The 72,089-nt window shown below is 41.3% G+C and overlaps 2 protein-coding genes and 1 non-coding gene across 3 annotated transcripts in view; all 3 read right to left on the bottom strand.

Annotated features, from left to right (window-relative positions):
* LOC124595847 overlaps positions 1 to 6,342 on the bottom strand; it is an 18,966-nt gene extending 12,624 nt beyond the window's left edge. The window contains exon 1 of the mRNA XM_047134753.1: positions 6,254 to 6,342. The gene's annotated coding sequence lies outside the window, so the exon portion shown is untranslated. The remainder of the gene's footprint in view (positions 1 to 6,253) is intronic.
* A 25,162-nt stretch (positions 6,343 to 31,504) lies between these two features.
* On the bottom strand, positions 31,505 to 48,417 carry LOC124596025. Its single transcript, XM_047134985.1, has 3 exons — positions 48,304 to 48,417; positions 33,101 to 33,977; positions 31,505 to 32,071 (listed from the first exon to the last, which is right to left on the bottom strand). Exons 2-3 carry the CDS (start codon positions 33,956 to 33,958, stop codon positions 31,676 to 31,678), a joined length of 1,254 nt encoding a protein of 417 aa, XP_046990941.1. The 5' UTR covers positions 33,959 to 33,977; positions 48,304 to 48,417; the 3' UTR covers positions 31,505 to 31,675.
* Positions 47,593 to 47,666, bottom strand: Trnas-cga. Its single transcript has one exon. It is a non-coding gene; the product is annotated as a tRNA-Ser (tRNA).
* Positions 48,418 to 72,089: the final 23,672 nt, after the last annotated feature.

The following is a 72,089-nucleotide window of genomic DNA, read 5'->3' as shown; positions in this document are numbered from 1 at the left end:
GCGAATTAGATTAGGAAATGAGACACTCAAAGTAGTAAAGGAGTTTTGCTATTTGGGGAGCAAAATAATTGATGATGGTCGAAGTAGAGAAGATATAAAGTATAGACTGGCAATGGCAAGGAAAGCGTTTCTGAAGAAGAGGAATTTGTTAACATCGAGTATAGATTTAAGCGTCAGGAAGTCGTTTCTTAAAGTATTTGTATGGAGTGTAGCCATGTATGGAAGTGAAACATGGACGATAAATAGTTTAGACAAGAAGAGAATAGAAGCTTTCGAAATTTGGTGCAACAGAAGAATGCTGAAGATTAGATGGCTAGATCACATAACTAATGATGAAGTATTGAATAGAATTAGGGAGAAGAGGAGTTTGTGGCACAACTTGACAAAAAGAAGGGACCAGTTAGTAGGACATGTTCTGAGGCATCAAGGGATCACAAATTTAGCATTGGAGGGCAGCGTGGAGGGTAAAAATCGTAGAGGGAGACCAAGAGATGAATACACTAAGCGGATTCAGAAGGATATAGGTTGCGGTAAGTACTGGGAGATGAAGAAGCTTGCACAGGATAGGGTAGCATGGAGAGCTGCATCAAACCAGTCTCAGGACTGAAGACCACAACAATAACACAACCTATGAATTGATTTTGTTTTTCTGTTAGCTCTTTTTTGTTGTTGAGCATAATTTCGTGTTTATTTATGGCCCTCTGCATGAAATGCTCATCTTGGAGCGTCACTATTCTTTTTATTTTATTATTGTGGCATAAGATGGCCATGTCTGTTTGTATCGCAGTGAGGAGGTGAATTTTGTTCATTAAAATGGCACGTCAGAAGATACCACAACCAACTCACAAGCAAAATTGGTAACATCCTCAAAAAACACAGCATGAGCATAGTCAAACCAAACACCACAATCCAAAAGAAATGAAAAGCTGTGACAGGACAGGAAGATATATGCAAGAGTAGAATTACCGGGTGATCAAAAAGTCAGTATAAATTTGAAAACTGAATAAATCACGGAATAATGTAGATAGAGTGGTACAAATTGACACACATGCTTGGAATGACTTGGGGTTTTATTAGAACCAAAAAAATACAAAAGTTCAAAAAATGTCCGACAGATGGCGCTTCATCTGATTAGAATAGCAATAATTACCATAACAAAGTAAGACAAAGCAAAGACGATGTTCTTTACAGGAAATGCTCAATACGTCCACCATCATTCCTCAACAATAGCTGCAGTCGAGGAATAATGTTATGAACAGCATTGTAAAGCATGTCCAGAGTTATGGTGAGGCATTGGCGTCGGATGTTGTCTTTCAATATCCCTAGAGATGTCGGTCGATCACGATACACTTGCGACTTCAGGTAACCCCAAAGCCAATAATCACGCGGACTGAGGTCTGGGGACCGGGGAGGCCAAGCGTGACAAGCATGGCGGCTGAGCACACGATCATCAACAAACGACGCGCGCAAGAGATCTTTCACCCGTCTAGCAATATGGGGTGGAGCGCCATCCTGCATAAACATCGTACGTTCCAGCAGGTGTTTATCACCCAGGCTGGGGATGATACGATTCTGTAACATATCGGCGTACCTCTTACCCGTCACGGTAGCAGTTACAAAAGCAGAATCACGCATTTCCTCGAAGAAAAAAGGCCCGATAACGGTAGATGTGGTAAATCCAACCCATTCCGTGACTTTCTCGTCGTGAAATGGAGTTTCCACGACAGTTATAGGATTTTCGGTAGCCCAAATTCTGCAGTTGTGGGCCTTGACAGACCCTCGGAGCGTGAAATGAGTTTCGTTGGTCCACAACACGTTAATCAACCATTCGTCATCTTCCGCCACCTTCTGAAACGCCCACACCGCAAATGCCCTCCGCTTGACTATATCGCCAGGTGACAGTTCATGATGGCGATGGATTTTGTACGGATAGCATCGGAGGGTACGCCTAAGTGCCAACCAAACAGTAATGTATGGATTGCCGGTGCGACTTGCGACTGCACGAGCGCTGACTTCCCCGTGCGTAGACGAACCCGCTACAGTCTCCATTTGTTTCTGAACAGTCTCAGCAACATTACACCTTGTGCTCGGTCGGCCACTACGGGGTCTATCGTCTGAACATCTCGTGGCTCCGAACTTCGAAATCATTCTCGCCACAGCTGCATTTGTCAACGGACCTTTAGCCGTTCGAATTCCCTTCCTATGGCGATAGAATCGTAACGCTGAACTAGCACATTCCCCATTCTGATAATACAGCTTAATTAAAAGCGCCTTTTCAAGTAACGTCAACATGCTGCGACTGCTGGCGCATCTGACTCTCTCTCTCTCATTACAGCTCCTTTTATACACGATTGTCATGCGCAGTCACTGACGTTTTGCTGTCCATCGCCATCTGTCAGACATTTTGTGAACTTTTTTGGTTCTAATAAAACCCCATGTCATTCCAAGCATGTGTGTCAAATTTTACGTCTCTATCTACATTATTCCGTGGTTTATTAATTTTTCAAATTTGTACTGACTTTTTGATCACCCGGTACTATAAAGTTATTGGTAATTGTGGAAAAATTCACTATCTATCGTTCTGGCAAGGGCAAATTCACCCACTTGAAGGAACACCACGGAAGTCGGAAACTTAAATACAGACACTCTATTCCTCAGACCACCTGTTTATAGAAGGCCAACGTTACAAGATACAACGTGAAGTATTACATCAAGTCCATAAAGGAAGGAAGTTGATCTATCTTGCAATCAGGACACGTTCACAGGATTTGTCGACCTGGGAAAAGCCTTCGGCAATGTAAAATGGTGCAAAATGCTCGAAATTCTGAGAACAACAGGGTTAAGCCATAGGGAGAGATGGGTAATATACATTATTGGCAAGAACCAAGAAGGGATTAATAAGAGTGGACGAACAAGAACGAAGTTCTCGGTTTAAAACGGGTGTAAGACAGGAATGTAGTCTTTCGCCCCTGCTGTTCAATTTGTACGTCGAAGAAGCAATGATGAAAGTAAAAGAAAAGTTCAGGATTGGAATTAAAATTCAAGGTGAAAGGATATCAACGATACGATTCGCGGATGACATTGCTATTCTAAGTGAAAGTGAAGTATTACGTGATCTGCTAAACGGAATGAACAATCTAATTAGTAGAGAATATGGATTGAGAGTAAATCGAAGAAAGACGAAAGTAATGAGAAGTAGCAGAAATGGGAACAGCGAGAAACTTAATACAAGGATTGATGGTTACGAAGTAGATGGAGTTAAGGAATTCAGCTACCTACGCAGTAAAATAACCTATGACGGACGGAGCAAGGAGGAAATCAAAAGTAGACTAGCTGTGGCAAAAAAGGGCATTCCTGGCCAATAGAGGTCTACTAGTATCAAAAATAGGCCTTAATATGAGTAAGAAATTTCTGATAACGTACGTCTGGAGTACCGCATTGTATGGTAGTGAAGGATGGACTGCGGGAAAACCGCAACAGAAGAGAATAAATCATTTGAGATGTGGTGTTGCAGACGAATGTTGAAAATTAGGTGGACTGATAACGTAAGGAATGAGGAGGTTCTGCGCAGAATCGGAGAGGAATGAAATATGTGGAAAACACTGATATGGAGAAGGGACAGAATGATAGGACATCTGTTAAGACATGAGGGAATGATTTTCATGGTACTAGAGGGAACAATAGAGGGAAAAAACGCTAAAGGGAGACAGATTGGTATTCATCCAGCAAATAATTGAGGACGTAGGCGGCAAGTGCTACTCTGAGATGAAGAGGTTAGCACAGGACAGGAATTCGTGGCGAGCCGCATCAAACTAGTCAGAAGACTGATGACCCATCCCCCCCCCCCCCCTCCCACACACACACAAAAAAAAAAAAAAAAATTACATCGCATTTACGCTGAAAATGAAAATACTCCGTAGAAGAACTAGTTTATAATGTTTGATCCTACTAAATTTCATTGCACCACATATTTATCTTTGTAGCTGATGATGATGTAACAGCAGAAAACCGATTTCTGTAATTAATAACACATGTCGTAGACTATTACGCCTGTGTGTGTGTGTTTTAATTAATAATATATCTGCAATAGTCCAGAAATATATGAATTAAGACGTACTAGCTGCAACTAAATAATTTGCTTTATGTTATAGGCCACTGGTGATGCCTACTACGAGTAGACGAAATATATTCAGTTAAAGGCAAAACAACCAGACCTAAAAGATGAAATTGTACGTACCTACATGATAAACATAACTAATTTTTTACGGTAGTGGATTTCTTCTGTCAAAGGAAGCTCACATCGCCTGGCTGTACTTAATCGGCATTGTGTGACATAATGCTTCCTAAAGTGACGAAACCTTACATCCTCCATATTAACCACCAAATGATTTGAATTCACTTTCCACTATTGCGTACTCATTTGTAAATTTTATTTTTATAATAAACCTCATATTTGTCACAGTCGTAAGTAGTCTGTCTTTCGAAGTTTCTTGCGCCTTTTTGTGTGAGAAACAGCAAACCAATTTGATATGGTCCCTCATGAGTGGTTACAGGTACTTGACTTACACTTTTATTATTCTCATATGGTTTTGTGGAGACATTGTCAATCCCTTCATGTATATCCTCCTTAAATTTCTGGGTGTCGTATCGCTTTGTATACACCCTTTCGTGCATAAAAAGTCAGTAAGATACGTCGGTTTTTGGTAGCTCCACCATCCATCGTAAAGAACCCCAATTACAAATTTCGAAGTGAACGATATTAAGTATTTATGTCCTCTCCGACTGAGGTGGCGCAGTGGTAAGCTACTGTAGTTGAAATCCCCATCTAGTCATCTTGAGTTAGGTTTCACTGGTTTCCCTAAATCGCTTAGGACAATTGCTGAGATTGTTCACTTGGAAGGGACAGGACCGATTTCCTTCCTCATCCATTCCCAGTGATGGCCTGAGCCCTGTCTCTAATGAAACTGTCACTGCCGGTACGTTAAACTTAAAGTACCTACTTCTTTATTTTCAAGCATATTTTATTAGCAGCTACTTTGATATTTGTTTTTTTTTTCTTGATAATGTCACTTGCATAACACATAAAACGTTACTGCCATTTCTGAAACTTCCTGATCTCTCATAGGATCACTACATGTGCCGTAAAATATAATAAAATCAGATTAAAAAAAAAGAAATAACAAAGATGTCTAAACATGATCTTCTGGATGTGGTCTGTCCTCTCCTTAACCTCTGTATTTAATTTAAATTTTTTCTTGTGTGTCCACTAATAACATATAATATTCACATTCGCTCAAAAACAGGTGACATTTGAAGATGGAAAATAAAAATTTTGAAATAGTCGAGCAAGTGCTGCAAATTTAGCATACTGAATTGTCCATCACATCTTATACCAAACAAAGGCAGCGTAGGCCATAAGTGAAATCGATCGCGAAAATACAGCTACTCAGACTAAATCGAAAATAAAATAAAGCGAAATACATACGGGGTTTGGGTTCTTTTTGGGAATGAGACCAGACAGTGAGGTCATCGGTCTCATCGGATTAGGGAATAATGGGGAAGGAAAGCGGTCGTGCCCTTTCAGAGGAACTATCCCGGCATTTGCGTGGAGCGATTTAGGAAAATCACAGAAAACCTAAATCGGGATGGGTGGACGCGGGATTGAACCGTCGTCCTCCCGAATGAGAGTCCAGTATGCTACCCACTGCGCCACCTCGCTCGGTAAACAGATACAAGAACAGCTGCTTTGTCACGGAGATGGAATTCATAAGACAAGAAAATCTTATTCGGACATATAGTAAGTGAAATGTATGATTAAAAGTCAGAATTTTATGGATCACTACACAGAATTAAATTAGACATTCCTTTTTGTGTAGAAGCACGTTTCTGCAGTATATGTAAATTGAAGGTGGAGTGGGGAGAAACATTCAATTTATGTATAATGTATAACAGTATCACAGCTAAAGATTCCTCGGGGTGTCTGTTCTTTCAGACATGTCTGAAACAACAGACACCACACATTCGTATATAATTTTTTGCAATAAGCAGAGCACGTATCAACTACACGTTTCAGTTGTTTACTACACCATTCTGCCAGCAAGAAGCTCAGAAGTCTTCCAACGTCATAAAAGGCGTTCTTTATCAGAATCACTAATTTCTTATACCTGTTTCATTGCTGTATGAGGCCTGTATCAAATACGTATCGTTGCTCACATCTCCAAACCACCGGTAGCGGAAGCGCGAGTGTACTCACCCCGCAAGAATCCGGATGATCTTGTTACGATGCAGTCAACAGCCAATGGCAACTCACCAGGTTATGTGCTATCTCCCCACCAGTGCACTACACACACGGGAGCGCGTGGCCTTGCATGGCGCTGTTGTCAGCTTAAATCGACTGCGTTCGACAACCTTCGGCCTTCGTCGGCAGCTTCCACGAACTCGCGCTGTTGCTCGGTATCTCCGTTCTCTTGAGCAACTAGCGCCTCATTGAACGAAGTCACTGTACTGTGCGTGCAATACTTGGAGAATTTCTTGTTATTTCTGTTGTTAACAGTTGATTTTACTTACCATGATAACTCATAGGGTTTGCATGTACCTTGGAGTTTTTTCGCATGGGTCATTGAACGATCGATCATTTGTGATTATTCAGTCTTCAGTGGCAGTTGCTCAATCCCATGCAAACAGCATGGCCCAGACTTCCATCTGTTATTTCGTTCTGTGATTGCCAACGACAAAATGATGAAGAATGTTGCCATAAATGATTTACAGCCATGAGTGATTACTTTGTGGGTGGACTAGTGAACCATTATTAAGTTTTGTGTCCTTTATTTCATAATACCCATTCATTTAGTTTTTTTAGCCACCTTGTAGATTAAGTTAACGGCTATGACCACAGAAACATAAAACAAGCTGTTAACAGCTTAGTTCTAAAAGCGGTCGTACAGATGATTTTTTTTCTTCTTGTCACTCTCCTGACTAGTTTGAGGAGGCCCGCCACGAACTCCTAGCCTGCGCCAACCTACCTATGTGCCTTTTTGGAGTAGCTCTTACAATCTGCGACCTCAATTATTTGCTGCATATATTCCAGTCTCTGTCTTCCTCTATAGTTTTTACTTTCAGCTCCCTCTAGTACCATGAAAACTATTCCCCGGTGTCTTAACAGATGTGGTATCATGCTGTCCCTCCTTCTTGTCATTGTTTTCCATATATTCCTTACATCGCCGATTCTGCGGAAAACCTCCTCAGATCTTACCTTTCACTACCATACAATGCTGTGCTCCAAACGTACATTCTCAGACATTTCTTTCTAAATTTGAGGCCTATGTTTGAAACTAGTAAACTTTTCTTGGCCTGAAACGCCTTCTCTGCCGACGATGTGTGCTTTCTGTCTCCTCCTTGCTCCATACGTCATTGGTCGTTTTGCTGCCTAGGTAGCTGAATTCTTTAACAACGTTTACTTCCCCAATTCTGATGATAAGTTTCTCACTGTTCTCATTTCTGCTACTACTCATACGTTCGTCTTTCTTCGATTTACTCTCAATCCATATTCTCTACTCATTAGATTCTTCATTCCGTTTAGCAGATCATGTAATACTTCACTTTCACTCAGAACAGCAATGTCAACAGCGAATCGTATTGTTGATATCCTTTCACCTTGAATTTTAAATCCAATGCTGAACCTTTCTTTTACTTCCATCATTGCTTCTTCGATGTTCAGATTGAACAGTAGGGGCGAAAGACTGCATCCCTGTCTTCCACCCTTTTTAATTCGAGCACTTCGTTCTTAATCTTCCACTCTGACTGTTACCTCTTGATTCATGTTCATACTGCTAGTCACCCCTCTTTCCCGTATTTTTCTCAGAATTTCGAACGCTTTTTCCAGATCGACAAATCAGTCTTGCTTCCATTATCACCGCGGTGTCACAGCTGTACCTCTGATGGCGTCACCTTTCCTAAAGCCAAACCGATCGTTATCTAACAGACCCTCATTTTTCTTTTCCAATTTTCTGTATCTCATCCTTGTCAGTAACTTTGATGCTTGAGCTGTAAGATGATTTTGCGATGGTTCTCGCATTTGTCGGCCCTTGTAATATGACGTTTTTCCGAAAGTTTGATGGTATATTGCCAGTCTCATGCATTCTACACATCAATGTGAATGGTCGTTTTATTGCCGTTTTCACAATGATTTTAGAAATTCTGATTGAGTGTTATCTATCCCTTCTGCCTTATTTGATACTGAGTCATACAACGCTCTTTTTAAATTCTGCCTCTAATAATGGATCCGCTACATTTTTCCTATCAGCTACTGTTTCTTTTTCTATCACGTCGTCAGACAAGTCCTCCCCCTCATAAAGGCCTTCTGTGTACTCTTTCCCAATATCTGCTCTGTCCTCTTCATTTAACAGCCGACTTCCAATAAATTTCACTCTTAATATTACCATCTTTACTTTTAATTTCAAAGAAGGTTGTTTTGACTTTCTGAATGCCGAGTTAATCCTTCTATCATTCTTTTTCGATTTATTCACATTTTTCGTGTAGCCATTTCACCTTAGCTTCCGTGCACTTCATATTTGTTTCATACGTATGTGACTTGTACTTCTTTATTCCTGAATTTCCTAAACATTTTTGTACATCCTTCTGAACATTGTTCAATTGAAGTATTTCTTCCTTGGTACTATGGCTTTCTTTCAAACTTCTGTGATTTTTTTTTTAGAGATGTCCATTCCTCTTCAACTGAGCTGTCTAGTGAGGTATTAGAAATATGTCTTGGGAAATTAAGAGTTCTAAAATCTGAAGAGTTACCCCTCTACGTTCTGGAAACTCGCACCCCGATATCTAGTGAAGCTGTACCTATAACCCAGATAAGTTATCTATAGTTAAAGTTCTTGCGAAAATGTATTCGATATTTATCTGAGGATATCTTACACCTTTCCATTAAAAAAATAAAAATAAAGAATATCCACTTATTGCTTTATAAGTATATATATAAAAATATCTCTTAACTACTAAATGTCTGTATAAGAGCATAACAACGTTTTCCATGTGTTCATATCAGAGGTCTCGTGATTCTTGAACACAAAACACAAAAGCACAGTATATATGAAATGAAAAGAAAGTGGTAGAAATTAACATCAGAGTCATAGAACATAATCATAATTAAGCCGTGCGTGGATCATGTTTCCGCCATCACGTATTTTATACCCTGTTTATAGTGTACTTCCACCTCACTGCGTTAAATTAAATGACTGGTGTCACTGTGTTGCTGCTTTGCCCGACCGTGAGTGGTGCTAACAGCACGTATCAACTGAAACGTCCCCTTAGAACAATTTTACATGACTGTCCTTAAACTGACACACAATATTTTTTGGCGCAACGCAATATGACTTCCAAAAATCCCTACAAAAGAATGGCCCTGACTAACATTAACCTATACTTTTCACAAATCACTTACCGCACAAAAATCTTCGTTACTCGAACTACTGCAATACAGCGAGCGCCACTACTGCCAGCTAAATAAAAGATTCAAACTACGGAAGGCACTAACTACTGATAGGCATAGTTAGCAAATGAAAGATTTTAATAGAGAACAAACGTATTTACCTTAATAGTGTTGAAAAATCATAATATACATAGCAGTTCATAAAATCCAGTCTTACAAATTTCAAAATTCCGCCATTTCTCTCCCCACATCCACCACTGCTGGCGGCTCACCTCCAACTGCGCAACGCTACGCGCTGTCACATCCAGCTGCCCAACACTACAATGGCAGACAACAATGCAAACTAACCACAGACTGCACACAGCACAGCCAGTGATTTTCATGCAGAGCGCTACGTAACGTTGCCAATAAGAAAACATAAACAGCCTACTTACATAGCCCCCATGCTCCCCACAAAAAAATTTTACAAATTGTTTTGGGCACGGGCCAATACAGATTTGAAAAATTTTTTCGTAAATACAGTAAGAAAGACATCAAATGCACACAATTGTTAATACAATATTGGTCAAAAGCTAAAATTTTCTCACAGTCCATAAAGACAGTCCTGATCATTCATCACAGTAAAACTGCCGTTTCTTTTCTCAAAGTCTGACCAGTAAAAGACAATGCACACGGAAGTAGTGGATTTTCATGCAGTCTTGAAAAAGTAGTGTTGTCCTTCCAACAGAAAGACAGTGCTGACTCTTGACATGCTGACAGGTAATGGGCCACAACAGAGCAAACCCACAGCAGAGTCATTCGACGTTTTGAAGAATATTGGTAGGTAGGTCATCACAGAGCAGACCCACTGTAGTCCTGGTAGAAATTATGGTATTGGTGGGCCACCAGAGGTGCAGACCCACTGCAGTCCTTGTAGAAATAATGGTATTGGTGAGTAATCAAAGGTGTAGACCCACTGTAGTCCTGGTAGAGATGGCTAGCAGCCATCCGTTGCGACTGTGCATGTCCACAATCACCATCGAAGAGTCTTGTGGACAATATAGCAAGTCCATTAACCACCACTTGTGCACTCACAAAGAATTTTTTCAAATGTCCTTAGAACCAGAAATGCTGTTATCCAGTCCCTTGCTGAATTATTAACACTATCAGTCCCTACTTCTCACATATTGTCCATATACTATGGCCAACAGAAACGTGTGCAGCGAAATATAACTTACAAGTTACTTAATTTCATGAACTGGTGACAATTACAATTTTATAACATAAGAATACAATAACAAAGGTACAAAATACATCATTAAAGAACGTAACAATACAGATAAATTTGTAGTAGTACAGGCTTTACAAAAGAATAGAAATAAAGAGATACATCAGTGTTACAGGAATTATGACATAAGTGAATATATAAAATAATGAGATTAGTTTTCGAAAAATTAATTTCACACATGAGCATTAAAACAGAACAGAATAAATAATGTCTAAACATCTTTACAAAGAAAATATCATAGTATTTGAAAAATTCTACACCATAACTCTTATTAACTAAACACATTAAGACAGAAAAAACGCAAATTTACATAGTGTAATAACACAAAAATACAGGACAGGGTTTGTTTTCAGTGTGACATTTGGTACTGCAGTCCACCCCAAAACTTCATCCCATATATCTTTCCTCTTATTTCAATATTTGTTTCCACCAGAAAAATTCTATCCAAGCATGCTTTCTGTATTTATATGTTCACACATTTCTTACCTCATTATTTATTTTCCATTATCTTACCTCATCACCTATTTCCAAGAAAATCCTACCTAAACCTGTTGTCCCTAAACCCTACTTTTTTTGTTCATATCCTCTTTCAAAATACTTTTTTGGCCAAACCATTTTCTTATAGCTTCTCAATGCATTTCTTCCAATTCATCACAACTTGTTCCCTTATATGGCCTATCCCATCTTAAGCTAACTTAAATCTACTGATCTCAGATGCTAAACTAAGGGACAAGGCAATGCAGCAGCACAAAACAATTAACACAAACAGTGTAAGAGGTACGCGATGTATGCGCTGCCTGCAATAGGCAGGGCAGAGGAGAGTCTCTGACCAGAGAGCAGTATGTACTTAGTTGTTAGTCTTCAGTAGTCTGTAGTAGTCTGCGTGAGTCGGCAGGAGTCGGCGCGTGTCTGCGCTTGTGTGCAGTCTGCTCTGGTTGGGACTCTGGAGGATGAGTATTATTGTAGAAGGTAAAGAAGCAGCCTTGCGCATATCTAGTAACGTATGTTAACTGTCATCCAATTTCTTTTAAAAAATGCCCCAATCATAATTTTTATAATATAAAGTATTTTTTTTTAAAAAAAGGGCATTCATTTCAATTTAAAGAATATATCCAATGCATGATCATTCCTTTCACAAATCAGAAAAATATAGGCCAGCATTGCACGGAGCTGTGCCAAAACAATTTTTAGGTAAGAGCAGATATATTCGCAGTTTTTATTGAGGTAAGAATTTTTGCTTTTCTTATTCAGAGTACAGGGCCATGGCGCAGTGCTGCTGTCGTCATAAAATTTACCAGGTTACTGAATTTTTTTATTTTTTTGGTGTTTAGGAATTTTTCTGTTTCGAACTTAACATTAAATGAGAAAAGAATTTTGTGGGTACATTAAATGTGAATGCATTTCTGCACAGAGATTATGAATGGGAACCAATTTAGTTCAGAGGTTACAATATTTAAAATTCATTTAATTATTATTTCTGTGGGGAGGTTACACTTGGTTCATTTAATTAATATTATTGTGGGGAGGTTGCAACAGCAATGACAGAAAAATGCAAATTGGCAAAGCAAGCAGCAATATTACAACTAATATAAGGCAATGAGCAGCAAACAAGAAAAACAAATCAGTAGTAAAACTAGCTTAACAGAGTAATAGAAAGTGAAATTTAGTAGCACTATGCCCGGCAAACAGCAGCAGCAAATGCAATAACTTACATCTAAATATGACATAACTCAAACAGAAAAAATATTACAGTAAAAATGGCCATTTTTAATACCTATGTCACATCTTAACACTAGAGTGATGCATCACAAAAACTTACTCTGCAATAAAGTTACCAAGTCATTAAAAAAATTATTTATGCAATTCCTGTGAAGGGAAATGTCTATTTGGGCTCTCTTTTCTAAGAAAGTACATCATAAACGTATTCTTTACTGGGTCTGTAGACAGAAAATAGTGATATTAGTACATCTACTAAATTTTATAATAACCAATGCTGCAGTGCAGCTAGAAACTAGATATTAAAGAGAATGAGCAAATATGTACAAAGGAAGGCATGAAACATCATTCATTAGCCATATGGCATTTCATAAGGTAGTAGAAACATCTCTCAACTAGAAAGACAGTAGTCATAGTCAGGTGTATGGACATAAAAATATTTCTCGTCGTTTCATAAGGCATTTCAGTAAATATCATAAATTAAGAGATCCACAGTGTTATCATATGTTTTCAAGTTTGAGCGTGTCGTATTTGCGATGCTTTCTACAAAGGAATGTCAATAGCGAGGATAGTGGCCCCTTTTTTTCTCCACCTGTGCCTCTGAAAGGCGCACACTAATGCTTTTTTCCAGGCGACTGTCGCGCAGCTGGGTGCCCACGACTCATTACGTGAAGGAGGTCACTTAACTTTCTTACTGAAATATTTACGACACCAGTTTGCATTACAGTGACAGTCTCATTTAAAAAATTTCACAGGTCGAAAATTTGCATTGCAAATGTGTATAAACAAAATCCTACGAACATAACAGTGTTCAAAAAGTTTTCGTCGGCATTGTGATACATTCACACATTAACAGACATTTCATAACTCTTAAAGTACCATTCTTGGTTTCCAACATCCTTTTCCACAAATCAAAGTCCCTAACCACTACTCATTATTCCTTACCTTATTACACATATACATATTCGTCGACACGTCAATCTTGTGTCGACACTTCAATATTTCATCATAATTAATACGTAGTATAATCAGATTCCTCATATAGCATCAGCTTATTGATCATAAACATACCTCAACAGCATAATACACATCGTCGTCGTAAAAATAACATCATAGCACCGCAGTCAGATCTCAAAAACGTCGTAGCTTTCTGCAATAATGTCAAAATATTAAAAAAAATTCTCTGCTCATCTACCTCAAACGTACTTTAAAATCATGCTCCCTTACGAAATACATCATTCAAAGCTCTCATAGTATCACAATGGTTCCGAATAATATGAACAGTTCACAAAGTACAGACAAAATACAATTTCATAAGTGTGAAGTTACCCAACTGTGTAATTGCATAAACATGTGCCACTGATGTAGTAAAATGATCAGATAGCTGTGTAATTTGTGTGTTAGAGAAATATGATACCGATGTGTAAAGTTGTATAAGCAAATACCATATTAGCTAGGGCTCCTTGTGCTTGCCAAACACATGGTACACAAAGTACCCCCTGAGGATTAATGTAATTATACCCTCAGGTGTTACAGATTACAGCAATGGAATGAAATGTATCATGGAAAACCTTTGTATCATTGTACTTCAAATATCTTTAAAAATAAATCATTTAAGTACAAAATTAATCACTCAAATACGTGTACTGTAGCGCTAAATGTGCGTCTTGCTGTAAGATAATCTCTGTGGAAGTGTCGTAGTTATCGTCCTCCGAAAGCTAAGTTCTGCAGAAGCCAATGTACTTACCTGATGATAAACAAAAGTGAAATGCTTTGCGTATAGATATCTTAGTTATTATGCTTACTGCTGTGATGAAGAAAGGACTGTGCTGTAACGTATTGTTGTGCTACGAAAAAGGCTGTCTCATTTTAGCTATACCACAAAGATTACTACTAAAACATGTTTTACTTTCCAGAATAATACAGAAAAAACTGTGCAGATATAAAACAGAGACACTGCAAAAGCAACATTGTAAATTGTCACTCATTAGTAGCGTCGTGATAAAATCGTGTAGCTGTCACATAAACTAACCACTGTGTCATCTGGTATCTCACTAAAAGTACTTTAAATCCAGAATGTATTTTCAAGTAAACCAAAATGTTGCATTAAAATCTCATTAGCAGTACCAGTATATGTTCTAAGTATGTAAGCCTTATAGTCGTTACGTAATTGTGCAACTAACAAGCAAGAATGTACACGCATAATAACACTGTGACGTCTGTTTACTATAACAATGGATTCGTAATTTCTGTTTAAATAAGTTCTCTTGGTTCTTGATTGGATATTTAACTTCAAACATTGTTGCATGGTAACAGTTTCTAAGTCTGACAATGCATACTAGAAATGTGAAGTGAAAAGTTTTATGGCAAAGACAAAGTTATAAAGCAGATTATCTTTCAAAAAACTGTTTTACATGTGAAATGTGGTGTAAACCTTTACTCTTCCTAGTACGCAGAGTTTCAGCTTCAGTGGAATTATCATGTGGTATAGTAGATCGGTAAAGAATGCTAAAATTTTTCTCAAGGTTAGCGTCTATCTAATTTTTCCCTGAGCCAGCCGGCGCACGAGGCTGCCTGCGGTGCGAGTCATTGTCTGTCTCTTTGTTGGCGTGCGTCGTTATTGGGATTAGGAGACCTAACTTCTACAAATTCACCTTGTCGAGAGTGCCCTACTCTGTTTGAATCCCGCCAGTCCTGATGGAATTCAGGTCTGTCGTTTTGTCGGTAGTTTACATAGTTTCTTGTTTGTCGGTCATGTGGTGGAGAATTTCTCCCAGAATCATAACTGCACGCTGAACTGTTGCGTCTGAAGTTATTCTGTCTCCCTTGGTAATAATTGTTTTTGTTCCCATATTGTCTGTTTCTATGGTAATCTCTGTCATATTCATTACTACGGAAATGCGATCTTTCTCTGTAACCATTATTACTCTGCCAGTGGTTGTCATATGGGTGGTGTCTGTTTTGGTCACGATTTGTGTTGTGAGAATAGACTTGTCGTGTCCAGTTATTGTTTCTGTCATCACGGAATTGTGACGGATGTGACCTGTAGTGATTATTTTCCTGTTTTCGCATCCCGCGACTGTCTGTGTCAATTTCTAATTCTTGTAAGAGTCCCTGAAAAGCTTCAATGTCATCTTTGCAACATCCTGCCAAAATAATATTTCTTAAATGTTCAGGTAATTTCATTAAGCAAATGCGGATGAGTTCTGAAGGGCTGTATGGGTTTGAAAGATATTGATTCTTATGCAACATGTCTTCAAAATATTTGACAAGACTGGAAAATTCAGATTGTTCAAAGTGTTTCATCATCATGATGCTACGTTTTACTCGGTCTTGTGTAGCTTGAGACCAATATGCTGAGAGGAAGGCATGGTAAAATTCTCTTTCACTGTGACAATCGTGAATGACTGATCGCATTCTTTCAGCTGGTTCATTCTCTAAGCAGCCACACATAAATTCTAATCTGTGCTCTAATGACCAGTTGGGAGGAAAACAATGAGAGAATTGATGGAGCCACGCTTGTGGATGAATGTCGTTGCCAGAATTCTTAAATGTTTTAAATTTACGTGTAGTAATGAACAGCTTATAGTCAAAATCATCATGTCGGCGAGTCGCATATCAGTCATTGTTACGTCGTTTCGGCGGTTCCATTTCAAAATTCGGTGCACCTTGCCAATTCCTTTCATAATTTCTGAAATGCACTGTGTTATTATTTTGTGGCTGTTCCGTATTTCTATGTCCCTCTTCCTGTATTGGGGCGCGAGTGTCCTGTGAAATACGTAATTCTTGTATTAACTGTGTCAGCTGATCTTGTACTTCCCGGATTTCTCTTTGGTGTTGCGTATTAATTTGATTCTGATTTTGTTTGAATTTCCTAATTTGTTCGCGCTCCTCTGTGTCATTAAAGACTACCGGTTTTGTGTCATTTAGAGTATCATCTACTTTCGCAGATAAATTATTTAGCTGATCCGAAAGTTCAACTACTTTCTCTGATAATGAACTAATATCCTCCATGTGTCTTTCTGAGCCAATTTTCAGAGTATCTACTGTGTCCTTTAAGTTTTCCTTAGTTTTTGCAAGTTGTGTAACCGAATCGGTAGATGCAACTGAGCCAATTTTAGCTTGCAAGGTCTCATGATTTTCATGAACAATAGTTTGCAGTTCTATCATGGCTGCTTCGTGATTCTGTAATGAATTTTCATGACGCGAAAAAATAGGTTGGAAATGCTCACAAATTTGTGTTTTTACGTCATTACAGACTTTTTGACATTTCGATTCGATTTTATGCAACTCAGTAGTTAAATCTTCACGTGTTTGTTCAAGCGTGGTGTGAAGATTTTGTTCCATTGCGTCTAACTGTTGCTGTGTTTGTCTCTGGTGTTGTTCCATTGTGTCTAACTTTTGAAGATTTTGTTCCATTGTGTCTAACTTTTGAAGCTTTTGCTGTGTTTGTCCCATTTGTTGTATTAATTGCAATAACAATTCACTGGTGTCTGAAACATGTTCTTCAGTGCTTTTCGGCAGTGAATTTGCACTGGCAACGTTCACATTTTGACAAGCAGAAAATGTGTCTTGACTTATTTGAGAAAACGGTGAGGACCCAAAACCTGAATCTACAGTATTTGCGAGATTGTGTCCTGTCATTTCGGATTCCTGAGGCAAGCTGTTGCCGACCAATCGATCGATAATGCTTCCCTGTTCACTAATTGTTTCACTGTCTACGCCATTATTTGCTGCCCGCTCCATTTCCCTATGCACAATTACCAAATTACTACTTTGAATGTCTGTTAATTCATTACACAGTGGTGCTGATAAACTACGCTCATTGTAACTATTGTTTCTCAGTTTACTTTGGAGCCTAGTATTACACTTTTCACACGTCATTATTGTCACAATATTTCATATGACAACACAGAAAATCACAATTTGAAGAGCAAAATAAGAAAACACATTAACATAGCATTAAAAAACATCTGCGAAATACTTGGTGCAAATCTACATGAATTCCACAACTGTTTTACTGTACAAGAATGAAAAACTACAACTACAAAGGAAATTCTGTCTACAATTATGTGCTAGCAATAAACAAAAGCTACACTAATTACACAAACTACAAGAAAAAATCTGAGGATTCCAGTGAGGTATCCTGGCAGGGTCGCCATATGAAATGTCCCCTTAGAACAATTTTACATGACTGTCCTTAAACTGACACACAATATTTTTTGGCGCAACGCAATCTGACTTTCAAAAATTCCTACAAAAGAGTGGCCCTGACTAACATTAACCTATACTTTTCACAAATCACTTACCTCACAAAAATCTTCGTTAGTCGAACTACTGCAATACAGCGAGCGCCACTACTGCCAGCTAAATAAAAGATTCAAACTACAGAAGACACTAACTACTGATAGGCATAGTTAGCAAATGAAAGATTTTAATAGAGAATAAACAATGTATTTACCTTAATAGTGTTGAAAAATCATAATATACATAGCAGTTCATGACATCCAGTCTTACAAATTTCAAAACTCCGCCATTTCTCTCCCCACATCCACCACTGCTGGCGGCTCACCTCCAACTGCGCAACGCTACGCGCTGTCACATCCAGCTGCCCAACACTACAATGGCAGACAACAATGCAAACTAACCACAGACTGCACACAGCACAGCCAGTGATTTTCATGCAGAGCGCTACGTAACGTTGCCAATAAGAAAACATAAACAGCCTACAACATGTCCCCTCTCGTAGTATCTTTGCATGACTGCTGTTACTTCCCGGTCGTTGTCCATCGTAAACCTGTTCGGATCGCGAGTTTGGGCTGCCAGTCAGTTGGAACACGTCTGGAGGGCAGTCAGGACCTGCCAGTCGGGCATTTGCAATGTGGCACTAGTGCAGTCGGGTTGGAGCTGTGAGGTCTGCGTCGACATGGCTCGCCCAACCATTGCCGCCATGCATCACTTGAGCTGGGCCACGGTCTTGGTGGATCATCGGTCGGTCGTCCTACCGGACGACGCATTTTGCCTCGCTGATTGCTCATGAGTCGGCTGTGTGTGTGTGCATCGACTCCCGATTTGTCTTCGTGCTTGCTTAGTTACTGTTGGGTATCGGTCAGGTCTTCATGCAAGTGTTTGTCCGGTTGTGTGTGTAGTTGGCGCTATTTCCACTGACGACTATTTTAGATGTTGTCGGCTTTACAAGAATAGCCGGTCGGTTGGTGAGGACCAGGAGGATATCTCCGTGCGGCGCAGTCGGCTGAGTCCGCTGGCGGTCCATGCACATTGTAGGAGGGTGTGGGGAGCTGTACGATCGCTACGAACTTCGTGGTTCACCGGCCCAGGACGTCAAAGTTGAGTGGTGTCTTAAGTACCCGAGCCACGTCCGTTCATGTTGTGTCGTTCGTTTCGGCGGTTCGCTGTTGGGGAACTTCTCCTGTGAGCAACACCGAGTGTTTTTAGTGGTGAAATGGAGCCGCCATGACGTGGAATTAACTATATTGTTTCTCTACAATTCAAATGCAGCAGCGGAATTTTTTGACTTGTGGGCGTTAGTGTTTCGGTTGCCTGCCCTGGCCAGTAATTTCAGGCAGCGTCCTTTCCTCACCTGTTGTCGCTGTCCAGCATTGTGTGTACTTTCTACGGCTTAATAAATATTTAATTGTGGATAATCATGTCCGTAACTGTTTGGTCTTTGAGTTTTTATGTACCGATTGGTGGCAAGCAAGTCGTTTGCTCGATCGGTCTGTGACTGTCTCTTGGTTGTGTTACTGACGGATCAAGTGTAGTTCGTCTCACTACCTGTCTCATCTAAGTGAACGAGGGCAGACCGAACCCCTGGAGGCTTCTGTGTGCCGTTGTCTTTACTGTCTTTCTCATGGGTGTTTGCGTGTCTGTTTATAATCTATCATAGCCAACGATTTTAAAAAGTTCTTGTTCACGGTGTCTTATGTAAATCAAATGCCTTCATCCGAGTATAAGTAAGTTTGAATTCAGGCAAGTGAATATTTGCTGAAAGGTTATTGTACTTGTGTTGTCTTTTCTTTTAGTGCGCTTTAAGCCACTTAAAACATTAGGCTTATGGTTATATTTTTTTTTAAAGTTTGGATAATTAATTGTGGGCCTACAGGCGCTTGGAACCTTATTCTTAAAATTACCTTTCAAGCTTAAACATTGTGGCCTTCTGCCTTTATGTATGGTATTTTTGAATTTTGGAAAATCAATTATGGGCCTTCAGCCGCTTAAAACCTTATTCTTAGAATTACTCTTTAAGCAAAAGCATTGAGGCCTTCTGCCTTTGAAAGGTTATGGTAATTTATTTTAAAGTCTTGAAAATTTTATTGTGGACCTTCTCGTGGTTCTAAAGGTTCGGCTGTGTGCCGCTTTGGTTTTAAAGGTGTTATTAAATTACAATAAATTACAATTTTGAGTGAAACTGTCCGACACCTTATTTGTCCCTTTCCACAATCCTAATCACCTGTTCTGCCCAGCGTGTTTAGTCGGCGTCTCAGTAAATACCTACCTTTGCTTTAACTTCCCCGGCCGCAGTGGCCGAGCGGTTCTAGGCCTTTCAGTTTGGAACCGCGCGACCGCTACGGGCGCAGGTTCGAATCCTGCCTCGGGCATAGATGTGTGTGATGTCCTTAGGTTAGTTAGGTTTAAGTAGTTCTAAGTTCTAGGGGACTGATGACCTCAGATGTTAAGTCCCATAGTGCTCAGAACCATTTGCTTTAACTTCCTTTGAGAAATGCTTTGTTAGACAGTGCAGGCAGCACAAGCCCTGTTCACCAGCTTGCGTGGTGACGTGTAACGCTGTATGCTTTGCATAACTGATCCGCTGTGTCAATTCCTCATTTAGACGTACAGTAAATCTGTTAATCTGTCAGTCTCTGAGGGTTTTTAGTTTTGTTATCCGAAGTGCGATGTCATATTTTGGAGGTAAAAGTATCATTGATCTATTTTATTTTAGGCCAATATATGTTTTAATGATGCTTTCTTGGAATCCTAATAGTGAATGGCACCACTGACTTAATTTTCATTGGAACGTAAGACACGCAGTGATTTCTTCTTTGAATGTGAACAGTGAGGAGTCAGCTTGCAGATTTCTTTTAGCCTAAGATTTATGAATTCCTCTCTTGTCTCCTTTCAGAGTACCTATGAATGTGAGACTTTTCTCGACGAGATCTCTTGTTAGAGGATCACAATGTGTCAGTAAATATTTGCTATGTTTCTGTTTGAACCTGCAACATCACAAATCAGAATTTTTATATTGTTTCTGTACGTCCATCCCTGTGATCGATGGTCCGTGGGACTTCAACTGTGGACTTACTAATAAAATGAAACATCTGCAGCCATCGATTGTGTGTGATTTTATTACATGGCAACCAGTCTCGGTGACTCGCTACACAGTCTTCAGGCTTGTACGCATAAACAGCAATGTTACCATCATCAACTTTCCAACTACACAAATACAAAAACAGATTTAAAACAGTATGAGGATCAAGGGCAACTGGCAATTGACCGTTTTCGTTACAGGGTATTTGGATACGTCATGTTTTTGTAGTTGATTTCGTACACATTATTAGGTGTAAAATGATTCTCAGCTGTATCTAATTCGTCAGTGGAACGCTGGATACGTGTTTCACTTTCGACGTTACTGATAACGTACCATCCGATGTACGAATACTGCATGTCATGTGAACGTATTTTACCATTTTATGACATTTACGCGGGTTAGATAGTAGCTCTTGACTGCTATTTGTTTTATGGCAGTACATGATATATGAAAGCATTGACACATGAATGTTGTCACCCTGAATAGTACATTGCGAGCGTTTTTCATATATTCTGTATATTTTGTGGCATTGGTGGTTTCCCACATTTGATCCCTTCGAATTTGACGTGTTTTGGACACTCGTTTTATGCATATGACATTAGTATACTCCTCTAAAATTGTACCTCAGCATTTTTTATCTATGACGTGACAAATATATTATCATTTTCATAGCTTTATCTACATTTACACTTATATTTTATTGATGCTGTATTTTATAACGGCTGCTTGCATGTGAATGTGCATACATTATTCATCTTGAACATTATATTGGGTTCGGTATATTCTATGAATTGTTTGACATAGGTGGTTTTCTACATTTGGTCTTATGGCATGGCATTTATTGGCCGGAATATTCCCTTTGGGGCTCGGCCACCGTATTGCAAGTCTTTTTAGTTGACGCCACTTCGGCGATTTAGGTGTCAATGATGGTGAAATGATGATAAAGGACACACAACACCCAGCCCCTGCCGGGAATCGAACCTGGACCCACTTGCGTGGTAGGTGGTAACGCTACCGCTGCTCTACGGAGGCGGACATTTGGTCTTATGTTCTTGGTCATTTGTTTATGTGTATGACGTAAATACGCCTGAGCCATGTTGCGGCTCGCGTTGGTGCTGTTTGTAGGTTTCTGCCCTCTGTTGCAGGCCAAACGTATCGTTTAGTTGGCATGGTTGGGGTTGTTTTCTTCTCGTGTTGACTGGCGCCACTCGATTTCACCAGCGTTGTCTGTCCGCTAGTGGCAGCAGCGGCCGTTATCGATGTGTATTAACAGTTGCCCTAGCTTTGGGGCGAGGTTGTTTTTGCAGGTCGTGTCAGTGTGTCAGTTCGGTTGGGGACGCAGGAGAAGTCAGGTCCGCGCGGTGAGGCAAGACGCCGGGACCGGTGGCGGCTCGCATGGACTGCCGGATGGAAGGGCTGTGATCACGAGGGGGCACGGCCTCGTCGTAAACCGGATCCAGCAAGCTTTAAGATGAGTGCATTTCAATCCAAGTAGAACATAGTCAGTCAACCATGTGGGCCCCGTAGTACGTATGTGATGTTGCGACGGATTATCATCGCACCGTCATGTGCAGTTTGGTGGATCCGCTTACCGCTTAGTACTTCAAGACCCTACTGTATTAAAAGCACTTGGCTCAGTGACTAGACGGTGTGGTTGCTCAACTATGAAATAACGAAGCAATGAAGAGATTTTTTTCGTTCTGCCAACCGTCGTTGGTACTTAGTTTTGGCTCACTTTGCGATTGTTTCCGAAGTGACGTGTGGTTGCTGCTTCTGATTGGTTACATTACGGTTTTGCCTCGTACCCAAATCGAATGGGGTTTTAGTTACTGTTAGTTTGTCTCGTGTTCTGTTCTGTGACTTGTTTGTTCAGATTTTCGGGTCTTGTGGAATTGGACGGAAATCTGCTAATGGTTCCTTTCTCGTTCTGGGCGCTCTAACCACAGTATTCTGGGGACGTTGTGTAAACCGCCGGTTCCGGATTTGGCATATTGCTCCATCGTTGCATTTGGTTTATCGGAGATTATCATTAGTCATTAATTAGACTGCCACTAGTCTGAGTTACCATGTTGTGAAGTGAATGCAACTCTTGGGTGCCTATCTCATCGCTCGCGTAAGTGTTTGTTGCCGGCCCTTTTCGGAGGTCGATTCCTGGAGCACCATCTGGATCAGTTGCTTGTTTTTTTAATTAAATTTTGCTATTGCGTTTGCTAGCAGATTTCAATTTTTTTTAATTTATTGCCGTTCCTGGCGCGTAAGGCCTTCTGCTGTGATTGTAGTCATTTGCTTTGAAAAAAAAATCGATATTTTTATTTTAGCAGTAAGCCTTAAAACCTTATTTACTGCCCTTCCTGGCGTCTGATATCTTTTGCTGTGTTTGTGGCCACTGACTTTTTAATATTTCAATACCTCTAAGTTGTAGCTGCAGCGCGTTCTTAATTTATTGTCATTCTTGATGTGTAAGGCCTTCAGCCATGATCACAGTGCATTTTTTTAACATTATCTGTATCTGTATTTTATGGTGATTTGCTAAACTGTAACGCACTGAAAACACTATTATTTACACAGTGGTTTAATCCTTCATTAATAACGTGTGGCATTTTCTTTATTTATTGTTGAGTCTTGAATTACTGTTTCAAAATTAAATGTGTGTAACTGTAAAAGGCAACCAATAGTAACTGATTTCCCCCCGTTCACAATCGCAACCGAATACTGCCTTCCCTTGACTAAAAGGTTGCAATGCCCATATCCAGTTCTCACCACTGCATTTTATACCTTCGAGGAGACGTATAGATATATTTATACTGTCATTTTGATAGCTTTACCTGTATTGACAATTAGATATTGTTGATAATGTGCTTTGGCAAGGACTGCTTGCACAGCAGATGCATATTTTTTCTGGCTTATTTGTTCTGAAGTTGTTGTAGTTTCTTTCATATATCTACGATTTTCTACCGCTATTTTTGTAGATTGGTAGGTTACTTCAGGAATTTGCAGTTTATTGTATATCACCTAACTGACCAGTATGTAACCACTGAATATCAGATTAATAGTTTTATTAATAAATAGTACATTTTTACAATGTATACCAGGTGTAGAAGGATGAAACCGGAATTTCCCTACAGATGGTGTTAGCCGTCAGTGTAGGGCCCGTGAGACCGCGTCTGCACCGCCATCTTCTTCCTGTAACGGCTGAGGACGAATGTCAACAAGCAGTAACACAAGTTCCATACATCGGTATGTTTCAAATCCGTAAACATGTTGAGGTTTGTGCCTACGAACTATGATTTGCGGACAGAATTGGTTTTCTGTTATAATTTGAAGGAAACTGCTCTAGAATCACATCGAATGCTTGTCGAATTGGGAGCCAGAAGCCGTGTGTGTGTTGCGTTCTATTGCATAGCTTAGAGGTAGGGTACGGTAATGCAAGTTGGTTGGGAGGGCACCGAGTTAATCAACACAAAGGGGAACACTGTGTCACCGACCAGCGGAGGATGTGATAACAAGCAGCTCACACTACAACACCGTCGAGTGCGGTAACCGGTCAGTGACGCCAGCAGAGCAACACCAGAATATTCCACCGACCTACTGGGAAGTCACAACAGCAGACATCAGTGGCGGAAAGTCTCATTCACGGATCATAAACCTGTTGGTCATCATCGACCCTCATGAGGCGTTGGAATGATGCAGAGCCTGTGTCACTCAGTGCCTCCATCGGTTCGGGGTCGTCACTGTCATCGCCATAGCCACATTCGTCGTCGCCGAGAAAGTTAAGAGCGGAAGGAAACTTCGCCCAGAAGGCTAACAACAAAAGTATTGCAGTTAATCAATAAATGCTGTTATTCTGTCATCATGTGCCACCGTCTACACATCCCCAATATCTCTTCCTCACGCCCAGCAAGGAACCCACGTTCGAATCCGGCGACGGGCAATGGAGACCCGTGTCTGTTTACATAGAGTGGAAATTCGTTATGGTTTACTGTATGTAATTAAGTATTTATTATTTGGCAGCAGACGTATCTGTTAGTTTTTGTCAAATAGTTACTGTAAATTAACTTATAGGGTATTGTTCTCGAGTATTATTCTGTTTTTAATCTGACTTTGTATTTTCATGGTTGGTGAGTTGACGCATACACGTCTGAAGATGATGTACAGTCAACAAAACCAGTTGGCATATAATAACGTAACATCTACACGACGGCTGCAGGTAATTCATTTTATTACGTTTTATATTGTTATTTGGTTTGTTAGGCACTAGGTAGGATACGTTCTTCTGCTTCACAAGCACATTTCGAGATTTCATGTGCACTACGTCTTGATTTCAATCAACCCAAAACCTTTTGTCTTATACTTTGCGCCCTTGTTTGGTATATACTGTCTCAATCTCTATCATGTTGAGAAAGACTGTGATATTTCCCGGTTGTCTGCAAATATAAACCATACACATCGCTACAGCTAATTATAAGATTATCTGAAATGGACTTCTAGCAGCTAATTCAACAGTTCTCTTCGCTCCCTTCTCGATTGTTCGTAGTCTGAGTGTAGAGCTCGAAATAGAATGAGGGAAATGTTGTTATTCTTACCTACTCTCTAAATGCCTGTATCCGCCCCATCTGTATGTCAGTTCTAATTTTCGATGTTTCATTAGCATCTGTGTCATAGGTATGCTGTCGCAGTGTTTTAGAGGGTAGGGATCGCTACTTATCAACGTATCGTCTTCTGTTACTCACCCTGATCTCCTTCTGATTTATTTTCGTTGGTAAAAATGACAGGCTTTGGACAGATATCCTACTGACTGCCCTATACCATTTCTTTGTTTCTTTCTCTCAATTAGTTTCCCACTTTTTACGGCTTCTTCCTTGTTGGTTAATTCATTCTATATTTTCAGCAATTTTTGTGGCGTAATCCCCCTAAACAAGAAAACCACCACTATTTATGCAAATATTGCAAGAGTTATGGAATCACAAAGTACGCCTAATAACACTCGTGATAACCCTGTAACCGTGTGATGTTAAACAGCTTGCATGACCTGGCGCCGGGTGTAGGATATGCAGCAGCACCAATCACTTCACACCAGCACTGTATAGGATGTAATGATATCGTCATCTCGTAACCACGATCAAGACAAGTCGGTTCCATATTTTCAGATTTCCAGAAGACTTTTCTTGCTGTTCCACACAAGTGACTTCTAATGAAAATGCGTGCCTATGGAGTAGCGTCTCAGTTGTGCGACTACATTCGTGGTTTCCTACCGAAAGGTCACAGTTCGTAGTAATTGATGGAAAGTCATCGAGTATAATAGAAGTAGTTTATGACGTCCTCCAAGAAAGTGTTATAGGCCCTCTGCTGTTCCTCATCTACATAAATGATTTAGGAAAAATCGTCAGCAGCACTCTTAGATTGTTTGTAGATGATGCTGTCATTTATCACTTTATAAAGTCATCAGATGGTCAAAACAAATTTCAAAACGATTTAGACGAGATATCTGTTTGGTGCGAAAATTGGCACTTAACTCTAAATAAGGGAAAGTATGAAGTCATCTACTTGAGTACCAAAAGCAACACGCTAAATTTCGGTTACACGACAAATCACACAAAACTAAAAGTTATAAATTCAACTAAATACTTAGGGATTACAATAATAGATAACTCAAGTTGGAACGATCACATAGATAATATTGTGGGTGAAGCAAACCAAAGACTACAGTTTACTACCAGAGTACTGAGGAAATACAACAGGTCTTTTGAAGAGAGTGCCTATACTATGCTTGTACGTACTCTTCCGGAGTACTGTTGTGCTGTGTGAGAGCCGCATCAGGTAGGATCGACAGAGAATATTGAAAAGAGTTCAAAGAAGGGGAACTCGTTTTGTACTGTCGCAAAATAGGAGAGAGAGAGCCACGGAAATCATACATGAATTGAGATGGCAATCATTAAAACATTTTCGTTGTGGCAGGTTCTTCCAATAAAATTTCAGTCAGCAGGTTTCTCCTCAGAGTTTGAAAATATCTTGTTGGCGCTAACCTACGTAGGGAGGAATGATCATCATAATAAAATAAGAGAAATCAGAGCTCGCCCAGAACGACTTAAGCCTTCGTTTTTCTCGCGCGCTCTTCTAGAGCGGAACAGTAGATAAATAGCGTGAAGGTGGTTCGATGAACCCTCTGCCAGGCACTTAATAGTGAATTGCAGAGTAATGTACACGCCGATGTAGAAATCCAATTTCGAAAGAAAGGTAGCCAATGAAGTACAACACTTAGCACTGAATGTGAGTTTATCACGAACATCAACGTACAGGCAGAAGAGGACTGCATCCTGGATGGAGAGAGTTGCTATTTGTACAAACAATCAAATACACTGTCCAGTCTCATTAATGTGTCCACCTGTCAAAAACATGAATGACCACCTTTTGTAGCGCGGACCCCTGCGAGGTGCGCAGGAAAAAGAGTCACTGATGTTGTGGAAGGTATTCACAGAGATGCGGAGCCGTGTCGACTCCACTGCCATGGCCAGATTACTCGGTTGAGTTTCCATGACGCGAACAGCCCGACCGGGGTGGCCCCACCGATTATCGGCTGGCCTTAAATCCTGGGAGTTTGGTAGCCAGGGGGGTTATAGTAAACTTATCCGACTGCTCTTAGAACCACTCACGTACATTGCGAGTTCTGTGACACTTTGCATTTTCCTGCTGGTAAAGGACTCATGCCAAAGAGAAACCGGTTGCATATAGGAGTGGTTATGGTCCGCAGTGATAGATACACACTTGCATTGATCCATTAGGCCTTCCAGAATGACGATGCCACCCAGGGAACGCCACTGAAACATACCCCGGACCACAAAGGTCAGTCTTGCGACCTGGATCCGTCTATCGATCCAACGGTCATCTGTCCGATGGACCATAAAACATGATTCATTTGAGAAGGCCACTTGTCGCCACTCAGTGGACGTCCACGTCGGTACTGGCGTCAGAGTTCCAGCTTTCTTTGTCAATAAACAACAGTCAGATTGTCTTTGTATTTCCATTCTTGTAGTAGATGGTTACAGTACGAAATGAAAATTAAACCACCTACAGCCGTCTCCTTCGCATTTAGTTTATTTGTGCAACCAGTTTCTATGTTCCAATAAACCATCTTCAGGCTCCTTGACCTAGGAGCCAATATTAAATAACCGGTGTTCGTTGACCTCCGGTTTACACGACACTATCACTTCGTCCAGCAACCGATGATTGCCGTCAGCTGAACGGCGTCGGCTGATGAATGAAGTGATTGTGTCGTGTGAACTGGAGATCTACAAACACCAGTTATTTAATATTGGCTCCTATTATGACTGTGCACAAGACTGGATTCCTTCCAATTTATGTTGGTCAGCGGACCTGAGGATAGTGTGATGCAACACCGAAACTGGTTGCACAAATAAATTAAAAACAATATAGATGCCTGCAGGTGTTTTAATCTGCACTCAACATGCGTGCATGAACCAGACGCCTACTGCGGAGGGCCGGCCGCTGTGGCCGTGCGCTTCTAGGCGCTCCAGTCCGGAGCCGCGCTGCTGCTACGGTCGCAGGTTCGAATCCTGCCTCGGGCATGGGTGTGTGTGATGTCCTTAGGTTAGTTAGGTTTAATTAGTTCTAAGTTCTAGGGGACTGATGACTACAGCAGTTGAGTCCCATAGTGCTCAGAGCCATTTGAACCTACTGCGGAGGCCCATACGCGGCAACGTTCGTGAGCGGCCGTTGAGCTGACGGGGTTGGTAGCGTCTCGGTTGATCTGGATGATCAGTTGCTCGTCTATTCGCCCGTGCACTTCTATACCTCCGCAGCTGTCGCTCACACCAGTCATCTATGGCGCTTCGATGGAGAAATATGTAAATTCCGAACTCCTCTAAGTGTGCATTTAACTTTTTCTACGTGCGTCAGGCTGCCCGCAGCTCGACCTCTCACAGTACCTCCTTAAAAAAATTAGAATCAGTGCTCCAGAAACTTTTAGTTGGATAATGATGCAGAAAGGCCAACATTAACCCGAGTTCAAGACATTCGAGAAAATGGGATTTTTCACATTAATCAGAAGTAGCCTAAGAGGCACTGACAATCTAACGCAAAACAATCAGTGTTACGTTGTGTAGAGCTAACACGTAGGTGTACCGACTATAAGTAGCCGTACAGAAACAGATACGCTGATAACGTGTATCGATAAAATATCTGTATATATGACACACAGTTCGTCAAAGGTGACAGGAGATTGAGTTGTTCCTCGCTGTGACTGTCTGCCAGCATATGCAACAACAGTGTGTCAGATTTGCCACTTAAAAATCTTTTACAAGATTCGTGTATAGATCAAAGCAACCGCATATGAAGAGGGCAGATAGTAATCTATGACGGGTACGGCAGAAAATACATTTCTGATTTTCTCCACTCAGTGAAGGAGATGTTGCCCAATGCACGAGATTCACCACAGGAACAAAGAGAAATGCAGAAATTCTAAGACTTCTTGAGGCTTCTGGATACCTGCTATTTCAGTAGCTACTTACGGCCCATACTTAGTGTTTTAAAACAACTTGCCACATATACCTTGCTTTTTAAGATTTCTTTCTCTTGAATCGAAGAAATCATCCGCGATCATAGACCTGAAATATTGTAACTGGTTGTATATACGAATAGTTCCTGAAGTCCACATTGCAGCCATAATTTCAAAGTGCTAAATCAACTGTATTTTCTTCTGAGTAAGCCAGATTAAACGTCATGCGTAGACTTATTGTGATACATTGCTCTGAGATTTCCCCAACTAGCAGCTCCGTAATGTATGATGGAAAAGAAACGCATTACCAACGGCTTTCCACACTTGGTCCACACAGAAGATAGGGATAGACAAAAACTAAGATCACTAAGGTAAATCTCTCGATGGACGGATGTGACCATTTTCTGTTCACATTTTTACGTTAACTGGCGATCAGAAGAAGAAGAGAAATTGTTGATAATGCGATGGAAGTAAGTTTTCAAGATCATCTCCCTGATTTACGATGTACTAAAAAGGTTTGTAAGACTTCTGTTACTCCAATATTGTAAACTGAATCTCGGTACATTACACTTGTCGGGACTGTACGTTTCTGAATCGATCGTCATCTCCACTAATCCTTCCCAGGCATGTGATTGTGTCGTTATGTTTTTATGTGGAGAAGAGTTTCGATCATTTGCAAAATCGGCTACGTTTTGGATTGTTAAGGCTACATGCCGCGCGGGATTAGCCGAGCGGTCTTAGGCGCTGCAGTCATGGACTGTGCGGCTGATCCCGGCGGAGGTTCGAGTCCTCCTTCGGGCATGGGTGTGTGGGTTTGTCCTTCGGATAATTTAGGTTAGGTAGTGTGTAAGCTTAGGGACTGATGACCTTAGCAGTTAAGTCCCATAAATTTCACACACATTTGAACATTTTTTTAAGGCTACATGAAATATGTAAATGATGTTTAGTAGTTTCTTGCAGCATACATTCATTGCACAGTAAATGAGAAATGGAAAAGGCAATATGCGATGTTGCTGGTGCCTCACAATGACTAATTAGTGTATTTTCATTTTATTTCACTCCGTCGTGTGAATTGTTACACTCCCAAAGGTAACATGTCAGGCGGTTTGCGCCTTTACTGCTGAAAAATAAGATGATTGGAGAAAAGCGTTAGATCGTTTTATAAAACTGTTTGATGAATTCAGAACTGAAGATGATACATACGGAGAAGAACAATAAAACCGAAAATACAGTAACATCAGATGACGGCAGCACCAGGTCACGTAAGGTGACTGAATCGACGGAAAGCAATTACTCCGTCTCTACTGATAGATTGTGACAGCATAACAAGAAGGAAAAAAGGTAAATCTTACAATGCTAATGAAGAACTGCGAGCAGCAAAATCCTTTAGAAATGATATAATTTGAAATGGGTTGTATACTGGAGACATCTTCATTTATTCTACAAGTATCGGTTGCTGTGGCCGCCTCTGAGAGACATCACGGCGCCTAGAGTATCAGCAACCAAACTGACAGTCTGCAGCCGCGAGTTGCCCGCTTCGCAGGCACACCGAAGCACTACACAACCGACAGGTAATATTGATGAACGGCTACAACAACAAAAACAACAACAACACAGCAGAGACACCAGCGGTCACCAGGGGCCACTTCTGGCCCACATAAACATAAGGAGGAGGTCGCTGCAGACCCCGGAACTATTTTCACACGTCAAACTACATGATGGTAAATAGTTCTGAGGTACTCATCCGCCGAAGCGCTATAAGGGCCGGTGCTCGGCCGCACATCGGCAGTTCATCAACCGCCAGCAGACGTGGATAGCTGCCGCCCCGGCAGCCCTGCTTGGATCTTCTCGTTGATCTCTGGATTAGGCTTGGTATATCAGAGAAGTCTCTGGCGGAGACTAGTAGGAAATTATTTCAGTTGTTTTCTATATTTTTCTTGTCTGTAGTTGTGAGTCGAAGACGGATCACTGTTTTGTGTTGGTGTTATACTTGGAGAATTTTTTTTTGTTTTTTTTTTTTTGTTAATTGAACAGTCCAATAAATTGTTTTCGGACTTTGATCGTTAGTTTCTTCTGCTTAAGCAGACGTATCATAAGTCACGTCTTCCAATTCGATTAAAGTTAATAGCACTTCGTGTATTGCCAATTTATTAATAATCTCTGAACTCTGAAAGTGTTTGCTTTTACTTACCAAGCAGAACAAGTAGCTTTTTCAGGTTCTTCGTGAAAAGAAAGCCGAGAGAGAGTTTGGCAGTTTAATGTCATTACTCAAAGATACATCTGTAGTGAGATGAACGTTCAAATAATATTGGCAGATTCCAAAATAAAATTTACAGGACTTACAACACGATAAATTTATCACAGCAATAGACAAGGAAGCAGGCACAACACAGAGTTCGTTTTTAGATCTACTCACAGAAGGCCCTTCTTGTCGTATATAGGTGCAAGGTATTTGAGATAGGACATAATGGTAGGATTTTTGTATGCGTTTTCTAGGACTGAATCTGAAGAGCCATCTCCTTGGAAGAACTCCTTGAAGTCAGCGCCATACTTCTCCGAAGTGATGACAAGGCAGGTCATGGCACTGTAGAACACGCCGAGGGTGGCCGCCGCCTCCATTTCGTTCCTAAATTCCTGCAGGGTGTAAGCCTCGGCCTGCTGTTCCATGCCCAAGCGCCGTAGCAGGCCCACCAGCGTGCTGTGGTACTCTTGCAGCAGGTCTTCCATGTGATGCCTGTGGACCTCCTCACTGGCATTCGCGTACAGGAAGTACACCAGGTCGCCGGCTGGCCCGTGCATTCTGCTAAACTATGACAGTTATGCCTATTTTACTTGAGCGGTACAAGAACGCCTCTCTATATACAAGATTAAAAGTAGTTGCCTTAAACGTAAAATAAACAACAGCTGTAACCAGATGGATTGAGACCTGATAAAGGTATGAAACTTCCTGGCAGATTAAAACTGTGTGCCGGACCGTGACTCGAACTCGGGACCTTTGCCTTTCGCGGGCAAGGGCTCTACCAACTGAGCTACCCAAGCACGTCTCACGCCCCGTCCTCACAACTTTACTTCTGCCAGTACCTCGCCTCCTACCTTTCAAACTTAACAGAAGCTCTCCTGCTCAGGTGGTAGAGCACTTGCCCGCGAAAGGCAAGGGTCCCGAGTTCGAGTCTCGGTCCGGCACACAGTTTTAATCTGCCAGGAAGTTTCATATCAGCGCACACTCCACTACAGAGAGAAAATTTCATTCTGATAAAGGTATGTTTCTCTTGAAGATTCATCGACAGCAGTTGATATTCATCATCAATGACAAGATCCACTGCAGCTGTAGAATTTTTGTATTTCCTGTAAGGAAACCACAACTTGGTTTCGGGACCTGTGTCGTATCTTCAGCTGCATGTAAATACGAGTCCATAAAATTCTAATAACTTTTATCGACTTACATTTTATATGCACCTGAGGATGGGGCACAGCTCCCGAAACCGGGTTGTGCTTTTCATTTAGGAAATAAAAAAATTACAACTGTAGCAGATCTTATCATAGGTGATTAACGAAGAAAGACGCTATCGTACATACAATAGTGCACAAAGTAAAAGCAATATCCCAACAGTCGTGATGTACGAACGCTTATGAAGATAAGTAAAGGGAAAGTTTTGAAGTGTCGTAATGTGAACCAAGTAAAGACCGCATCCCAAAGATGGAAATATTGAAACTATTACAACCGCATTTCAACTGCCCAGTAAAGGATGTATGTCATAGATGCGGTATGGAAATTTATCAGTAAACATAAAACATTGCTAAATAAAAACACAAATATAGTCCCACATACTCACTCACCTGAAAGTCGAGAATCCTAATGTCTGTGGGATTCCCTCCAACGTATTTAAACATGAAATTATTTTTCCAGCAGTCGCCATGCATTACAACATTTAACATATGATTATTAGATTCCCAGTAGGTATTGTAGTCCTTCACGACTTTTTTCGAAAGGTTCTTATACTTTTCGGCGTATCGCTCGTAGCCAGCAGTCGCTCTGAATTCCCTCGCCACTGCTTTGAAGATCTTGTCAGCCATGCTCTCGAAGAACTCTTGCTGAAGGTCAGTCGATGCTGGGAGAAAACAACGTTCCCGATAGTCTGGCCTCTCCTTGAGTAGCGTGGCCGAGGCGGCGTGTAGGCGAGCGTACGCTCTCAATGCTAGCACACAGTGCTGGTAGTCGAGTGGTTGGCCTGCTTCGGCCAAGCGGAAGCCATCCGCCGACAGGTCTTCCATCACCAGGAACTCTACGGGCTGCCTTCCAAACAGGTAGCAACGGGCCGCCAGCGGGGAGAATCTCTCTCCCTCCACAACTCTCAGCGCACTGTGAACGTCTGGCACCAACTCGCACAGTAACAATGCCTCCTTCTCGAATACTCGGAATTCCCTTCCCACCTCGGTCAGATTGCCTTCCTCTTCGTTGCTGCACTTCACTATGAGTGGAAGTTCATGGTAGGAGGTGCTTTCGTCCAATTTGATGGTGGCTACTACTCTGAAGATGCAGCTCATGTAACCTAGCCCGTCTTTGATGGCGTAATCGACAGTTGCAGCGTCCACTCTCACCTTACTTTTACTGTCTTCATTTTTCAGTGCCCTCTCTACGAACTTTTTGTCGATCCACGAAGGAGGCGGTGGTCTATGAGACTCGTCTTCCGCCATATTTAGCGCCGTTCTAAGTCTGTGAACAAACAGAAGAACTCGATTAAGTCCTACGTCTAACATCCAACAATACTATTACGGTGTCGACTGAAAAATTAATTTGTCGGCCGGAGTGGCCGAGCGGTTCTAGGCGCTTCAGTCTGGAACCGCGCCACAGCTACGGCCGCAGGTTCGAATCCTGCCTCGGGAATGGATGTGTGTGATGTCCTTAGGTTAGTTAGGTTTAAGTAGTTCTAAGTTCTAGGGGACTGATGACCACAGATGTTAAGTCCCATAGTGCTCAGAGCCATTTGAAAAATTAATTTAATAGTATACGAAAGCTAGATAAGGACAACAGGCGAAAAATTAGTGTCCCCCTGGAGACACCATGCTCATACTGTGATACTGTGTAACACCACCTCGATAGTGCCCTTAATTCGGTGAGGTCGAGCGGCTGCGAGTCTTTTCACGTTCGACACCTTCCTTCTGAAGCCACTCACTGATGGTTATAACCTACAGAGATACGAAATTTCGAGGATGTCGAGTGCTACGCTTCACCCACAGTTCCAGATAATCCTAGTTATTTTCCAGTGTATTAAGATCGGGTGATTTAGTGGGCTAGATCAGGTTCGAGAGGCGAATGCTCATAAAAACAGTAACGCGTATGTCCAACTATGTCAATTATGACTTGTTATCTTCGAAGATGAGAGTCACCACTGCATATTTTTCATGAAGACATAGTAGAAACAACCACGCTTGGTCAGCGAGAAGTTGAAATAAACATCCTAGTTCAAGTTTATAGCAACATGTCCCAAGTCAGTTCCCGTCATACTTGAAACCGATTGTCACTGACAAGATGGGATACTCGTCTCTTTGCCTATATGGTTAGGATTTTATGACGTCCACTTTCATTGAGTCGAGTTACGTGTATGCGAGTGATACACAGTTTTTTGCACGCACGTTGGACCGTACGTATTGACGGACAAAATGTCGATAATTTCATTCACAGTACGTTCATGGACACGTTCAAAGGCGATAATTCCTCTCTGCATTCAGATATGTCTGCATGTCAACCCATATTATCGTCATGAATCCTTACAGCCGACTGAAATGTATAGTTCACTTTACTACCATTACTTAGTCAGTGGTACCCATTACCTACAGCATGCCACAGTGATCATTCTGATGTTTTAAGCAAGTGACTAATATTTTGTCTGGTGAGCTTATTTCTTTCGTATCTGTGCAAATACTACATATTTCCTGTTCTTGAAACTATTTTTAATTTCAGATAGAACTTGCGATGGCAGAGGCTCAAGAAAGATTCAGGTCTTTGGAGTTACGGGGCGACATGAAGTTTTCATTTCTCGAGAGAAAATCTGCAAAGGCCAGTCACACTGAGACGTCACAGGCACCAGGGAGCCGCTTCCTTTCTAATGCTGTGTCGTTCCAAGAATGGGTATTTCCTTGTTGAAGACAAGCCCGTTAGTGGGGAGCCCACAACATCAATAGACCCAACAACAACCGACGCTGTCCTTAAAATGTTTCTTACGAAGAAGCGCATATCCACCATAATGATTACTGAGATATTGGACATACTCTTAGGAGCCTGTTGGTTTCATTATTAACAATATCCTAGACATCAGGGATCTTTCTGCATAGTTGGTGCCGAATTATTTGAACAGCGAACAGATCACACAAACTACGACATCCAGAGCTGTTTTGTCCCTATCTGTTACTGCAGAGGACTTTTTGGGTATCTTAGTAACTGCGGAAAATGCCTAGCCTCATGCTTATCATCCTGAAACCAACAGAAAAACCAAATGGATGACAACAAAGACGGTTCCCGTGAGTGAAGTACTTCCGCACCCACAGATCAGCCATAAAAGGCATATTTACGTTTCCTGGGGAAAAGAGTTCGTTATATTCGTGAACTACCTAATCAAGAGCACAGTATGACTGAGATAATTACTCCAGCCTGTCGATAGGCTAAAAAGGGCAGTTACCACGAAATGTTATTGTGGTTGACGCGGTAGGGTCCTTCACCTTCCTAAGCGTTTAAATTGGTGTCTGGCAAATTCAGAATGCACATTTTACATTCAGACTAGCGTGCTTCCCTCTCCCAATTCATTCTGTGTAAGGCCTGGAACTTTTCATATACAGCATATTTTGATATGAAGGATGGTTGGTGGACAGTCACATGTTACACAACAATTTTCATCGTCTTATCCCAGTTTCTCGTGTGAATGTACTACACTGAAAGTGCCTATACACAAGTACAAATCCGTGTAATGCAGAATGTGAGTGGCATTTGAAAAGATAACAATCTGTTAAATTAGGGTGGACTCTACTATAAACAACTGGTTGAGTCACTTAAAAAATGCAATAAAATGTGCTGAATAAGTCGCACAGTGTTGAAAGGAGAGAATTCGTGATGGGAGTACCTAAAGGTTCAATATTGGGTTGACTCCTTAAATGTCTGAGCACAACTCACATTTTTTGCATACTGCTTAAAATAAAGCCCATAAGACAGAAAGCAAAAGAAGGTGTTAGTGATTTCTTTCAAAGAATGATTCGTTGTTTCGCTGAAAATGGGCTGTCCCTTAATATTGAGAAAGTACCCTTCTGAGAAGACGACCGCAATTCTCAGTCATATCCACATGAATAGTGTTCGAAGGGATCTTCTTCCCCCCTCCCCCCCTCCTCCGTCCCCTTTCCCTTTCTTTTCTCTTCAGCCCTTCAAGACACACGTAACTTTCTTGGAAAAAGGCCAATCAGAGAGATTCTAAGCCGAAACACACATATTTTGCTCTCCCAAACAGTTTTTCAGCTACTCCTTTGCCATGATAATAAATAGGCCAATCAAATAACTTCTAAGGCAACACACACACACACACACACACACACACACACACACACACACACACACACACACACACACACGCTAATCTGAAAATTTCCGTTAAGAACTATACACCATTTTATTCGACAATGATCTTGGAATTTTCACCAAGCGAGCATATAGTCTCATTACTTAACAGCGCTGTAGTTTGGGAAACCACTAAGAAGTTGTCATGCTCCAATCATCATTCACCCTCCAATATTATTTTACACTCGTTTTCTTTCAGTCTGGATTTGAGCTGAGGAAGCGATCAGGAATGGACGGGGGCTAATTTTGTGGGACACCTTGATTATTACCGACAGGGATTTTGAAATAAAGAGACCTCTGTTCGACAGAGAAGCTAGAACAGTTTTTGGTGAAGAAAATTCAGAGGATCTGGAATTATTCAATCTTACACTTTCCCAAATTTTCTCATTCGACTGTGCAACTATCACTTCTTGCAATGTAAGAAACATTATTCTCTGCATTAAAGGACAGCACTTGTGTGGTGTACCTGACAATTCAAATGGCAGTAGGAATACATACTACTAAAAGAACATGAATATATTGATCTTTTTACAGAGCTACTACCCAGATGAAAACTAATCTCATCCTTCAATATTCCTATAGCTCAGGATTTACGTGGTGTCATTTGTAGGATAGGTGGAATACGGGATTAAACACTAATTGAGTATCAAAATCTAACTGCAAGAAATGATTTTGTATATCATACTCTGCATCAGAATATTTTATGGAAAAAAATATCATTGTTACTTCGCAATAGGTAGCGTAAATAAAGTTAAGTCTAATAAATATAAAATTATTTCCCACAGTAGGCGGTAGGGCAACATCCTTGTTATCTGCGTGGTATAACATAAATCAGAGGATCTCAGGCATGGATATTACTATAAAATGAGCTCTGAGCGAATATCTACACTGAAATTCATCCAAGTCCGGAGTTCTTGCTATTACAGATCTAGAAAAAGTTTTCTTGAACCCTATTTTGGGAACTTATAAGTTGTGTAACTTGGCACATACATAAAACACAGTCAACATAATGGTGCAATATGTACTCACTGTCTTACAAAGATTCAAAACTTAAGATGCAGGCTAAAGAATCCTGGAACAATCTTTAAGGCATAAGGTGACTGATTCTCATCGAATTTTTGCCTCTAAGATACACTGTCGTTCATTACGGAGGATTATTGCAACCGCTTTGTTATACAATTTTGGCTAGTTTTCAATAAACTGTGCACATGGAACTCGCGGATTCACTGCGAGCAATATATATATGTCGAATGCTCGATTCTCGAGATGGTGACAAGGGAGACAACAGAAGATGAACGTATCGAAAACAAAAAATGATTAAAAAGGAGAGAGTAACACCACTTTTTTCACTCACGGGGTTTTATTAAGGAAATGAATAGTATCAGTTACATTCATCAGATATATAATAGTTGTGCACAATTCTATGTGTGGTGTAGGCAACTGACACCATTTTTTTCTTTCCCGTACCTAGAATGCACTTTTGACAATTCTTTTGGGAAATGTATTGATCTGAAGGAATTAAATTTTCCTTGAGACACATGAGTCTCAACTTTATCACCGATAATTATAGAAGCTGCTAACTAGGCAGATGTGCTAACCATTATATCACCATAGCAGTACAGATAACACAGCTGAAACGACTTCACCATTCCAAATCCCTCCAAAACACAAACTTCATTTCACGCCTTCAGCCCATTTTCCCTTCTTAAATCGTCAGTATTGCCGATACTCTCCCTAGATTTGCAAGTAATCGAGAAATTCTGCCTGTACCTCACGCGTAGGTGATCTGTTGATCCGATGGGATTAAATATTCGTTGAGATATATGAGTCTCAACTTTATTTCCGATAATGTTAAAAACTGAGGAAATGAACTAAAGTTCGTGCTATGACTGGCATTTCGAAGCATGTTTCCTGTTTACTAGGAATGTGTGTTAGGCATTACACCACTGTGGCAGTATACGCAAGGCAGCTACACGGACCACCCTAGTCCAGTGCCTTCCCTAACACAAACTTCAGTTCACGCTTCAGCCAATTTTCTCTTGCTGAAGATCCAAGAAATGATCAGGCCTCGTGTGTCGACTCTTGTCCTATCCACCAAAAAATTAAAAAAAGAGCAGAAGACAAGTAAAGTAGTAAAACACTCGATTTTCACTGTTCTAAAAATCACCAGAAGGGGAAAACAGGCTGAAGGAGTGAATTGAAGTTTGTGTTAGGGAGAGCACTGGACTACGGTAGTTAGTGGTACAACAATACATGTAGTGCTACGATGGTGTAATGGCTAGTGGTTCAGCCTTGTAAACAAAGGTTTAAGTCCTGGCCTCTGTACAAATTTTAATCCATTTCTTCAGCTTCTGTCGTTATAGGAGATAAAGTTGAGACTCATATGTTTCACGGAAAATTTAATTCCATCACATCAATAGATGACCTATGCCCGAGGTTCAGCCAGGATTTCCCCATTACGTATAATGCTGGGTTGGCATTCCAGTGCCGGAAAGCCTCGGCAACGCTGACGAATTAAGAGGGGAAAGTAGGCTGAAGGTGTGAACTGAAGTTCATGTTGGGGAGGGCACTGGAGGAGGGTAGTCGGTGCAGGTGTGTTACCTGTAGTGCTACAATGGTGTAATGCCTAGCAAAACTACCTAGTCAGCAGGAAATCCGGCTTAAAGTTCTGGATGTGGCAGAAATTTCAATTCATTTCTTCAGTTTTTGTCTTTATCTTTTAGGAAATCTGGGAGACTCTCACAGGAGAGAGTTTTGCCAGATAGTCGTAAGCTGTGAAAATATAAAAACTGAGATACGTACAGTTCGCCTCGATCCCCGGGGCTCCCCTCTTTCTTAATAGACGATTTAAGTGACGTCTAGACACTCAGTTTTTTGTGTGTGCACAGACGGGTCGTCGGACGATAGAAATGCTTTTGGATTATTGACGAATTCATGACCAGTTCCTTCCGTTTTCAGTGTCTGTACGATTTCCAGCCATTGCTGATCACTTCCGTTCCTGGTTAAACGAAATATTTGACTCCCGCTCGATTCCGCCATAGACCCAGACGTGCTCTACTCCAGTAAGTAACCGTCCCATACCTGCGGATGGTGATGTGGGATTCCTCTACTTCAACAATTTTGTTTGGACCGTCAATAGGGACACTGTCAGTAGTAACAATAATATATCACACCTCCCTACAATGGTGCCGGCGGAGGTTCGATTCCTCCCTCGGGCATGTGTGCGTGTGTTTGTCCTTAGGATAATTTAGGTTAAATATTGTGTAAGCACAGGGACTGATGACTTTAGCAGTTAAGTCTCATAAGATGTCACACACATTTGAACATTTTTTTGAACCTCCCTACAAACACCGTAACAGTCAGAAACTGTATTAACTGGCAGTTCGCATTTGGACGCAGTCTTTTCCAAATGTAAAATTATTTGCCCACCACGTAACAAGTGTGTCCTCTTCGACAGCGTCACAGAAATTACAGAGCCACACTGAATGCAGTTTCTCGAGCCGTGATTTGCAAGCAATCCATATTGCCAACAGAATTCTAGGCTTTATCAGTTTCCCGCTAAGCAGGAATCAACTGCTTCTAGGTAAGAGACTGCGACATGGACACTGCGCTACATTCAATCATGACCTCCAGTACGCTAATGCGAAGTTTCTCTACTCTCAAGCGACGTTCGGTTATCAAAACAGAAAGTAATATCCGTATTTCCAGCCTCGAGAGCTGACCGTTCGATTTATATCGCTCACAGCTAGGCCGAGACTGCAATGTGCGTTGTTTCTAGGAAATTACCCAGTTTTGGAATGTCCATAGTACGGTCCAGACATCACACCGAACAACTTTCAATTGTTTCCGAAAATGAAGGCGTACATGGACGGCAAAACTGTTGCAGATGATAATACAGTAAAGTTTTAGAAGCGTCCATAAAATGGAGAAGACCGAAAACTTTTACAACGCTGTATCAAAAATACTCGTTCTCATGACAACAAAATAGGAAAGGAAAATTAAAAAATGGTTCACATGGCTCTAAACACTATGAGACTTAACATCTGAGGTCATCAGTCCCCTAGACTTAGAAGTACTTAAACCTAACTAATTTAAGGACATCACACACATCAATGCCCGAGGCAGGATTCGAACCTGCGACCGTAGCAGCAGCGCGGTTTCAGACAGAAGCGCTAGAACCGCTAGGCCACAGCGGCCGGAGGATAATTAAATAATAAAATCTTCTAAGACAGATTCAGTTAATATGAAAACAAAGTGGATCAGAAACATATATTTTGAGTACTTAGTCTTCTAATAACACATCCTACTCGCACATACAGGTATCAAAATTGAGTAAATTAGATAATATGTAGTGTGTTAAATGAAATATTTTTTAAAATGAAGATTTCAGGACGTGGTGTACTATCTTCGGCTCATTTTAGTGACACCATTCCCAGACAGACGTAGCGGAAATATTTTTTCTGCTATCTAAAGCCTGTTGGATGTGTTTATTGCCTGCGCGAAGGCAACGAAAAATAGGCCAAACTCTGTTATCTAGTATGTTTCACGCAGCATTTGCCAACGCAATCAAAACAAGTGTAGCTTTAGTGTCTACTTTCAGTTTATTTTCTTTAAAAAAATAAGGAATGAAGCCATGAAGTTTACAGTTTAACATCCAGTCGACGACGAGGTTTTTTGAGAAGACTACATCTGCCGTTCTTCTTGAAAGTTCCGATGTAGTTTTATGTTTGAACGGGTGTAGCTTGTGGTTGACATACTGAGGGAGAATGAGATATTTTCCATTTGAAACTATGGTATCAGAGCTGTATGAAAAGTTTACAGACTGTATCTCCTTTCATTTTTGTCGTCAGCTACTAAATAATACTAATAATATGAGTTGAGGATTATGAATGTCAGTGGGTTCGTGCGTGAGTTATGGACATAAAATTGCAGCTTATAATTTGAGGGTCCATTTTGCCTTACACTAAGCGGTTACAACCCTCTGATCACAAGTGCACAAGAGTGTCAAGTTTACCTTAATAATATTTATTCATTGACATCACATTCAGCAGAAAAACCGTACCAATCATGACGCATTTCGGAAGATCTTTAATCTAATGTCTGTACGAGTACAACTAAAAAAAGCTCAAATACGTTAAACCTGCTTCGTAAACACTTAGACAATCATAACAGTTACTAAGTTTGCTGCTGTCAGCCATCACAGAACAGGATCGCTGACGTAACAAAAACATCAATGTTTTATTGCTTACACTCATTAATACTGCGGACTCTCCCCCACAATCTAGACGAATCTGCACATAATACTTTAAGCGAACCATTTAAAAAACGAATGGTCGTTAAACTTAGATGTTCCATCAGTTTTAAACTCAAAGAGTGGTTCTTCTGTTGCCGCCCAAATATCTCGTTGATCAAGAACAATATCGCCGAAATTGTGATGGTCGCATTGATTTAAAAACATGCTCAATATTCAATCGTTAGTAGACCAAATGACAAAATAGAACCCAGTTTGGTCATCCAGTAGTAATCGGTTATGAAAACCATTTCGTACATAAAATGCTGTTGAGGGATTTGTGGAGAGTAGATGGGGTGTGATGAGGTATGTGATGGCAGCACATTCTCTAGTTCGTTAATTTTTAAAACGTTTTTTCAGCGACTTGCTTTAATTTGTCCAGGCCGACAGGGCCCTTAATCCCTCGCTCCCCTTTCGTCAAAATCTGTTTACGTCTTTGTAGTACTATAATAACTGAAGCCAGCAATTCCATGCACAATTTAATCTTAAAATATGCAAGCATTCTCTCACTATCAAATGACTTAATATGCAAAATTACAGGCAAAACACGCAATGTCGTAATTCAATCTTTTGTTGTGACATAATTTACTTTTTTTGAGATAATGTACAACAACCAGTTTTTCCAAATTCTGACCGACTTGGAGTAGCTCCGCCTGTTAGGGCGCTGAGATAGCAATACTTGAATACGGAAGTCGAGGTGGTTTGTGTACACCTACCGGCAACCTTGAAAATGATTTTCTATGGTTTCCCATTTTCAATTTAGGCATATACTAGGGTTTCTCCCTTACTATAGGCCACAGCCAGTTCCTGTCGAATTCCTTTCTTCCTAACACATTCCAGTTCCCTTAAAAATGCAGTCCTTCTGCCTAAACGAAAAGAGCCGCATCGAAGGCGAGTCGAGCAACTCTTCCGAGACTCCCAGAAGTAAAAGCAATGGGATAAATAAATAATAATTCCAATTCTCCACTTTTATGTTCATGCATTTGTAGACATAATCTGGACTGAAAACAACACAAGCGCAGAACTAAAAGTGGAAAACAATATGAAAACGTGCCATCGGACTATGTGCGGTGACTTGAAAAAAAGCTAAGGCACTAAAAATGGTTCAAATGGCACTGAGCACTACGGGACTTAATATCTGAGGTCATCAATCCCATAGAACTTAGAACTACTTAAACCTAACCAACCTTAGGACATTACACACATCCATGCCCAAGGCAGGATTAGAACCTGCGACCGTAGCAGTCGCGCGGTTCCCGACTGAAGCGCCTAGAACCGCTCGGCCACCGAGTAAGGCACTAAAAGTGCGATTGATTGTTATGTCGCAGATATTTATAATTATGCAGGTTCGAAAGTATTCTAGGCCATTGCAACATAACAAGTGCACTTTAGAGTTAGACTCATATAACAAGCAGAACTGTCACTCTATTTATCCACTGTTTGGTTTTAATATTTTCTGTCTATTTACGAATGAAACTGCATTAAAAACGCTAATTAAAGACCTTTAGATGAAAGACTTCGAATAAAACGTTAAATTAGTAATTGTCGCATGATTAAAAGTCATAAAATATAAAAACATCTTCGTTACCTCTACGAGTCGTAGTTACGTAACAAATAGCGCATATTGTGTTAGAAAGAAGAGTGATGTTGGGATAATTTGAAAACACTGAATAAAAATGATTTATGATTCTGGGAAGACAGGGAAGACACAGGTTTATCACATTACGATGCACTTCCGTAGGCAGGATAATATGAGGACACTCTTATTGTGTCCTTGTACTTGACCTGAGAACAAAAACGAATTTTGGAAACTGCAAAATATTCACTCTTTTGTGCAGTCAGAAGGACCATCAGCCGGCCGCGGTGGTCGTACGGTTCTAGGCACTTCAGTCCGGAACCGCGTGACTACTACGGTCGCAGGTTCGAATCCTGCCTCGGGCATGGATGTGTGTGATGTGCTGAGGTTAGTTAGGTTTAAGTAGTTCTAAGTTCTAGGGGACTGATGACCTGAAATGTTAAGTCCCATAGTGCTCAGAGCCATTTGAACCATTTTTGAAGGACCATCAGTTCGACGAGCAAGCTGTAGCTGACCCGTATAACTATTATTTTAACTAAGTGATCGGTTTACAAATACGGTGGTGTGCAAAACTGAAGTACTAGTGTAACTTTCGCACAATGTGTCATTGCCAGGTATCATAGAATATAGGTTGAAAGAAATTCTACAATGTAGTACAGAAGGTAAATGAAAAAATTACGGAATGAAACGAACAGAAATGATACTTTTATACAAAGAATAATAACATTGGCGTCACCACAGTTTGTGATGGTCCACTAGACATTAAAAAAACTGTACATTGTTCATAACAGGGCGTGTGATCACCGCGGATGGCTGTGTACGTTCTGCAGCGTGCTCCCGTGGTGGCCACAAGTTTAATTATATATATTGGGTTTGCGCATAAGCTCGTAGCGTTTCTTCATTAATTTAATAAACACAACAGAGGCTTAAGTCAGCAATAATATGTTCTCGTTCACAGCTTGTAAGTCTGTCAACGTTAGAGAAACTTTTCGATTCTACGACTGCAGAATACACGTGGTTTGTGAGGCGAAGAACTGGTCGAACCATGTTCGGAGCTCATTTTCGGCCGACAATGGAAGTTCCTTGAAGATTGTTCGATAGAGAGCGGAATAGGTGAAAATCTGAGTGCGCAAGATTAGGTGAATGTCTTCGCCATCGAACTACTGTACAATGTTTTTGCCAGTCTAACAGAATGGTTCAAAATGGTTCAGATGGCTCTGAGCACAATGGGACTTAACATCTGACGTCATCAGTCCCCTAGAACTTAGAACTACTTAAACCTAACTAACCTAAGGACATCACACACATCCATGCCCGCGACAGGATTTGAACCTACGACCGTAGCAGTCGAGCGGTTCCAGACCCAAGTGCCTAGAACCGCTCGGCCAACGAGGCTGGCCCTAACAGAATACGGGAAGGCGTTATAGTGGCGTGGCATCACTTGACACAGCATTTCCGGTTATTGTCTTGAACCGCGTGTGCAAGACATCTCAGTTGCTGACAATAAATGTCAGCAGTGGTGGTTACACTCGGGGAAGCAATTCGTAGTACACCATACGGCCGCTGTTCCACCAGATGGATAACATTATCTTTTGTAGATGCGCGCAGGTCTTTGTACGAGGAGCTACTGCTGTGTTTGGGCACAGTCATTACTTTCTTTTCCTTACGTTACCATAAGGACACCGCTTACCGTCATCAGTAACTATACAGGATAGGAACGGTGGGTGTCGGTCACGAGCCAATTGACGACCTGCAAGCATGGTTCAAATGGTTCTGAGCACTATGGGACTCAACTGCTGAGGTCATTAGTCCCCTAGAACTTAGAACTAGTTAAACCTAACTACCCTAATGACATCACAAACATCCATGCCCGAGGCAGGATTCGAACCTGCGACCGTAGCGGTCTCGCGGTTCCAGGCTGCAGCGCCTTTAACCGCACGGCCACTTCGGCCGGCCTGCAAGCATGGATGCACATATGGCCAACTGCTTTTTTTCTCGAGTACACTGATGTATCACTGTGGATTATTGCGTTTAAACGATCTCTATCAAATCCCGAAGGTCTTCCTGAATCTGGCGAGTGACTAATGTCAAAACAATCCTCGTTAAAACGAGAAAATCATTTTCTTGCCGTTTTCTGTCCAATGGCATTATGCACACACTAACCGCAAATATTTCTGGCTGCTTCTCCTACTGCCATCCCTCTAGGCGCTTCAGTCTGGAAGTAGTTCTAGGGGACTGATGACCTCAGATGTTAAGTCCCATAGTGCTCAGAGCCATTTGAACCATTTTTGTGGGAAACGCTCCGGTTTCTTCACTTGGCAATCCATTTTATAGAGTCCACATGTCCATTCACTATCTCCAAATGACAAAACGACAGTATCTAAACTCAAATGGCAACAGTGAACTACAAATAAAAAATGACAGTCGATAAACAAACGTATAGCAACCGAAAAATCAACATGCAAAGCAAAACCACTACGAACTTATGCACCAACCTAATAAAATGAATTTGTTTTCTGTTAAGTTCTATTATGTGATGTTATTATGCGATACTCTAAAATACTAAATAAACATCTTGAAAAAGAGGGTGGTCAGAAACAGAGTGAAAAGCTTGCAAGGGTGTTGCAGGAGAAGCTGTGTTGAGACGTAATTGTTAAGAAAAAATTTCAATACGTTGCGCCATTTTCCAATTACTTAGAATTGAAGTTAGCCAGTCTGGTCATCCGGCTCACAAGTTCAAATAGCCCATAAAAGGACGCACAGTGTTACAATAACGTTAACTGGTGAGCGTTCCATCTTCAAAGATTCGGTTAGTACTCCCAAGCAACATTATTCCTCTTCACACCACTACATTTGGACCATCTAAACGCTCATGCTCGACAATGTTGCTGACAGCATCACGTGTTCCCACTCCCACCATGCAAGATACACGGCAAGGGGGCACGCTGAAGAGCATGCATTGCCATTCGTGGTGATCACGTACAGTGTTAAGAACCATATCCCGTCTTTTGTAATGTCCGGGCAACATTATAAATCGCAGAGGCTTCGGAGTAGTTATTGTCTTTGTACAGAAGTATGACTTCTGTTCCTCTCATCACATGCTTATTTCTGTTACCTAGCAGTTCCTGCTATGTATGGTTCACTGGAGAAACTTTCGTGCGAAAGTTACTTTCAACCTTACGTTTTGCGCGTCATTGCATAATATTTACATCTTCACAAATTCAAACAAGCAAAGAAAAAGGCGTTTGAATGTATAGAAAGAATATTTATATACCTATGGCGGAAAAAGGTCCCACCAGGTAAAGAAGTTTTGACACCGTGGGGATAAATTCCAACTCGACTGAGGTGATATCTCCGTAGCGCAGACTATTATTTTAATCGGGCTTATTTTTCTTTTACAGTTCAAATGATTCAAATGGCTCTGAGCACTATGGGACTTAACATCTCAGGTAATCAGTCCCCTAGAACTTAGAACTACTTAAACGTAACTAATCTAAGGACATCACACACATCCATGTCCGAGGTAGGATTCGAACCTGCGACCGCAGCGATTTTTACAGTTTTCAACAGTTAATATCGCTAGTAAAGAGAACCATCGGATTCTTAAAACTATTGCTTAGTCAGAATAAATTATTATCTGTCGTTAATAATAGGGATTCTTTTAAAAAGAGCGTAGCGTTAGCATTCACTCAGTAAATCAGAAAGTGATTTGCGCTTAATCATTTCATAGAATGGTGTGCTCTATTTAATTTACAATAATTTCCAATGGGAGCGAAAAATTTGTGTCGGTGGCAGATTGTCAGATTTGTGAGGCTTCTTGTGGATACTCCTTTTATTGAAACTTCCTGGCAGATTAAAACTGTGTGCCGGGCCGAGACTCGAACTCGGGACCTTTGCCTTTCGAGGGCAAGTGCTCTACCAACTCAGCTACCTGGCAGAAGTAAAGCTGTGAGGACGGGGCGTGAGTCGTGCTTGGGTAGCTCAGTTTCAACAACGAACTTGAACTGATGTCTTACGACGCCCGCCCTGAGCAGATGCAACGAACAAAAGCGGACAAAAAATGAGATTAAAAAAAAAAGTTGGTAGAGCACTTGCCCGCGAAAGGCAAAGCTCCCGAGTTAGAGTCTCGGTCCGGCACACAGTTTTAATCTGCCAGGAAGTTTCATATCAGCGCACACTCCACTGTACAGCGAAAATCTCTTTCTGACTCCTTTTATTTCTTGCATAAGTTCCTCGATGTTGATTACAGCCGTACTCTACAAGGTGTTGCTTCTTTACACTACCGCACAAATCTATTTTTTAAATTATTGTTTCAATTCTTATCAGTTATGCAGTGATTCTAGAGTCGATTGTCTTTGGCTGACATATTCCCAACGACCCTGAGAAAAGCGAAATAAAAATGACAGTTTAACTGATCTCATGCGTCGTTCATGTTGATGGTCAGATCAGAAAGCAACGTTATCGGGATATTTTTAAAGATCGTGTATGCAGAGAGAAATCAAGCGAGCCTTTCTTTCATAAATTTTGACCACGTGTTAAAAAATGGCACGTACACATAACACTGTTGCACTTACTGAAACTGAAAGGTTGCAGCCGCACTTGGTAAACCAGACTGAGCCAGGAGAGATGCAGAGCTGGCTATCAGACTGGCTTCACTGTGCGTCCAGGCGATATCGCGCTTTCAGCTGTTCTGTTCGCTGCTCCCCTCCACCGCTCTACTACTGTGCTTTCCGCGAGTGGGAGATTACGGTCCGGACTTCAGCCGATGCGGTAGAGGTCTTTCTCACGACTGTTTAGCTCCATTCGCTGGCCATATCGCCTTATCACAGCCTGACTGTCACAACTGGCGCCCGGCAGATCGACGTTAAACAGGAAGTAACTGGTAGCGTCATCAGTCACACTCTGATCATACCGCAGTTTAAACAGTCTTCAGCAGTATCACCTTCTTTGAAAATCAGTTCCAAAGATACATGTATACTCGCATGACGGATATCGTGGGATATTAATTCTAAGAAGAAAAACAGGAAAAGGAAACGATGCATCATGAACGAACTATCCCAATGGGATGGAAATGACAAAAGACTACAATTTCAGAAACATTTATCCAAGAGAAAGAGTCTCACAAATTGAGCAAGTCATTAGCAGGTTGGTCCACCTCTGGCCCTTGTCCAAGCAATTATTTAACTTGACGTTGATTGACCGGAGTTTCTAGATGGCCTCCTGAGGGATATTGTGCAGCATTCTGACCAATTGGTGCGTCAGATCGTTAAAATCCCGTTATGTAAACATTCCCAATTGGAGAGACTTCCAGCTACCATGCCGTTCAAGGTAGGGTTTGTTGTTGTTGTGGTCTTCAGTTCAGAGACTGGTTAATGCAGCTCTCCATGCTACTCTATCCTGTGCAAGGTTCTTCATCTCCCAGTACCTACTGCAACCTACATCCTTCTGAATCTGTTCAAAATGTGTGTGAAATCTTACGAGACTTAACTGCTAAGGTCATCAGTCCCTAAGCTTACACACTAATTAACCTAAATTATCCTAAGGACAAATACACACACCCATGCCCGAAGGAGGACTGGAACCTCCGCCGGGACCAGCCACACAGTCCATGACGGCAGCGTCCTAGACCGCTCGACTAATCCCGCGCAGCTCTGAATCTGCTTAGTCTATTCATCTCTTGGTCTCTGTCTACGATTTTTACCCTCCAGGCTGCCCTCCAATACTAAATTGGTGATCCCTTGATGCCTCAGAATATGCCCCACCTACCGATCCCTTCTTCTAGCCAAGTTGTACCACAAATTTCTCTTCTCTCCAATTCTATTCAATACCTCCTCATTAGTTATGTAATCTACCCATCCAATCTTCAGCATTCTTCTGTGGCACCACATTTCGAAAGCTTCTATTCTCTTCTTGTCTAAACTATTTATCGTCCACGTTTCACTTCCATGCATGGCTACACTCCATACAAATACTTTCGGAAACGACTTCCTGACACTTAAATCTATACCTGAGGTTAACAAATTTCTCTTCTTCAGAAAAGACAAGTAGCAGGAATTCTCGCTGTGAGCAGAAGGGCATTATCTTGTTGAAATGTAAATCCAGGATGGCTCCCCATGAAAGGCAATAAAAAGGGGCATGGAACATCATCGCCATACTGCTGTGCTATAAGGGTGCAGCGGATGACAAAGAAAGGCTCCTGCTATAGAATGGAATGGCACACTAGACCACCACTCCTCGTCGTCAGGCTGTATGGTAGCCGACAGTAAGGCTGGTGTGCCACCAGTGTCCGGGGCATCCTCAGACACGTCTTAGCTGATCATCGGGGCTCATTTTGAAATGGGACTCATCACTGAAGACAAACTCCAGGCAATGATATTCCAGGCCCCGGTGACCAACAGAGGCGTGTCTCGACACGCTACAGACAGTGTTGAGATAGCAAACTAAATGTCGCCCACTATACGGCCTGTCAACCAGGAGAAATGGTCTGGGGCGTCATTTCATTTCACAGTCGGTCCCCTTTGGTTATCATCCGCAACATTCTCACGGTACAGCGGTACGTCGTCATTGTGTGCAGGACTTCCAGCCACCTCGGTATTTTGACAATTTAACGCGCCAGTTGGATCGAATTTGGCACCACATCTCTTAGGAGGACATCTAATCACTCTACCAATCAATGAAAAGCTGAATATCTTCTTGCATAAGGGCAAGAGGTGGATCATATTAAATGAAATGAATAACCAAACATCACCCATTGGGATATTTTGTGATCTCTCAAAGGATTTTGATTGTGTGAATCATGAAATTCTTCTATATAAGTATTGTGGTATGAGTGGGACAGTGCACAAGTGGTTTAATTCATACTTAACTGAAGGAATGCAGAAGGTTGAAATTAACAATACAGATAGTCTACAAAAACCAGCAGAGTGGGAAGGTATCAAGAATGGTGTCCCACAGGGTTCAATCTTGGATCCCTTATTGTTCTTAATATATATTAACCAGTTGCTACTCTGTATTCATGAAGATGCAAAGTTAGTTATTTTTGCTGATGATACAAGTACAGTAATCACACCCATGAAGGAAGAATCAACTGAGGAAATTGCAAAAAATGTCTTTCATAAAATTATTAAGTGGTTCTCTGCAAATGGATTCTCACTAAATTTCGAGAAAACAGAGTTTATGCAATTCTTTACAGTAAGTGGCATAACACCATTTATAAATATAGACTTTGGTTGGTTGTTTCGGGGAAGAAGACCAGACAGCGAGGTCATCGGTCTCATCGGATTAGGGATGGACGGGGAAGGAAGTTGGCCGTGCCCTTTGAAAGGAACCATCCCGGCATTTGCCTGGAGCGATTTAGGGAAATCACGGAAAACCTAAATCAGGATGGCCGGACGCGGGATTGAACCGTCGTCCTCCCGAATGCGAGTCCAGTGTCTAAGCACTGCGCCACCTCGCTCGATAAACGTAGACTTTGAACGGAAGTCTGTTGCTAAGGTAGAATACTCAAAATTTCTGGGCATGTGCAATGATGAGAAATTGAATTGGAAGAAACACATTAATGATCTGCTGAAACGGTTAGGTTCAGCTACTCACGCTATTAGGTTTATTGCAAATTTTAGTGATAAACATATCAGTAAATTAGCCTACTATGCCTGTTTCCATTCATATGGCATCATATTTTGGGACAATTCGTCATTAAGAGAGAAAGTATTCATTGCACAAAAGCGTGTAGTCAGAATAGTAGCTGGAGCCCACTCAAGATCACCTTGCAGACATTTATTTAAGGAATTCGGAATATTCACAGTACCTTCGCAATACATATATTTGCTTATGAAGTTTGTCATTAATAACCCACCCCAATTCAAAAATAACAGCGTAGTGCATAGCTACAACACTAGATGAAAGGATTATATTCACTATTCCGGATTAAATCTCACTTTGGGACAGGAAGGGGTGAATTATGCTGCCACAAATATCTTTGGTCATTTGCGAAATAGTATAAAAAGTCTGACAGATAGCCAACCAACATTTAAAAGCAAATTAAAAGAATTTCTGAATGACAACTCCTTCTACTCAATAGATGAATTCTTAGATATGAAGTAGTAATTGTAAAAAAATAATTAATTCATTATTTTGTGTAAAGAAAACTTATGTTAAAGTGACACGTTCCACATCATTACGAAATGTTGTATTCATGACCTATGGAACAAGGATTAATGTATGTTTGTATGTATGTATGTGTCAACTCTGCTTGCTGGCTTGCTAAATTTGTGAAGCTCTTTCTCTTGAATAAACCATCAAATTTTCTGAAATCGTAATCATTTGTTTGCCCGTAAATGTACATCACATACGCCGATTTCCAAAGCACTTATACCTTGAATTTGCTCAATATTATCTCAACTTCCAAGAACCGACTAGACCAAGGAAGGGGTGGCGAGACTTACATATTCTTGGCATTCGTGTATGGAGGATCACAGGTAAGATCAGAAATTCCCAATAATATCCCTTCGTTTCTGTAATAGATTTATGTTGTAAGACCGTGACCATCATGTAGTTCTTGAAATTCTCCACAAAAATCATCAAACTTAATCTAGCATAACAGCCACAAAGACAAAAATAAGTTTGAAAAGAGTGGTTATCGACAGTCCTACTTTTAACTCGTCATTTACGAATGTAGATGAAATGTGGCGTGAAATGGGCGAGGTTAGAGAGGGACAGCTGACCTAGACTCACTCTTCAGCAACGATACTTAGACTGCCTGTCCGCTTTGTGGTATACTGACGGATGAATTACTGGTAGGTGAAGATGTTTTTCACACAGAATAACGAGCGGAGTGAAGAAAGAGACGTATGACATAGCTGGCTGGGAGAACCATAGATACAGGTTCAACTGTTCAGTCGAAAAATGTTTTCTTTGTCCTCGCAGTATATGAGAATTGTGTGTCTTCGGTGTGTCAGTTGATAGTAGGTGACTGTAACGAATAAGTGTATTATGTCACATCATACTTGTGTACTACAATTCTGAGAGACGGGAGAGAGCAAATGGTAGTGCCTCTACGTAGCCTACTCCTGACGAATGGCGGCAGGAGGACCGTCGAACCTGAAGTCCCCCTTCGACGGACGTATCGGCGTAAAGAGCGTCACTCGCCCTTGCTACAAGAGGCACTGCGGAGGGGGATCGGGGTGTAATGTGCGACACTAGTCACTCGCCAGATTCAGGAAGACCTAAGGGATTTTAGCGTGGTCATCTCTCTTACATTCACTGACCAAATACTGAAAGTGGAGGTTTCTTATACTACTTTCTTTGACTAGCAGCGTGGTACTTAGATTGCAATTCTATGGAAACCTTTCACGCATTTCCGTTACTAACTATTTTTCTGTTAAGAAAGAGAATTTTCAGTCAGTTTATTTTTAAATTTGTATTCCTGTTTCATAAAGGTTTTTATTACACAAGTAATTACATGTCAAAGGAACCTTTACCTTGTTCTGTAACTCTCACAACAACTTGTTTTAGAAAAACAGCTGTCGTTGCTTAAGTATTTTTAACATTTTAGACTCTTGTTACATAATCTCATATGTGCATTTTAAAGCAGCACCACAAAAAAAAAAATCATGAGTGCACAATACAGATATACATATGTCTCATCCGAGGGCATCCCTTTGAAGATGCTATGCAGATTGTAGCAGATTCGGTTTCTCACCGCACCAGACAACTGCTTTTGTTCTTTTGCATGCTACAAGGTACCATAGAAACTCCCGCCCAACGATTTGATTCATATTGAAAAGACACGTAGGGCATGACTAGGAATTCAACATATGTGAACAGGAAGACGCAACTCTCAACCGTTTTCGAGAAAATCGAGTTGGAAAATGCTAGGTGTTCTCATATATTTTTCAAGGTCGCTAATGTTCAAGGACGCCGCAGCCGACCGAAAAACGGCTTAGTTTTATAGGCACGAGGTCTCTGGATCCAATCTAGCCGCCGGTAGCTTGTTCTTTATTCCCATTTAACTGTAACAGCGGATTTGTCATGACTGTGAAAAGTATCAGTATTTAATGTTTCATCAACCATTTTCGTAATCCCTATCATGAAAAAAGAAGAAAAAAACTTGTTAAGAACACTGGAAATAAAAGGGTAAACGAGAACTTTCTAATAAGTATCGCCATTTTACTCGTATTTACGTTATTGTATCTACATTTGTGACAAATGTATTTCATAACCAATGAAGAACTGCACGAATCAGGATGATATTAATCGTAGAAACATGCAAAACAATAATAATTGCGATATACAGCACATGTAATAAGTGCTGAAGTTTTACATATGCATGTTCTTTCTTTCAGTGTTTCTGTTGCAAAACAAACTCGATCTACCTTCATAAACGGTTGTCGGTCGCCACACAGTTTCGTGGCGTACCACGCGTATCGAAGCGTATCACCGAGTATTTGTGCAAACGTCTCATAAAAATGTAGCTGCGACCTCGTGGTTCTTAAACTAAGCGCCAGTTTGCTCGGCGTGAGTTGTAGCGACCATACAGGATATATAAGCACATCTAAAATTTTCACACTCGATTTTCACGAAAACGGTGTAGGGTTGTGCCTTCCTGTTTGCATATGTTGAAGTCCAAGTCGTGCCCTACACTGCCTTCCAATACGAATCCTTGTAAGCATAGAGTCAACCTTGATACACGGTCACGTGCTTAGAGTGAAAAGACACTCTATGAGTAGTACTGATCAGCAAACGCACGACTAGTGAGCTTGCATGAAGCTTTAGGCGAATTCGGCTGGATGATATTAAAACGTTCCTCAAAGTTTCCGTAGCGTCGCATGAAATCACACTCCCGACCACGGCAGCCATCCCTGCATTCTTGGAAAAGTGGGGCGCACGGGGCAAATTACACAATGTGCAGCTCCGCAGATTTAATCGGAACCGTATACTGCTGGTTTCGGATAAATCCTTGCACAGATATACTCTCAGTCAGTCTTAATAAGGGCGTCGCTTTCACCAGAGAGACCGGGTTAAGTATCCCAATACTCCAAAGTCAATTTATGGAATACGTGCAGCAATTTAACTACTTTCAGGTAATAAATGAAAAGCACCAGTTTGCTTTTGTTCTACAATATTACTTTTATTGTAAACCGGTTTTCGGCTTACAAGGCCATCTTCAGACATTTACTGAGTATTATCATCAACATTGGAAGAGATGTAACACATCTAGACTGATGTAGAAACATACAGTAACATCTTTGCAATGAAAAAGTAAAACCTGAACTACACACGAATAACAATGGAGTAGACAGGAAAACCTTTAGCACAAAATAGGAATAGCATGCCTACATAACAGTTTCTATTAATAAACAAAACTAATAAAATAATATAAAATTAGTACTAGACAAGGCTTCATCAGGAGGTATGAAACATTGAGTGTGATACACAACAAATTGAAAGAAGAGACTGCTATCAGTTTAAATACAGAATACATAAGGAAATTAAGCAATATCAAAAAGATAAACAGAAACAAATAAATGCAGGAAAATAGAGGTGTTTGAGGGAACCTACAGTGTAAGAGTGTGGTGGTAATGCATTTTAGCATTAACATTATAATCAAAGCAGTGGCTGTGTAACAGGTTTCATTAAATAAATGAGCAAAGTTAAATATGAACAGTATTTGAGACAACTACAAGGGGCGTTAAACATGGACAGTAATACAAGTACCAGTTAAAATAAAGCCTTAACTATTGAAATTACAGTCTATGTGGAATACAAAGACAACTTCAACAAACCAAAACAACTTAATGAATACAGGAAAATGGGAATATGTAGGAAGAGAGAGTGTGGGAAGTAATGAACAACAAAGATGGTTATATGAAGTTTAGGAGAAGGGAAGTGTTGAGCTGTGTCCGGTCATTTAGGATGAGATCTGGACTGTGAGCAAGATGTTTGTTAATTTCCAGGGCTTCGAGCAGGTTGAGTTTATGGCCTTTGTTTGCTAAGTGAAGTACATGGGACACTGGCTGGTAGTTGTGACCCTCACTCAGTACATGCTCAGCAAATGCAGAGTGTGAATTCTGCAACCTCCACCTGCGTTCATGTTCAGCCAGCCTAGTTGATATGTCGCTGCCTGACTGACCAATGTAAAATTTGTCACAATCAGAACAGGTGATTTTGTATATCCCACTGTTGGCTAATAGCTGTATCTTGTCTTTGCTATTAAAAACACACTGGGCTGTCGCGTTTCTAACATAGTAGGAAACCATATACTTGCAGGATTTCAGTGCTTTGACCACAATCTGTAATACCTGACCTAGAAATGGTAGTGTACACCATTTCTTACAGACAGTGGATGGGCAAGCAGGTGGGGCGTAAAGGAGGGGTATAATTTTTCGTTTTTATTTCCTGTGCAAGATGTGGTCAATAAGGTGATGTAAGGTTATGAGATCCAGGTACTGGAATGGAATGCGTGCACTCCTACTGGTTACTAGCACTACCACTTATAATCACCACCACAACAAAACTGGAATACTGTTGGAAGCCAATAGCGAAAAAGTTTTACAAAAAGACCACGCTCAAATTTGCATGGAAACAAATGAAATTTATGGTATTTATAAACCCTAGACAATTCCGTTACTTTCATCCAACAGCACTCCCAGGTAGCTAATCGTTACACTCTGTTCTGTGGCCTCTTTTTACACTCGTCGAGATGAACTGGAAAGAGTCTAAAGCGCCCTCTAGACGATGAATAACACTGTGCAACCTTGTGCAATAACAGTGAAGTTCTGTAAAGGTTGGTCAATAATACGATCGGAATGTCGACGACAAACACTGCTGCTATTATAATTTCTCTACTTTGGAACAAGCCCCAAACGATGGTTCACGAAAAATTGGTTTAAGGGGCGTCAAAGCTCACGCAGGGGAAAAAAAAAGAAAATTATCATTACTTCGTCTGTACCTGTTCATGGTCCAACATTTGATAGAGTACTGGAAACTGTTGTTACCTTACACAGAAGTATCCATCCATTGGCATTTTCCGACAGCCCCCCCCCCTTCCCCCCTTCCCCCCTTCCCGCCACTTGGAATGTGATGTGGCATATGTAATTTATATTCATTACTTGTACATTTCTGGAACTGATCTGATGTGATTCCCCGAAACCTTCCCGTTAACCAAATGTTGTTGTACTTGACTGCTCATAGAGAGACAATAATATGGCTTTAGCAATTGCTGTATGATTGTACGTTTGTTGGTTTTAAGCATCAAAGTAATGTACCTATAACAAATGTTAAATGGATGCTATCAATTCTCAAGGGTATAATAAATTTTTTGTGTCATCTGCGAAATTTAGTTCTTGTGGCATGGCATCTACAAACTTACCACCTGATTTATATAAAAAAATGGCAATTTCAGAGCCTTGCCCATCTCCTCCCTATATAAATCACTGCTGTCGCCCACACCGCCATGGCCACAAAACAAAATTTAGCTAAGAGGGAACTTCATCAAGGCAGCACGTATCTGTTGCACTGTGCTGCCTCGTAAGTGGCACGTCTATAGAAGGCTTCAAAATTTACAAATGTAGTTTCATCTTAAAGTAGTGCAGACATGTAATGCAATATATTCTATGAGGTAACGTATACACACAAACATAAATATTTATACATACTGTATTTTTATACACAACTCTTCATCAGTTATTTCTCTTTCAACCAGCGACCTTCGTAGCCATTCACTACAATGTGTGAGCAACAAATCATACGATTCATTCTTAACGTTTCTCTCTTGGTACTCTTCTCGTGAAATATCTCACAATGCCGGTAATGATTTACAGCTTTCCATGTCCTTTGATAATAATGCTCTTTCGTGTTGTTTTGAATTCATTTTAAATACAACAAAAACGAACAGTAAACAAAGAAGTATGCAGAGCCTGTAGCATGTCACAGACCAACAACGATTTTGTCAGTACTGTCCACCTGCAGATGGCACAATATTTTCGGGCAGTGCAATATATCTCAAAATTTTCTGATGTTCTCAATATTACTGCGCAGCCTCTCGCAGAGGAAACTACCCATCGCAACCCCTCCCCTCCCCCCAGATTCAGTGGTAAAATAGCCCTGTGGATAGCCCGTCAAAAACTGGACACAGATCATGCATGAAAACAGGAAGAAGGTGTACTAAACTGTGAAAAAAGAAGCAAAATGGAAACGAACTAGGAACAGTGAGCGGTCCAAGCTTAAGATGTGAACATCGAGCAAATTGCAAGAGCCACGTCATGGTTGTTGTGTCGTCACGTTGTTGGACTGGGAAGGGGAGATCTGCATTCAACTCCCTTGTGCCCATTTTTGTTTTGCTTTTTTGTTTACAGAATTATGAACTTTCAGTCCGGTCATTGACGTGTCTATTCTCCTTCTATACTGTGTGTATGAGTGATGTGGACACAATATATTACCATCACAAGCAAATCTGACAGTGCAAGCAAGCAAGCTGCCGCTTGGCCTGCTCATAAAAATGAAAACAACAAATAAACGGGTGTGAACTATGTTGCGACAAAGGAAATCAAGATTCAAAAGTTCCAAAACGGAACGCAAGAGTCATAGCACGTGGCACTTGTACAGAACAAATAGGAGGTCCGTATGTCTGGATGTCCCTTTGTTACACCTCGCTATTGCAAACGGACATTACACTACGACACACACACGCAAATCTGAATTCAGCGAATAGGCACGTCAGTGACCAGACGGAAATTTTATAATTTTGTGAAAAAAAAATGGAAATGGGCACGAGGAAGAGTTGAATGCAGATTTCCCCTCGGCATTCCAGCATCGTGGTCACATAACCGCTAACCCGGGATCCGTACAATTCGCTCGACGATGCACATCTTGAGCTACGACCGTTCATTGCTTTTATTTTGCTTCCTTTTCACAGTTCGCCGGCCGGACTGACCGAGCCTTTCTAGGCGTTTCAGTCTGGAACCACGCGACTGCTACGGTCGCAGGTTCGAATCCTGCTTCGGGCGTGGATGTTTGTGATGTCCTTAGGTTAGTTAGGTTTAAGTAGTTCAAAGTGCTAGGGGACTGATGACCTCAGATGTTAAGTCCCATAGTGCTCGGAGCCATTTGAACCAACCTTTTCACAGTTCAATACGCCTTCTCCCGTTTCCATGCTTGACCTGCGTGCAGGTTTTGACGGACGATCCACTGATCCAGTTTACCACTAAATCGGAGAGAGGTGCGATTGGGAATTTCCCCTGTCAGCATCGCCCGTAGACGCTCAATGTTATTACGGTTCAGGAAATTTACTGTCTAGAGTTCGATTAAGTAGAATTCGACGCCCTTGCAGGGCAACACACTTTTGAAAGTTCGTAGGCCCTCCGCATCGGAAAAATAACCTCTTTAGTTAATGAGAATGACTGACTCCAGAATCCGAAACGAGCCCCTCAACACTCCATGAAACTATTTTACATTTAGCCCTTTCAGCCAATCAGGAACAGTATGTAGACATGCTCATTGACCGTTTTCTGTTCTCATTTATAGTCCTTCTGTAAGGTGCCGCTGAATGCGAGGACTCTTAGAAGCTTTTTGCGATGTCTGTTGGCAAATACAAGCCGTCAAGGGAACTTACCGTCCTTGCAGAACCGTCCAGTTAGCCCCGACCACTACCCATTCAGGAGAGTTATGGAAAGACCTGCCAATCAAAACCAGGCTGAGAACGGCTCCTCTCACTGGAAACCTTCACTGTGGTGGCAACGACCACAGGGGGATCTCACAGGCACATCCAAGAATGAAATGTCATAATGTCTCCCTCTGGAGACTGTTGTGAGCAAGGAATGTATACGTTACCGTCATTGTGTTTAATCCCAGTATTCTATAGCATGCCTAGGTAATGTATAGAATGCCTAATGATTTTAGGTAGACCGTGAAATATAAGTTTTTTGTGAAAATGTTACTTACTTTTCTAGGGCATTCTACGCAATTCCTGGGCATTATACGCAATGACCAGTACCGTTTACGCAAAGTGTTAAAAGGGCACTAGATGAGAACGTTGCCGTTATCGTTTTCTGGAGAGTGTCCATATTTGGGCCACACTTTCAACATGTATGAGCACCGCTTGTTTCCTTTAAGCAGACACAACAGATATCAGAAAAAGAAGGATTTTCGGTAACCACAGAAATGGAATGCTCTTTGATAACCATGGCTTCGTCACTATTTTGGTTTCGTCCATCATGGAGTGGATTCTCATCTATGGCTTCTGCAGAGAGATGTGCCGCTTGCATTGATTCAACTCGTCTTCCTTTGTGCTGTTGTGTTGTTTGTACGCTCTCTGTTATTTTTCCCAGTTCCTCCTCAATCTCTACGTCTTGTAAAACGTCGCCAGACAGGGACGACATCGAGAGACCTACTCTAGCTTTGGTCCCAGAACGAAATGGTCTATTTCTCATAATTTTTGCGCACCGCAATCCATCATTCCAGCAGCTAGTTTTTTCATCTTGCATGCAAGCACACAGCAGATTTTCAGTCTCGATCTGCTCTTTCGAAGTTCTCTTGACTTTGTTAGTTCCGCTGCTTACCTTGGTCCAATACTCCTTTAGGCTGCTTACCATGTTGTTGTTGTTGTAGTCTTCAGTCCTGAGACTGGTTTGATGCAGCTCTCCATGCTACTCTATCCTGTGCAAACTTCTTCATCTCCCAGTACTCACTGCAACCTACATCCTTCTGAATCTGCTTAGTGTATTCATCTCTTGGTCTCCCTTACTATTTTTACCCTCCACGCTGCCATCCAATGCTAAATTTGTGATCCCTTGATGCCTCAGAACATGCCCTACCAACCGGTCCCTTCTTCTTGTCAAGTTGTGCCACAAACTCCTCTTCTCCCCAATTCAATTCAATACTTCCTCATTAGTTATGTGATCTACCCATCTAATCTTCAGCATTCTTCTGTGGCACCACATTTCGAAAGCTTGTATTCTCTTCTTGTCCAAACTATTTATCGTCCATGTTTCACTTCCATACATGGCTACACTCCATACAAATACCTTCAGAAACGACTTCCTGACGCTTAAATCAATACTCGATGTTAACAAACTTTTCTTCTTCAGATACGCTTTCCTTGCCTTTGCCAGTCTACATTTTATATCCTCTCTACTTCGACCATCATCAATTATTTTGCTCCCCAAATAGCAAAACTCATTTACTACTTCAAGTGTCTCATTTCCTTATCTAATTCCCTCAGCATCACCCGACTTAATTCGACTACGTTCCATTATCCTCGTTTTGCTTTTGTTGATGTTGATCTTATATCCTCCTTTCAAGACACTGTCCATTCGGTTCAACTGCTCTTCCAAGTCCTTTGCTGTCTCTGACAGAATTACAATGTCATCGGCGAACCTCAAAGTTTTTATTTCTTCTCCATGGATTTTAATACCTACTCGCAATTTTTCTTTTGTTTCCTTTACTGCTTGCTCAATATACATATTGAATAACATCGGGGAGAGGCTACAACCCTGTCTCACTCCCTTCCCAACCGCTGCTTCCGTTTCATGCCCCTCAACTCTTATAACTGCCATCTGGTTTCTGTAAAAATTGTAAATAGCCTATCGCTCCCTGTATTTTACCCCTGCCACCTTTAGAATTTGAAAGAGAGTATTCCAGTTAACGTTGTCAAAAGCTTTCTCTAAGACTACAAATGCTAGAGACGTAGGTTTGCCTTTTCTTAATCTTTCTTCTAAGATAAGTCGTAAGGTTAGTATTGCCTCACGTGTTCCAACATTTCTACGGAATCCAAACTGATCTTCGCCGAGGTTGACTTCTACCAGTTTTTCCAATCCTCTGTAAAGAATTCGCGTTAATATTTTGCAGCTGTGACTTATTAAACTGATAGTTCGGTAATTTTCACATCTGTCAACACCTGCTTTCTTTGGGATTGGAATTATTATATTCTTCTTGAAGTCTGAGGGTATTTCGCCTGTCTCATACATCGTGCTCACCAGATGGTAGCGTTTTGTCGGGACTGGCTCTCCCAAGGCTGTCAGTAGTTCCAATGGAATGTTGTTTACTCCCGGGAACTTGTTTCGACTCAGGTCTTTCAGTGCTCTGTCAAACTCTTCACACAGTATCGTATCTCCCATTTCATCTTCATCTACATCTTCTTCCATTTCCATAATAAAGTCCTCAGGTACATCGCATTTGTATAGACCCTCTATATACTCCTTCCACCTTTCTGCTTTCCCTTCTTTGCTTAGAACTGGGTTTCCATCTCAGCTCTTGATATTCATACAAGTGATTCTCTTTTCTCCAAAGGTCTCTTTAATTTTCCTGTAGGCAGTATGTATCTTACCCCTAGTGAGATAGGCCTCTACATCCTTACATTTGTTCTCTAGCCATCCCTGTTTAGCCATTTTGCACTTCCTGTCGATCTCATTTTTGAGACGTTTGTATTCCTTTTTGCCTGCTTCATTTACTGCGTTTTTATATTTTCTCCTTTCATCAATTAAATTCAATATTTCTTCTGTTACCCAAGGATTTCTACTAGCCCTCGTCTTTTTACCTACTTGATCCTCTGCTGCCTTCACTTCTTCATCCCTCAGAGCTACGCATTCTTCTTCTACTGTATTTCTTTCCCCCATTCCCGTCAATTGTTGCCTTATGCTCTCCCTGAGACTCTGTACAACATCTGGTTTAGTCAGTTTATCCAGGTTCCATGTCCTTAAATTCCCTCCTTTTTGCAGTTTCTTCAGTTTTAATCTACAGTTCATAACCAATAGATTGTGGTCAGAGTCCACATTTGCCCCTGGAAATGTCTTACGATTTAAAATCTGGTTCCTAAATCTCCGTCTTACCATTATATAATCTATCTGATACCTTCTAGTATCTCCAGGATTCTTCCATGTATACAACCTTCTTTTATGAATCTTGAACCAAGTGTTAGCTGTGATTAAGTTATGCTCTGTGCAAAATTCTACCAGACGGCTTCCTCTTTCATTTCTCTCCCCCAATCCATATTCACCCACCATGTTTCCTTCTCTCGATTTTCCTACTCTCGAATTCCAGTCACCCATGACTATTAAATATTTGTCTCCCTTCATTACCTGAACAATTTCTTTTATCTCATCATACATTTCATCAATTTCTTCATCATCTGCAGAGCTAGTTGGCATATAAACTTGTACTACTGTAGTAGGCATGGGCTTCGTGTCTATCTTGGCCACAATAATGCGTTCACTATGCTGTTGTTAGTACCTTACCCGCACTCCTATTTTTTTTATTCATTATTAAACCTTCTCCTGCATTACCCCTATTTGATTTTTATTTATAACTCTGTATTCACCTGACCAAAAGTCTTGTACCTCCTGGCACGAAACTTCACTAATTCCCACTATATCTAACTTCAACCTATCCATTTCCCTTTTTAAATTTGCTAACCTACATGCCCGATTAAGGGATCTGACATTCCACGCTCTGATCCGTAGAACGCCAGTTTTCTTTCTCCTGATAACGACGTCCTCTTGAGTAGTCCCCGCCGGGAGATCCGAATGGGGGACTATTTTATCTCCGGAATATTTTACCCAAGAGGACGCCATCATCATTTAACCATACAGTAAAGCTGCATGCCCCCGGGAAAAATTACGGCTGTAGTTTCCCCTTGCTTTCAGCCGTTCGCAGCACCAGCTCAGCAAGGCCGTTTTGGTTAATGTTGCAAGGCCAGATCAGTCAATCATCCAGACGGTTGCCCCTGCAACTACTGAAAAGGCTGCTGCCCCTCTTCAGGAACCACACGTTTGTCTGGCCTCTCAACAGATACCCCTGCGTTGTGGTTGCACCTACGGTACAGCCATCTGTATCGCTGAGGCACACAAGCCTCCCCACCAACGGCAAGGTCCATGGTTCATGGGGACAGGTTGCTTACCATATTGTTTGCAAATTCCGTGCCGTTTTCGAACTGTAGAATTGTTGGAGCACAGAGCAACATACATATATCGATGAGGTTGTTGGCTACTTCTTCCACTATCTTTGATTTCAGATGGAGAATTAGAAACTTTTTGAGATAATCTTGGTAGATCATTATTATCTTGTACTGTCTTTCAGGGTGGGACTTAAAATCAGTGAGACCGACCTGACAACGGGAACTGATTCCCGAAAAAATTGGGTGGACGACAAACACCTCTTTTAACAGCGGTTTGCTTTTTCTGGCAAGGCTCGCAAAGGTGAATGTACAGCTCAATAGGACGACGGGTGTTGTTGATACACTTCTATGAAAGTTCTTTCAAGATCCTGTCTCTCCCTCCATGACCAGTAGCCAAATGAGCTTTATCAAGTATGTCAAATAACTCGGAGGCTGCGACGCAAAATTGAATAGCATTCGTACCTTCTTTAACTGGATAGATCAACTTAGTCTAATTCTAGACCATCGTTACACCATAATGTTTCAGCAGCCAATAATCCTGTGGTTGTTTCTTCGTGGTCGTCTTAGCTTTTTTCACATCGTTGACTAACATTTTTTAATTTGTTTCGGTTAGGAAAACAGAAGTTTTAGCAGCACTGTCTCTTACTTGAGATAATTCATTGCAGAACCGTTGTCGTATGCCGGCATGGCGTGATTCCTGTCTTGGAGCTACACTCCCTTCCGGAATGGTGATGAAAGAACGGTGGGAAAGGATGGCAGGAGAGCTTCTGTGGAACTTCAAATGGTTCAAATGGCTCTGAGCACTATGCGACTTAACTTCTGAGGTCATCAGTCGCCTAGAACTTAGAACTAATTAAACCTAACTAACCTAAGGACATCACACACATCCATGCTCGAGGCAGGATTCGAACCTGCGACCGTAGCGGTCGCTCGGCTCCAGACTGTAGCGCCCAGAACCGCACGGCCACTCCGGCCGGCGTGGAACTTCAGCGGATGTTATACGCTGGAGAACTATTATGACGAAATCAGTGGCGTGATGTTTGAAAGTCGTACAACAGTACGCTCTCGTCACAACCATTAAGTAAATATCCGAACGCCACCGCAGTGCTGGATGGGAAAAAATGGCAGGATTAGGCGTATTACATTATTTGCCTCCAATGTGGAAAAGTCTACTGCCTAGGCAATGTATAAAACATTAAACATTTCACACTTTGTCAATCGGTTTTAGGCATTGTATCCATTACCTACGCATTCTGCGGAATGTCGGATTTCACACGACTCCGCTAACAAATATATTTACAAGAGACAGTAATACTTCCTGTGCTTTTGTTCTAGTTTAAGTCAGTATTGCAATGTACACCTTTTGGTTTTGTACACATAAACTGTCAAATGCATCACTCGGTGCTGTGTGCTTTCTCTGCATGGCTTTCTTAATACATTCATATCTTTGTTGATAAGATTTCTCTTTATTTAAACTGTCCGTAATACTTATTAGAAAGTGTCATTTTTAAAGACGTAATTAGTTTGGAGACAAACTGAGAACTTTTATTTCCCGATAGATGCAAGACAGAGTTAAAACAATTAGCTACTCGTACGCAAGAGATATACATGGTGTCCCAGCAGCAGTGATCACTATTCATGTATATGACAGAAACGATCATTTCAAGCAAAACACCTCATATGAACAGATGCCCTACTCGAAATGGTTTCCAAGATAGAACTCATTTAATGTTCATTGTTATTTATTTTTTGTACAACAGTTACCAAACATTACAACACGCGTTTTACAAAGTATCAACTGAAAAATAAGTGTTTTTAACACATTTGACTCTAAGCATTATTATACAAGTCGCGCTATAGCTGTTGCACAGTTCACAACAAATGTTCAAATATTCCACTGTCAACTTCAGTGCATTTGACAACTCTTCTGAGGACATGTGTTGCTTGTCTGTATATGTCTGCGCGTTCTCTAATGAGGGCGGCAGCGTCCATGAGTGACAAAGCAATTCTTCTAGCCTATTCACCTATCGTTTTTACGCCTCAGGTGTCATCCAGCTCCATTACCGAAAATCTAATGGCCTAATGGCGTAATGCCTGGTGACCACGCCCAATCTTGCGATTGGATAAGAGTGGTGGACGTTCTGTCTCATATCTGGTAAAATTCTCGTCATACTGGAAGTACATCGCAGCTCGCACAGCCAAAGGAACGTCCTCCACCTCAAAGGGGTTGTGAATGAATGACCCATCGTGCGCGGCTCTCGTCCAAAACCAAAGGTACATCAGATATGTTCTATTTCGGACGCCATTCACAATAGGGCATTTGTCTACATTACGTTTTTGATTCAAATGAGCTCCCTGTCATATCCTTCAATGTTGACCATTCTGAAGACTGAATGTGGCCTGCAAAGTCAGTAACAAGTACCGGAGTCTCAGTCAGTTTTATCACTCAGGAACCAGCAACTATGGGCAGTGTAATCATTGTTGCGGATAAGGTAAACGGCGTTTCTTCAGGTTTTTAATCATGGCTGCAGTCGAGCGGGTACTGAACACGTAGCATAGTCATCATCAAAGCGAACAGCCGTCACTGTGAAAAGCTTTGCCCCATTTGTTAAATGGCTCCTAACATTCAGTTGGATATGAATCTCGTCGATGGTGACCATTATATTGAGTGTTCTAAACAAGCAAATGAAGTTCACCATTAGCAGATTGCTGAAAATCATTTCTGCCTTCCAGTGACTGGAAGTTTGTGTCCGTGTTCTCGCACTAGCCATACATTTCTTGCCTCATCTAGATTCTCAGTGCCAACTATTATAAAGCAACGAACTGAGTCGTTGAGAACAGTAAGCGCCTAGACAACATCGTCCTCGATATCGAGATTGTAGCGTATATGCATGCTCCTGAGATCTGTGGATCTTATGGCGAATCAGCTTTATCTACGAGTACATTACTGATCCACAATGAATACATGAACATTCATGAAAATCTGTCTCAAGGATTTCTGTGATATTCATTTTCATATGGACTCACAACACAAAGCATAATATTGTTGCTCCGCGTTGGTTGCCGACGTAATGTAGTACCTGCATTATGTACATAATAGTAATACTTCAGCGGTATATTGGCAGTTTTTTCTGAATCCCAAGCCACAGACTATGCTTGATCAAAAAATGTTCAAATGCGTGTGAATTCCTAAGGGACCACACTGCTTAGGACATCGGTCCCTAGACTTACACATTACTGAAACTAACAAAAAACTAACTTATGCTAAGAACAATACACACATCCATGAACGAGGGATGACTCGAACATCCGGCAAAGGGGTGGCGCAATCCGTGACACGACGCCTCAAACTGCGCGGCCACTCCGCGTGGCTATGCTTGATCAAAATGATGATATTGAAGACAGTGAAGAGTTGTAGTAGGCCATAACTGTGTATGTGTTACATTCAGTATCTATTCTTTATGTTCTGATTCCAGTTTCTAAATTACCTTAGTACTCTAGAATGAGATTTTCACTCTGCAACGGAGTGTGCACTGATATGAAACTTCCTGGCAGATTAAAACTGTGTTCCCGACCGAGACTCGAACTCGGGACCTTTGCCTTTCGCGGGCAAGTGCTCTGCCTCCTGAAAGAAAGGAGTGCTAGTTCTGCAATGTTCGCAAGAGAGCTTCTGTAAAGTTTGGAAGGTAGGAGACGAGATACTGGCAGAAGTAAAGCTGTGAGGACCGGGCGTGAGTCGTGCTTCAGTAGCTCAGATGGCAGAGCACTTGCCTGCGAAAGCCAAAGTTCCCGAGTTGGCGTCTCGGTCGGGCACACAGTTTTAATCTGCCAGAAGTTTCATACCTTAGTACTTTAAAACTGTCGAAACACAGTATTCTCACTAGCCGATATAGGGAAATACTGTGAATTGACATAAATAACAAACATAATCCTAAATATTAATTAATATTTCATAACATAGGAAGTATAGACTGTTGAGACTTGGTTAAAAAACAAATCAGACTTATGACACTGTGGGTTAGTCTACAAATTTGATTTTTAGAAACATATATTTTTCTCAGAATTTTGTATCTGTCCTTTGAGCCTTATGGTTGTCAGTGCCTCAACAGAAAACTTGTAATTAATAAGGGTTTATAAGTAATTACACTGTGTGTTGTATTTTTATGCGTAAAATTTGTTTAAGCTCAAGTTTGTCGAATGCCGTACATTGTGGCACAGTACACGCTACACACAATTTCCATTTTACATTAACACCGCTGTTGCAATTTCAGTTCCGTGGTGGGGTGGAGCCGGGGGGGGGGGGGGGGGAGGGGGAGAAGGTGCTTTTCTGTATCTGTATTTCTGACGATATTCATATCAAATTCTGTGCGTCATGTTGAATACTGAAGAAATGTGGACGCCCAGCAATTTCTCCCATTAGGTCGATTGTTTTCAGTCGATCAGTGTGCACCAGAGGTTGCCTCACCACGTAATATTTGCGTAATACTGCCTGTTTACTTTCTGATACCGAACAGATATCAGTCATGCTAAGTCGACATGTAGCATTTCAATTGATAAGGCAATCATTTCAGTTCAAGTGGGTGTATTTTTTAGATGAAGAAGATCGTTGTTTTCATTTACAATTTACACTGATGTGCCGAGTTGGTTAGTGCAGAGATGATACTTCTTTGGAAACGCTATACAACAGCGATTCTGTTTGGCATGCATTCTACAAGCCCTTCATAGGTGTCCAGGGGAATGTCACGCCAGATGTCTACACACAGGTCAGTCAGTTCCCGTAAACTATGGACCAGTATTTTTGCCGGCCTTTGTGACGTAGCGGTTCTAGGCGCTACAGTCCGGAGCTGCGCTGCTGCAACGGTCGCAGTTTCAAATCCTGCCTCGGGCATGGATGTGTGTGATGTCCTTAGGTTAGTTAGGTTTAAGTAGTTCTAAGTTCTAGGGGACTGATGACCCCAGATGTTAATTCCCATAGTGCTCAGAGCCATTTGAACCAGTGTTTTATGGCCGTCGAGGTGGCTAACGACAGCGCCACGGATGTGGTCGGGTTTAGATCAGACGAAACTTGTTGCCAAGACATCAGTGTTAGCTCACTAGCGTGCTCCCACATTCTGAAACCACTGTAGCACCAATCTCGTCTTTTCACACGGACAGTTATCCCGATGAAAAATGCCACCGCTGCCAAGGAAGCGATCAATCACGAACAGATGCAGCTTGTGGTATCCTGAGATGCCACACAAGAAGAGTCTGAGACAGTTGGAATCAGAAGTACCGTAGACGTCCGTGCACAACAGCAACATCGCTGCGCGGTAACCAGTCATGCTGCTCGCGATAATCGCGCCACTGGAGCGGCAGCGCTTCCAGGAAGAGATGCGCGCTCGTAAGTAGCCGTGCACTAGCAGAACTTGACAGTTGCAAGTTGTAAGTCAGGCCGGGTCTTGCTAGGTTGTTCTTTCAGATTGTTCGTCACGCCATCAGATCTTCAAGTCGTCGAGTGAAACAGAAACAGTGATCGACAGACAGACTGTGGCTAGTCTTCAGTAGAAACAGAACAGTGAATAGAATTATGGGTTATGGGCAGAGGCCGCCTGTCTAGAGATTGAAATGAGTATTGTTAGTGTGGAACTGTTCTTCAAATAGTACATCAAGACAGAAGATTAGTTTTCTTCCAAGTTTAGTACAGAGAACGTTTTTAGTTTGTGTTCTTGGTGCTGTAGACAGTGTAGCACAGATAGGCTAAACCTTCATCCTACAATTGCTGCAACCAGCGTCACCAAAGTTGAGTAATATACTGATATTTCACTATTTATTCTGTGTTACTTTCATTGTGTGTGTGCAGTACTAGAACCCACGAATCTTTCCTACCAAGACACCTATATTAATCCTTTTTAGCGGCAGCGAGATTTTCATCAAAGTGGACGCCCCTAGTCCACAACACAGGTGACTCCCATCTCGGTGGCAGCGTGCTCCCTGACCATTGGTCACAGTGTTTTGGCTCATCGATGTACATAGTTCTTTACGAACTTGACGATAAACGGAAATGGGTTCTACTGTAATTCCTACAATTTTGAGTCCACCACAGTAACTATTTACTCAAGTTTTTTCATAAATATAGAGCTGACTGACAGAAATTTTGGGACTCGGTCTTTAAGAGTGGTAGCTACAACAAAATAGGATGTTGTTTAGCAACGCGTGAGATATCGTCCCGACTTCTTCCCACATATAGTAATCCTTAGTTCTCTTGGGCTAAGTTCTCCTGATGCTTTGTCGACTAAATATTAAATATGCTGAAGAACGAAAACTAGAAAACGTAACCACCTGGCTACTTATGTGTGATTTTGATCTGACGCCCGACTGTCTACATAGTCTTTAAATTTCGCTCGGTGTTACCTGCTTGCACTTTCACAGAACAATCTGACGTCTTCCTCTCAAATTCCCTATGGTGTGGCGTATACAGACGCTTCGAACAGATCAGGGAGACCTTAGTTTGCATAATGTGGTCGTATGTAGCATTACTGTGGCGAAGACACATTAAATTTGCTTGGTAGTTTCTTTATAATGTATGAGCTCTTCGCTTTTCCGCAGTTACTCGAAAATTCATTGAAAATAGTAATTCCTGAACTACATAGGCACCATACCGTAAATGTCTTAGTGTTTTTGTAGTGATCCATTGTAAATGTGTGAGAATCCAGCAATTGTTGAAAAGTTTCCTTAATCCATTATTAGACCGTAGAATACTGTAAATGTTGACCGGTTTCAGTGGATGACCATCAGTTCTGCTGAACAGGATAGTCAGTGTCTATTCTGTTCGCAGTACTACATTTTGTAGTGTTTTCGTAAGCCGTTATTAACGGGTAGCACTCTCCGCATGTGGATGTAGATTCGGTCGTCCTCCAAGCGCCGATAAAATTCACGATATATATAGAACTGATCAAAGGCATAGCGTCAGAAGTTCCAAGAAACTGTTCACAGAGCTGTTACATAAAATACAGACAAATCAGAACGACAGGAAACTGTAGTGGAGTTGTGGAAGACCTACGGAGGATCGGCATTTTATGAAGCCTGGCAGTCCGTGTAGAACCTAAATAAATGTAACGCACTGAAGTTAAATAGAAAATCCCATTATTGTTCCCTTACACGGATGGAGGAGAATGACCACTGGAAACAGTCAAAACTTTAGTATATCTGCGAGTATCCTTCCGGAGCAACCTCTATTAAAGAATATGCAAGGCTAAGAAACAGTGAAAGAATCCTTATAAAAGGAAATTTATTCACGGAACAATTAACTAAGAAAACGTAGACTGTGTTTTGAGCATTCCTCGTCGGTCCGAGGCTCGCTCCAGATACGTTACATTGATGAGTTAGGTAAGATGCGAAGAAGGGCAGAGTCATGTTTCACCCAGCTTCAGTGTCATATTATAAGACAAACGTAGTAAATCAGGGAGAGACTTACTCTTGAAGTCCCGAGTACGAACATCTCAAAAGCATTGCAGCAACATATTAATACCTCTCAGATGGCTCTGAGCACTATGGGACTCAACTGCTGAGGTCATTAGTCCCTTAGAACTTAGAACTAGTTAAACCTAACTAACCTAAGGACATGACAAACATCCATGCCCGAGGCAGGATTCGAACCTGCGACCGTAGCGGTCTTGCGGTTCCAGACTGCAGCGCCTTTAACCGCACGGCCACTTCGGCCGGCCCTCTCAGATGCCCGTCGCAAAATAACCGTGGCGGTAAAGTCATTAGCGGTACACGGATAGAATAGTGCAGTGACTCGAAGTAACTTCGCTATACAACTTGTGGAGGTTACTGACAACAACTAGGTTGATCTGAAATTACACGTCTTGAATGATCCCCAAAGTCCAAGTAGATGAACCCCACTGAAAACCAGAGAGACCGCCTGCAATAATGTGTCAAACACGTTGCATAGTATCCATGAAGTCTGACTCAATTAAGTGTGTTGTTGCGACAGAAGAGGACGGACATTGGTGTCTGATACAAGCAAAAATATACGATGGCCATGCGCTTACGCCTGAGGAGAGAGGAGATTTACTTGTTGTTTGGTGAGCCTTCACTACGCCAAGGGTCAACACTTTCGAATGCTGACTATTGTCGTAAAACGCTGTAACTTTATAGTTTCAACATAGGAATGGGGTTACACGCAAACTCAAGAGCGAGGCTACGTAGCTGCTAATGGTCTGGTTTTATCACAAACAGATAATCGCATGAACGCAGGTGATATGACTTAGCTAACATTGTAACATGCTTTAATCGCGTATTCTGCGAAAAGATAACTTGTTGTTGCCCTGAATGCGCAATATTATGTTATGTGGAATATATTCAGTTCGTTAGGTCACGAGAACCTTTTACAGCTGTGTACATATAAAGTTGTACTGTTGCAGTAAAATGAAAAGACGCTATAGGAGTCGCCGAAACGCAGACACATTCCACATAATTGGCACCGAATTT

This window comes from Schistocerca americana, chromosome 2 (assembly GCF_021461395.2).
Source record: "Schistocerca americana isolate TAMUIC-IGC-003095 chromosome 2, iqSchAmer2.1, whole genome shotgun sequence".
NCBI lineage: Eukaryota > Metazoa > Arthropoda > Insecta > Orthoptera > Acrididae > Schistocerca > Schistocerca americana.
Note: the sequence above shows the minus strand (reverse complement) of the source record. Positions and strands in the feature narration are given on the sequence as shown.

Bases quoted from the DNA above. Each gene is read 5' to 3' on its own strand.
- LOC124596025 (XM_047134985.1), bottom strand. From the start codon at position 33,958: ATGGCGGAAGACGAGTCTCATAGACCACCGCCTCCTTCGTGGATCGAC. The intron at 32,072-33,100 runs GTGAGTGAGTAT...TAACTGTCATAG, and splicing joins TTAGGATTCTCGACTTTCAG to TTTAGCAGAATGCACGGGCC.